General features: G+C 45.7%; 1 protein-coding gene across 1 annotated transcript; it reads left to right on the top strand.

The window, feature by feature from the left end:
- The first annotated feature begins 15,835 nt into the window (after positions 1 to 15,835).
- LOC147729675 (GPI-N-acetylgalactosamine transferase PGAP4-like) lies at positions 15,836 to 66,492 on the top strand. The gene is made up of 2 exons (XM_086954561.1): positions 15,836 to 16,174; positions 59,951 to 66,492. Exon 2 carries the CDS (start codon positions 60,053 to 60,055, stop codon positions 61,220 to 61,222), a length of 1,170 nt encoding a protein of 389 aa, XP_086810687.1. The 5' UTR covers positions 15,836 to 16,174; positions 59,951 to 60,052; the 3' UTR covers positions 61,223 to 66,492.
- Positions 66,493 to 72,089: the final 5,597 nt, after the last annotated feature.

The following is a 72,089-nucleotide window of genomic DNA, read 5'->3' as shown; positions in this document are numbered from 1 at the left end:
GCTCACCTGATGGCCAGCGCCTCCCTTTTGATCTGGGCATATCTTGAATCCACCGCAGTCAGTGCTCTACTGGCGTAGGCTATGGGCACCCACTCTTCCGTTGCATCTTTTTGAAGGAGAACCGCACCCAGCCCCACATTCCACCAGTTCCGTTGCACGCCCTGGTTTGAAGTAAGAGATGGTTGACCCTTGCAAAAGCGCTCCTTTCACCTCCTGAAACGCTTTCGCCTCCAAGTCTGTCCACTGCCACTTCACTTCCTTCTTCGTGAGCGTACTCAACAGCTCCGCTATTGTTGCCAGATGGGTAATGAAACTGCCACAATAATTAGCCATGCCTAGGGAGCTTCGCATTTCAGTTTGGTTCTATGGCACCGTGTCAGCTCAGATGGCCTCCACCTTCGTCGGATCGACCTGGAGAACTGCTTTAGAGAATTGGTGTCCAAAGAACTCCACCTCGTTCATTTAAAACTCACACTTTTCCTTGTGCAGTGTCAAGCATTGATCCACCAGCCTCCCCAACTTCGCCCTCAGCTGGTCATGAAGTTCCTCCAACAACTTTGAAAATATTGGGGCATCGTCACTTACATTTATTACTCCAACTAATCCAGACAATGCCTCACGGATTGCATCTTGAAAAACTTCAGCCACTGAGGATATGCCGAAGCTGGGCCTCTTGAAACGCCGTAACCCTACGTGGGTGGAAAACCTAGTTATGTAGCGACTGTTCTCCTCTAGCATGAGCTGGTGATAGCCAGAGTTCAAATCCACTTTAGAGAATAATTGCGCCCACTATCTCATCGATCGTGGGCGTTATGTTCCATTCCCTTCTAATAGCCTTGTTAGGTAACAAATAAAGCAATTGCCTAGGATCACACAATTTGGTTAAGTGGAGAAGCCGGATATTAATCCATAGTTTTTGGTTTCACATTGTGCATTTCAGACACTATGCTTTCCTTCCCCTACACCCACATTACGGCCAACTCCTTCCTCCTAGACTGTTGATCGCCACCTTGCTAACTTCAATGCGGCCCTCGGTCACATCATAAACCAAGCTATGTGGCTCCTGGGAAAATGTTTGCGAGTACCCATGGGCTAGACAATAAGGAGGAGGGATAGAATAATATTTGACTCTCCTTTGACCTCGATATAGGATCCTTTTGTCATGTCCATTTGCTCATATCACATAACATTAACAAAAGATGGCCCTGCACCCTTCAAATATTCAACATCTTGCTTAAGTATTTTAGACAATAATCATATTGTATTCAATTCAACAATAGTTAAGCGTTTTCCCAAGAAAAAGTGAAAGGAGGCTCTTCAGTTGAGATCAATCCTTTATTCAATTTTCTGTTTAAAATGGATAGCCAATGCGTTTAGTTCGTTACCGGACTTCTTCAGGGCTTCATCAGCATCATAACAGTCGTAATTCGGTTCTTTAAATACTGATAACCGTCAATTTTAGAATTTGTGATGAAAAAATTTAAAGGAGAAGAAACTATTCAAGTTAGGTCTCTCTGGCGAAGTGTAAAGCCGCAAGTACGCACGATCCGTCAAAAGTGTGGTCATCTGTTACGGTCATACAAGTGATTCCAGTGGTTCACTGGAACCATCCCTGAGGGAACACTCAATTCTCCTCTCTGTTCACAAGAGGATTCCCACACAGTTTTGTCGTTTTCAAAAAGAGATTTCAAATGTTTATTCCTTTTGTATTTTCAAAGATAATCATTTGATTCATTAAACTTTCAACAAATGAGGCATTATCAATTTAACTTCGTATCCAATGCATTTCGGGCATTAGTGATGCCCTTCATCAGGGAATGATAATGCCTGTTCTTGATCGTGGATATTATATGCTTATGTGACTGTTTGTGCGGCCTCGCTGTAGCTTCTAGGTGTGTTCCTCTACAGCATATGGACGCCACTGTTACGGACCATGCCTACTTGCGGCTTTACACTTCACCAGAGAGACCGAACTTGAATAATTTCTTCTCCTTTGAATTTTTTCATCACTAATTCTAAAATTGGCAGTTACCAGTATCTAAAGAAACGAATTACGACTGTTATGATGCTAATGAAGCCCTGAAGAAGTCCGGTAACAGACGAAACATGTTGGCTATCCATTTTAAACAGAAAATTGAATAAAGAATTGATCTCAACTGAAGAGCCTCCTTTCACTTTTTCTTGGGAAAACGCTTAACTATTGTTGAATTGAATACAATATGATTATTGTCTAAAATACTTAATTAGGATGTTGAATATTTGAAGGGTGCAGGGCCATCTTTTGTGAATGTTGTTGAAGGAAAAGGGGGTCTTTTCACCTTTAGGAATGTATAGGGATTGCGTTCCTGGTTACTCGCACCTTCTTCTGTAACTGATATTTGTGGTATTTCAGTACCGGTGCAGACATATCAGCCTTGATCCCTAATCTTTGTTGCTCATATCACATAACAACCTGAATACAGAAAAAGGGCTGAAAGCTAGAGTCAACATCCAAATCCAGCAAAGGTTGATTTTCAGTGTGCCACTTTGTGCCTCACACAGCTCTTCTCCTCATTCTCCTTTCTTGTGCCTCAAGCTGCTCTTCTCCTCATTCCTTGTGCCTCTTGCTGCTCTTCTCTTCCTCACTCGCCTTTATTGTGCCGCATGCTGCTCTTCTCACTCTCCTACCTTGTGGTTCACACTGCTCTTCTCCACCTCACTCTTTGTCCTTAAGCGTCAAGCTGCTCTTCTCCTCACTCTCCGCCTTTGTGCCTCATGCTGCTCTTCTCACTCTCCTTTGTGACTCATGCTGCACTTCTCCTCACTCTCCACCCTTGTATTTGTATTTGTGGGTATTTGTAAAGCGCAGACTTTCACTCCGGAAGGAGCATCTTGGCGCTGAGCATGCGTGTGGGAGATAGGTGGTGAAAGATCTAAATAGCTGCCAACACATAGGTCTCAGATTGCTGATAGACCCAAGTCTTCAGTTGTTTCCTAAAGAGACACTCAGTCTCGATCAGTCTGAGGTTTGCGGGCAGGTTGTTCCAAGCCCTTGCTGCTAGGACTGTGAAAGTTTTTCCACCGCTGGTTTTATATTTATACCTCGGGATCTTGGCAAGGTTGGCCCCTGAGGATCTCAGACATCGTACGGGGTCATAATGCATGAAGCGGTTGACGAGGTATTTAGGACCTATGTTTTTCAGGGATTTAAAAACTGTGAGTATGAGTTTAAAGAGGATTCTCCTATGCAATGGCAACCAGTGGAGAGAGTTTAATGCTGCTGAAGCTGAAGATTTCCTAGGTAGTTTTAACACTAGTCTTGCAGCCGCGTGCTGTACACTTTGTAACTTCTTCAGGGTGGATTTTTTCACTCCTGCCATCAGCCCATTGCAGTAATCGAGTCGGGAGAGTATTAATGCAACCACGACCGATTTCCTAGAAGCAATGGGGAGGAAGTCAAAAAAAATTTTTAACGATTTAATGAGTCCGAAACAGCAACCGGCCATAATCCTGACGTGATCGTCAAAGGAAAGAGTTGCATCAAATTGCACGCCCAGGTTGCGCGCAGAAGACACTGCCCTTGGCGGGGCCTCTGAATCTTTGGGCCACCAATCCTTCGGGCAGAAGAGCAAATCTTTGCCTAATGGTATGATTTCGGTTTTCCACTGTTGCACTTCAAGTGGTTTTTATTCAACCACTGAAATACCTCAGTGAGACAATTCCGGAATCGCAGCTCTGTGTCCGTGCAGTTTTTGTCGATAGAGACGACAAGTTGGGTGTCGTCAGCATATGACGTGACTAGGATCCCATAAGACTCTATCACAGCGAGGAGGGGTGCCATATAGATGTTGAAAAGTAGGGGACTTAATATGGACCCCTGCGGTACTCCCGATGTAATGGTTTTTTCGCTGGATAGGTAGGGACCCAAGGACACAGATTGGGACCTATTGGACAGAAAGGATTTTACCCATGCCAAAGCTGTGTCTGTCACGCCAATCTCACGCATCCTGTCTATCAGGATGACGTGAGAGATAGTATCGAACGCTGCTGTGAGGTCAAGCAGGATGAGGACGGCTTGCCTTCCCTCATCCTGCAGGAACTTGATGGAATCAGAGAGTTCTATCAGAGCCGTTTCGGTGGAGTGGCTAGGGCGGAAACCAGATTGCTGGGGATGCAGAATGTTATGGTTCTCCACAAATGCTTTTAGCTCCCAGTGCACCATCTGTTCAGTGATCTTTCCTAGAACAGGCAGGAGTGAAATGGGGCGCATGTTCGTCAGATCCGTTGGAGATTTATTCTGCTTTTTCATCAAGGGTTTCACGATAGCCTTTTTCCATTCATTAGGCACTACCCCTAAGTCTAGGGATGCGTTTATGATGGCATTGATGTTAGGATTGACAACCTCGATTAAGTGATGCAGAATGCGAGGGGGACAGGAGTCAGTTGGTGCTCCAGATTTGCAGGCCAAAATCGCCTTGCGGGTCTGTTGGAGGGAGACAGGTTGGAAGCTGCACAGGGAATGATGGTTATCGAGTACCTGTTTTTGGGGACCTGGAGTAGGAATGATCAAGGGGGGCGGGAAATCTTTTTGAATGTTTGCAATTCTTTCCCCAAAGAAATCTGCAATTTGGTTGCACAGAGTTTCAGAGGGGGGGATTTCGGGTTGGAGAGCTTTGGGGTGAGTGAAGGATTTAACTATAGAGAACACGGTTTTTTGCTTCTGGTGGGCGTCGTTGATGGCCTTTGTGTAATACTCCTTTTTAGCGGACTTTATACTTGAGAGGTATGATTTCCTCTGCTGAACATAGAGGGTCTTGAAGCCTCGTCATATGTTTTCCTCCACTTCCTTTCTTTTATTCTACAAAGTAGATGACTCTCAGTTAAGGCCTGGGTGTACCATGGGGCACTTAGTTTCCTTTTAGGACATTTCACACGATCGCCTTTGGGGTCAGAATTTTCCGAGATAATCTGATCCATCCAGGCGTGGAAGTTGTGAGAATCGACCGATACGTCTCCCACCATCTTAGGGGCCTGTGCCAATGGCTGGGTGTCCAACTTAATACGGTCGGTCACCTTTCTCCAGTTTACTGAGAAGGAAGGTTGGGAGCGCTTTATTATTAATGAAGTTTGGGCTTGTTGCTCGATGTCAAAGGGAATAAAACTATGATCGGTTCAAATTTGTGGAATAGGAGGGGACGTAGTCATAGTGCTTAAGTTGGAACAAATACCGTCAAGAGTGTGGCCGGCTAGATGGGTAGGTGCGGTCACTAATTGAGCCAGTCCGAAAATATTTAGGGTATGTTGAAAACAAGTGGCGTGAGGGTCGACGCGCGATTCCAGTTGCATATTCATGTCTCCTAGTAGAGTAAAATGGGGGTAACGTAACATGAGTGACACAAGAACTTCGTCTAGGGAGTCCAGAAAGGGGGTGGCATTGCCTGGAGGGCGGTAAATTAGGCCTCCCGAGAAAGAGGTAGAGGCATTAAGTTTGATCGAAAAGCCAATACTCTTGCTTCCCTTGAGAGGACCTAAATCAAATGTGTGACACGAAAGGGACTTTTTAACTATGAATGCAACCCCACCTCCTCGCCCAATTGGTCTGTCCTGTTTGAGGACAATGAAGTCTGGAGGAAGGGCAGTAGCCAAATCAGGATTAAAAGAGTCGTTGAGCCATGTCTCTGTTATAAAAAGGGCGTCAAGATCATGACACATAATTAAGTCGTGTATATCTTGGCTGTGGCAGCACAGAGAGCGGGCATTGATAAGACCTCCTTTGAAGTTATTCCCGCCGTGCTTAGGGGGGACAGAACTTTTGGGCATCTCTGTGGATGTCCCGAGAGACGTCCATTTACAATGTAAACATGAAAAGGAGCCCCAAAGAAGGTCAATGGGGGGACAGCCCTTACATGGATCACCTATCTTAGATCGAAGTGCCATTAAATCCCTACTATCGTACCTGATGGTGGGTAGATGTTGCCCGGCGTGCCCTGCGCCCGACGCGATCCTGGCGCGGACGGGCGCAGACGGGCTTGGCTTAGGCGCGGCTTCGGCGCGGCTTCGGCGCGCCCGCTGCGCCAGCCCGCTGCGCCGTCTGGCCGGTCTGCACATTATATAGGGAGAAAGGAGGGTGGGAGGACGGCGCGACTAGAGCGCTCCCCCAGCCTCACCAAAGATGGCGCCCACCGCCGCCGAGTGTCGGCTGAAAAGCGGCTGGGCAAGGAGAAAGGAGATCACGAAATAGGTGAGAGTGTCAGTGTGCCTGGCTAATAATTCCCATTAACGCTATTAAAAGCCCCCAAAGGTAAAAACAGAACAAATATAAAAGAGCTCCAAAGTGCAATCAAGATCGTAGCAAATATGAAGATTGTCACCACGTTATGGTAACACGCAGCTCGCAGCCCCAGTCACCCTCACTAGGGAGAGCTCCGTTTAGGCACCGAGCTCGCTGGGAAGCCCCACTAAATATTCCAGGAGGGCGGGAGGACGGGGCGACTAGAGCGGTCCCCCAGCCTCACCAAAGATGGCGCCCACCGCCGCTGAGTGTCGGCTGAAAAGCGGCTGGGCAAGGAGAAAGGAGATCACGAAGCTGCTCTTCTCACTCTCCTTATTTGTGCCTCATCCTGCTTTTCTCTCTCCTTCCTTATGTGTCATGTTGCTCCACAACTAACAATTCCAATCCAACCCACATAATTCCACTACACACCACATACTTACACTACATAATGCATAGGTAAAAGACCTTGCAATTTAGAACGCCGAAAGCGCTAACTCAAACAAATGTGAGACATATTGCATTTCCAATGCTTGTTCTATATTGTTTTCACTTTGGTTTATGGTTTTGGAGCAGTAGTACCACTAGAAGGTTGAGTGCTATTGCATGCATATTATCAATAAAAATTGCCAGTGTGGTAGTCAATACTGCTTTTTTTTGGATTTAAATAAAAATGTCACAATAACTTATGATTAATGTTCCTGCTAGTGAGATTAGTTTTGTGTGGTGGCACTTGTGACTCGCCATAAAGTAGTGCGGAGAGTTAATATGCCTACTACAAATAACAGATCTGTATTTTTGTTCATAGCTGAGTGGATTAGGGAAGCCAGCCTTTACCAGCACTTTAAAACAAATTACATGTATTTGCGAGAGTAGCTAAGGCGAGACATGGGGCATCCGATGAGGTCATATGGGGGTTGGGGCAAAAGAGAGTGTCAGCCCGGACGCCACCAGCAATAAATCAGGCCCATCAACGCACCACAGCCACATACTCCACCCTTAACACTTTCTTGCTGAATACATTTGCTATACTACTTTGATTTGATTTTTCACAAAGCCTATGACTTCAGTGATGTAACACTGATTGCAGCACGTCTAGTATGAAAATTGTTCCAGCATCACAGCCAGCAGCTTGTAAACGTTTAACTAATTTTTGTAAAACGTACATTTAACTACAATTTTATCATTAAAAAACGTGCAAAAAATCGAGCCTTTAAATAGGAAAGGTTGGCTAGGTGTGTAGCTGTAAAACCTTAAATACAAGTGGAAATGTGTTCAAAGCCCCGAGCTACAGAGCTCATGCCAGCTTTAGTGTTACCCATTTGAGACAGAACTGCCGAAACCGGTCTATAGTCTCCCGCCTTCGCTAGCCTCTCCCGAGCGCCTCCTCCTCCTCCAAGCACCGGGGGTCGGTCCTCGGTGCCCAGGAGCACGTGTAAGCAGAAAAGAGGAAGAACAACAAACAGGCGCGCGCTCTGCTTGTGGCGTGGGACTACGGCCCACAACCTCTGGCTATTCACTCTAAAGCGCTTAGACACCCGCCGGTGATTAGCGCTATATAAAAATCTATTATAATTACAAAATGCTGGCACGCTCACCTGATGGCCAGCGCCTCCCTTTTGATCTGGGCATATCTTGAATCCACCGCAGTCAGTGCTCTACTGGCGTAGGCTATGGGCACCCACTCTTCCTTTGCATCTTTTTGAAGGAGAACCGCACCCAGCCCCACATTCCACCAGTTCCGTTGCACGCCCTGGTTTGAAGTAAGAGATGGTTGACCCTTGCAAAAGCGCTCCTTTCACCTCCTGAAACGATTTCGCCTCCAAGTCTGTCCACTGCCACTTCACTTCCTTCTTCGTGAGCGTACTCAACAGCTCCGCTATTGTTGCCAGATGGGTAATGAAACTGCCACAATAATTAGCCATGCCTAGGGAACTTCGCATTTCAGTTTGGTTCTGTGGCACCGTGTCAGCTCAGATGGCCTCCACCTTCGTCGGATCGACCTGGAGAACTGCTTTAGAGAATTGGTGTCCAAAGAACTCCACTTCGTTCATTTAAAACTCACACTTTTCCTTGTGCAGTGTCAAGCATTGATCCACCAGCCTCCCCAACTTCGCCCTCAGCTGGTCATGAAGTTCCTCCAACAACTTTGAAAATATTGGGGCATCGTCACTTACATTTATTACTCCAACTAATCCAGACAATGCCTCACGGATTGCATCTTGAAAAACTTCAGCCACTGTGAATATGCCGAAGCTGGGCCTCTTGAAACGCTGTAACCCTACGTGGGTGGAAAACCTAGTTATGTAGCAACTGTTCTCCTCTAGCATGAGCTGGTGATAGCCAGAGTTCAAATCCACTTTAGAGAATAATTGCGCCCACTATCTCATCGATCGTGGGCGTTATGTTCCATTCCCTTCTAATAGCCTTGTTAGGTAACAAATAAAGCAATTGCCTAGGATCACACAATTTGGTTAAGTGGAGAAGCCGGAAATTAATCCATAGTTTTTGGTTTCACATTGTGCATTTCAGACACTATGCTTTCCTTCCCCTACACCCACATTACGGCCAACTCCTTCCTCCTAGACTGTTGATCGCCACCTTGCTAACTTCAATGCGGCCCTCGGTCACATCATAAACCAAGCTATGTGGCTCCTGGGAAAATGTTTGCGAGTACCCATGGGCTAGACAATAAGGAGGAGGGATAGAATTATATTTGACTCTCCTTTGACCTCGATATAGGATCCTTTTGTCATGTCCATTTGCTCATATCACATAACATTAACAAAAGATGGCCCTGCACCCTTCAAATATTCAACATCTTGCTTAAGTATTTTAGACAATAATCATATTGTATTCACTTCAACAATAGTTAAGCGTTTTCCCAAGAAAAAGTGAAAGGAGGCTCTTCAGTTGAGATCAATTCTTTATTCAATTTTCTGTTTAAAATGGATAGCCAATGCGTTTAGTTCGTTACCGGACTTCTTCAGGGCTTCATCAGCATCATAACAGTCGTAATTCGGTTCTTTAAATACTGATAACCGTCAATTTTAGAATTTGTGATGAAAAAATTTAAAGGAGAAGAAACTATTCAAGTTAGGTCTCTCTGGCGAAGTGTAAAGCCGCAAGTACGCACGATCCGTCAAAAGTGTGGTCATCTGTTACGGTCATACAAGTGATTCCAGTGGTTCACTGGAACCATCCCTGAGGGAACACTCAATTCTCCTCTCTGTTCACAAGACGATTCCCACACAGTTTTGTCGTTTTCAAAAAGAGATTTCAAATGTTTATTCCTTTTGTATTTTCAAAGATAATCATTTGATTCATTAAACTTTCAACAAATGAGGCATTATCAATTTAACTTCGTATCCAATGCATTTCGGGCATTAGTGATGCCCTTCATCAGGGAATGATAATGCCTGTTCTTGATCGTGGATATTATATGCTTATGTGACTGTTTGAGCGGCCTCGCTGTAGCTTCTAGGTGTGTTCCTCTACAGCATATGGACGCCACTGTTACGGACCATGCCTACTTGCGGCTTTACACTTCACCAGAGAGACCGAACTTGAATAATTTCTTCTCCTTTGAATTTTTTCATCACTAATTCTAAAATTGGCGGTTACCAGTATCTAAAGAAACGAATTACGACTGTTATGATGCTAATGAAGCCCTGAAGAAGTCCGGTAACAGACGAAACATGTTGGCTATCCATTTTAAACAGAAAATTGAATAAAGAATTGATCTCAACTGAAGAGCCTCCTTTCACTTTTTCTTGGGAAAACGCTTAACTATTGTTGAATTGAATACAATATGATTATTGTCTAAAATACTTAAGTAGGATGTTGAATATTTGAAGGGTGCAGGGCCATCTTTTGTGAATGTTGTTGAAGGAAAAGGGGGTCTTTTCACCTTTAGGAATGTATAGGGATTGCGTTCCTGGTTACTCGCACCTTCTTCTGTAACTGGTATTTGTGGTATTTCAGTACCGGTGCAGACATATCAGCCTTGATCCCTAATCTTTGTTGCTCATATCACATAACAACCTGAATACAGAAAAAGGGCTGAAAGCTAGAGTCAACATCCAAATCCAGCAAAGGTTGATTTTCAGTGTGCCACTTTGTGCCTCACACAGCTCTTCTCCTCATTCTCCTTTCTTGTGCCTCAAGCTGCTCTTCTCCTCATTCCTTGTGCCTCTTGCTGCTCTTCTCTTCCTCACTCGCCTTTATTGTGCCGCATGCTGCTCTTCTCACTCTCCTACCTTGTGGTTCACACTGCTCTTCTCCACCTCACTCTTTGTCCTTAAGCGTCAAGCTGCTCTTCTCCTCACTCTCCGCCTTTGTGCCTCATGCTGCTCTTCTCACTCTCCTTTGTGACCCATGCTGCACTTCTCCTCACTCTCCACCCTTGTATTTGTATTTGTGGGTATTTGTAAAGCGCAGACTTTCGCTCCGGAAGGAGCATCTTGGCGCTGAGCATGCGTGTGGGAGATAGGTGGTGAAAGATCTAAATAGCTGCCAACACATAGGTCTCAGATTGCTGATAGACCCAAGTCTTCAGTTGTTTCCTAAAGAGACACTCAGTCTCGATCAGTCTGAGGTTTGCGGGCAGGTTGTTCCAAGCCCTTGCTGCTAGGACTGTGAAAGTTTTTCCACCCCTGGTTTTATATTTATACCTCGGGATCTTGGCAAGGTTGGCCCCTGAGGATCTCAGACATCGTACGGGGTCATAATGCATGAAGCGGTTGACGAGGTATTTAGGACCTATGTTTTTCAGGGATTTAAAAACTGTGAGTAAGAGTTTAAAGAGGATTCTCTTATGCAATGGCAACCAGTGGAGAGAGTTTAATGCTGCTGAAGCTGAAGATTTCCTAGGTAGTTTTAACACTAGTCTTGCAGCCGTGTGCTGTACACTTTGTAACTTCTTCAGGGTGGATTTTTTCACTCCTGCCATCAGCCCATTGCAGTAATCGAGTCGGGAGAGTATTAATGCAACCACGACCGATTTCCTAGAAGCAATGGGGAGGAAGTCAAAATTTTTTTTTAAAGATTTAATGAGTCCGAAACAGCAACCGGCCATAATCCTGACGTGATCGTCAAAGGAAAGAGTTGCATCAAATTGTACGCCCAGGTTGCGCGCAGAAGACACTGCACTTGGCGGGGCCTCTGAATCTTTGGGCCACCAATCCTTCGGGCAGAAGAGCAAATCTTTGCCTAATGGTATGATTTCGGTTTTCCCACTGTTGCACTTCAAGTGGTTTTTATTCAACCACTGAAATACCTCAGTGAGACAATTCCGGAATCGCAGCTCTGTGTCCGTGCAGTTTTTGTCGATAGAGACGACAAGTTGGGTGTCGTCAGCATATGACGTGACTAGGATCCCATAAGACTCTATCACAGCGAGGAGGGGTGCCATATAGATGTTGAAAAGTAGGGGACTTAATATGGACCCCTGCGGTACTCCCGATGTAATGGTTTTTTCGCTGGATAGGTAGGGACCCAAGGACAGAGATTGGGACCTATTGGACAGAAAAGATTTTACCCATGCCAAAGCTGTGTCTGTCACGCCAATCTCACGCATCCTGTCTATCAGGATGACGTGAGAGATAGTATCGAACGCTGCTGTGAGGTCAAGCAGGATGAGGACGGCTTGCCTTCCCTTATCCTGCAGGAACTTGATGGAATCAGAGAGTTCTATCAGAGCCGTTTCGGTGGAGTGGCTAGGGCGGAAACCAGATTGCTGGGGATGCAGAATGTTATGGTTCTCCACAAATGCTTTTAGCTCCCAGTGCACCATCTGTTCAGTGATCTTTCCTAGAACAGGCAGGAGTGAAATGGGGCGCATGTTCGTCAGATCCGTTGGAGATTTATTCTGCTTTTTCATCAAGGGTTTCACGATAGCCTTTTTCCATTCATTAGGCACTACCCCTAAGTCTAGGGATGCGTTTATGATGGCATTGATGTTAGGATTGACAACCTCGATTAAGTGATGCAGAATGCGAGGGGGACAGGAGTCAGTTGGTGCTCCAGATTTGCAGGCCAAAATCGCCTTGCGGGTCTGTTGGAGGGAGACAGGTTGGAAGCTGCACAGGGAATGATGGTTATCGAGTACCTGTTTTTGGGGACCTGGAGTAGGAATGATCAAGGGGGGCGGGAAATCTTTTTGAATGTTTGCAATTTTTTCCCCAAAGAAATCTGCAATTTGGTTGCACAGAGTTTCAGAGGGGGGGATTTCGGGTTGGAGAGCTTTGGGGTGAGTGAAGGATTTAACTATAGAGAACACGGTTTTTTGCTTCTGGTGGGCGTCGTTGATGGCCTTTGTGTAATACTCCTTTTTAGCGGACTTTATACTTGAGAGGTATGATTTCCTCTGCTGAACATAGAGGGCTCTTGAAGCCTCGTCATATGTTTTCCTCCACTTCCTTTCTTTTATTCTACAAAGTAGATGACTCTCAGTTAAGGCCTGGGTGTACCATGGGGCACTTAGTTTCCTTTTAGGACATTTCACACGATCGCCTTTGGGGTCAGAATTTTCCGAGATAATCTGATCCATCCAGGCGTGGAAGTTGTGAGAATCGACCGATACGTCTCCCACCATCTTAGGGGCCTGTGCCAATGGCTGGGTGTCCAACTTAATACGGTCGGTCACCTTTCTCCAGTTTACTGAGAAGGAAGGTTGGGAGCGCTTTATTATTAATGAAGTTTGGGCTTGTTGCTCGATGTCAAAGGGAATAAAACTATGATCGGTTCAAATTTGTGGAATGGGAGGGGACGTAGTCATAGTGCTTAAGTTGGAACAAATACCGTCAAGAGTGTGGCCAGCTAGATGGGTAGGTGCGGTCACTAATTGAGCCAGTCCGAAAATATTTAGGGTATGTTGAAAACAAGTGGCGTGAGGGTCGACGCGCGATTCCAGTTGCATATTCATGTCTCCTAGTAGAGTAAAATGGGGGTAACGTAACATGAGTGACACGAGAACTTCGTCTAGGGAGTCCAGAAAGGGGGTGGCATTGCCTGGAGGGCGGTAAATTAGGCCTCCCGAGAAAGAGGTAGAGGCATTAAGTTTGATCGAAAAGCCAATACTCTTGCTTCCCTTGAGAGGACCTAAATCAAATGTGTGACACGAAAGGGACTTTTTAACTATGAATGCAACCCCACCTCCTCGCCCAATTGGTCTGTCCTGTCTGAAGACAATGAAGTCTGGAGGAAGGGCAGTAGCCAAATCAGGATTAGAAGAGTCGTTGAGCCATGTCTCTGTTATAAAAAGGGCGTCAAGATCATGACACATAATTAAGTCGTGTATATCTTGGCTGTGGCAGCACAGAGAGCGGGCATTGATAAGACCTCCTTTGAAGTTATTCCCGTCGTGCTTAGGGGGGACAGAACTTTTGGGCATCTCTGTGGATGTCCCGAGAGACGTCCATTTACAATGTAAACATGAAAAGGAGCCCCAAAGAAGGTCAATGGGGGGACAGCCCTTACATGGATCACCTATCTTAGATCGAAGTGCCATTAAATCCCTACTATCGTACCTGATGGTGGGTAGATGTTGCCCGGCGTGCCCTGCGCCCGACGCGATCCTGGCGCGGACGGGCGCAGACGGGCTTGGCTTAGGCGCGGCTTCGGCGCGCGTCCGGCGCGCCCGCTGCGCCGTCTGGCCGGTCTGCACATTATATAGGGAGAAAGGAGGGTGGGAGGACGGCGCGACTAGAGCGCTCCCCCAGCCTCACCAAAGATGGCGCCCACCGCCGCTGAGTGTCGGCTGAAAAGCGGCTGGGCAAGGAGAAAGGAGATCACGAAATAGGTGAGAGTGTCAGTGTGCCTGGCTAATAATTCCCATTAACGCTATTAAAAGCCCCCAAAGGTAAAAACAGAACAAATATAAAAGAGCTCCAAAGTGCAATCAAGATCGTAGCAAATATGAAGATTGTCACCACGTTATGGTAACACGCAGCTCGCAGCCCCAGTCACCCTCACTAGGGAGAGCTCCGTTTAGGCACCGAGCTCGCTGGGAAGCCCCACTAAATATTCCAGGAGGGCGGGAGGACGGCGCGACTACAGCGCTCCCCCAGCCTCACCAAAGATGGCGCCCACCGCCACTGAGTGTCGGCTGAAAAGCGGATTGGCAAGGAGAAAGGAGATCACGAAATAGGTGAGAGTGTCAGTGTGCCTGGCTAATAATTCCCATTAACGCTATTAAAAGCCCCCAAAGGTAAAAACAGAACAAATATAAAAGAGCTCCAAAGTGCAATCAAGATCGTAGCAAATATGAAGATTGTCACCACGTTATGGTAACACGCAGCTCGCAGCCCCAGTCACCCTCACTAGGGAGAGCTCAGTTTAGGCACCGAGCTCGCTGGGAAGCCTCACTAAATATTCCAGGAGGGCGGGAGGACGGCGCGACTAGAGCGCTCCCCCAGCCTCACCAAAGATGGCGCCCATCGCCGCCGAGTGTCGGCTGAAAAGCGGCTGGGCAAGGAGAAAGGAGATCACGAAGCTGCTCTTCTCACTCTCCTTATTTGTGCCTCATCCTGCTTTTCTCTCTCCTTCCTTATGTGTCATGTTGCTCCACAACTAACAATTCCAATCCAACCCACATAATTCCACTACACACCACATACTTACACTACATAATGCATAGGTAAAAGACCTTGCAATTTAGAACGCCGAAAGCGCTAACTCAAACAAATGTGAGACATATTGCATTTCCAATGCTTGTTCTATATTGTTTTCACTTTGGTTTATGGTTTTGGAGCAGTAGTACCACTAGAAGGTTGAGTGCTATTGCATGCATATTATCAATAAAAATTGCCAGTGTGGTAGTCAATACTGCTTTTTTTTTGATTTAAATAAAAATGTCACAATAACTTATGATTAATGTTCCTGCTAGTGAGATTAGTTTTGTGTGGTGGCACTTGTGACTCGCCATAAAGTAGTGCGGAGAGTTAATATGCCTACTACAAATAACAGATCTGTATTTTTGTTCATAGCTGAGTGGATTAGGGAAGCCAGCCTTTACCAGCACTTTAAAACAAATTACATGTATTTGCGAGAGTAGCTAAGGCGAGACATGGGGCATCCGATGAGGTCATATGGGGGGTGGGGCAAAAGAGAGTGTCAGCCCGGACGCCACCAGCAATAAATCAGGCCCATCAACGCACCACGGCCACATACTCCACCCTTAACACTTTCTTGCTGAATACATTTGCTATACTACTTTGATTTGATTTTTCACAAAGCCTATGACTTCAGTGCAGCACGTCTAGTATGAAAATTGTTCCAGCATCACAGCCAGCAGCTTGTAAACGTTTAACTAATTTTTGTAAAACGTACATTTAACTACAATTTTATCATTAAAAAACGTGCAAAAAATCGAGCCTTTAAATAGGAAAGGTTGGCTAGGTGTGTAGCTGTAAAACCTTAAATACAAGTGGAAATGTGTTCAAAGCCCCGAGCTACAGAGCTCGTGCCAGCTTTAGTGTTACCCATTTGAGACAGAACTGCCGAAACCGGTCTATAGTATCCCGCCTTCGCTAGCCTCTCCCGAGCGCCTCCTCCTCCTCCAAGCACCGGGGGTCGGTCCTCGGTGCCCAGGAGCACGTGCAAGCAGAAAAGAGGAAGAACAACAAACAGGCGCGCGCTCTGCTTGTGGCGTGGACTACGGCTTCCGGGACCCCTCAGAGCGAGACCCTCTGCACACAGACCCGGATCTGGTGGCCGCTCCCCTGTGACGCACCTGAGTTGAGGAGAGTCAGACACGCCCGAAGTTTCCGCGTTCTCGCGGGGTGTGCAGCCCCGAACCGAAGGGCCGTTAGCGGAAAAACGGTGACGGTGCAAGGATCGACAAACTGACGGTGGAGGACTCGGAGATACCGACCCCTCCCCTCAAAAGCCCCGTCCGTCCGCCCGCCCACCTGGAGACCCCCGGTAGGTATGGCGTCAGCGCAGCCATGGAAGTTTTCCTTCCTTTTTTGAAAGAAATACAGCATGCAATTAAATAGTTTATCGTGACATTTGTATAGTGTTACTAGCCTTGTGTGAGGTGCTGACGCGCATATAATAATAATTCTAAGACAAATAGCTTCCAAATTACTTTTCCCAACAACATTTTTTTTAAAGAGTTTTATATAGCGCGAAATAGACTCGACGATACCAGGTATCAGAGCGCTTTACCATAACTGCCAAGGTTTCAGATTGCTATGTGTGACATTTTCATAATTTAATGGTAATTATGAGTGACATTTCAACGACTATGAGTGACACTTTCTCGCAAGACAACAGCAACATATAAATATCAGAAATTACACCCATTTGAGCAACTCTTAGATCTTACAACTGCTGCAGAGCCCTAGAACTGGAAGGGCAATGAGGGCCCGACTTTACCACACAGGATGTGAGAGGCGGATGTTTGTCATCACAACGCATGCTTTTACTCCGCATGCCATTACAACGCAAGTCGTTACAACGACTTGCGTTGGGGGGAGCTGGATAGTGGAATAGTTTAATTTTCTATTCCAACTCCAGTCCCCGTGGATAGTAGGGAAGGTGTTGGATAGAAAATTAAACTATTCCCTATCCTACAGCGCCCTCCAATCCAAGTCGTTGTAATTGCTGCGTCGTAATGGTAGTGCGGAGTAAAAGTTGCGTTGTAAAGGATGTTTCCCGTGAGAGACCATACTGCCTGCATATGAGCATCACTCACCACAAAAACAGGATAGATCTCCAATGGGTGAACTTAATCAGAAACACGTGCCTCATCCTCCCTCTGCAAGAACTGATCAAATTGTGCTGAGAAGCCCCACAATGTACCAGCACAAACAGTGTCAAAGCCACCTTCTGACACACATCACCTCATAAATAGCTGAACTCCTTAATAACAAGAAGTGACAACCTGGTCTGGCTCCAATGCTGTAGCAAATTCTTCTCAGTCTCAGTCTGCACATTCATAATCCTCCCATTAATAAACACCTGTGTCTGGCCAGGTGGACTAGCCTCTCTGGATTATTGCCTTTATTAACAGAAACAGTTCACAGGTATGTCCTCCTGAACTGGCCACTTACCAGTAGAGTAACACCTGGTTGTCTTTTTATTGGCATGCAGAGTTTTTTATTGCCTTTGCAAAAATTGTGAAAAGCACCTAAAGCGGTTCTTTTTTTCCTCATTAGTACATACCTTAAACAGTAAAAACAAGACGATGAAATCGCATTGCACTATTCTGGAGCTGCCAACTTAATGATCAATGCTACTAATTAAAGTAAACAGACAGAAAGGTGATCTATAAAAACGAATAAACTTTATAAACACAATTTTATAACATTGTATATCATGTTTGACTCTTCTTAAAACATGGTGAACAAATAGCAGGTATTTATTTGTAAAAGGTGTCAACCATACTTGCCTGTGGTTACTATGCTACTTAGGCTTCCACGGTATGGAAGGCAGGGGCACTATCGGAGGCCGTCTCTCACTGTCTTGGAGCACAGAACAGTTCTAACTCGCCGCAAATCATGCCTCATAGCAGTTCACAGCTTGCTGGCCTCGGGTATTTCTGCTGGTGAGCTGCTTCAGGCTGAGGGTCTCTGGGCAGAGGCAGAGGAGCCCGAGTGCTGGCAGTGTGTAGTCCAATTACTAGCTCGGTGAACCTGGCAGGACCAGGCAAGTGTGCCTCGGCCCCTCGCACCCTTACAAGTGGGCAGATTGTGTTTTCTGTTTTGTAGGTCAGGTGGGGGGGCTGAGAAGTGCCCTCCCTCCAGCACATGGAGAGCTTGGCATATGAAATTTGCTTCCATCCAGTAGGTTCAGGCCTCCTATCGGACAGTGGCGATTGCCACTGGGAGGCCGGGCTTCACTCAGTATTTAGGACATTTTACAATAAACATCCTCGATACAGTGTCCAATGCCGGCGAGTCTGAGTCATAAAATGTGAGCGGCAGGCAGCGATGGCGCTTAAGCAATAAAAAGCACATTTGTAGGTTAACACGTGGGTGCCACTATCTCACTGACATTTTTGTCATAAAGTCTGTGCATTATTTTGTTTACTAAAAAACCACACTATCTACAGACACGTGGCTGGAAATGGCATCAGACACAAGTGGTACACTTTGAACGAAGGTAAGGTTTTGTTTGACTTTCTAATTTAGTCTCACTGCTACTACCTCCGCTACTTTCAACATGGGCGGCAGGCAGAGAATACATAGTACAGATCTGCACATCCTGCACTGCCCGGAAAGGTTGACTGTTTTGACTGTCTGTGTAAGAATTTTAGTAGATAGTACAGCACTGCAGTCTGTGGATGTTAGGCTAAATATGTACATGAAGTGTCTGTGGGGGTGCGAGTGGGGGTCGTGTGTCGTGCAGGCACTTTGGAATTCAAAGCTTTACACTGCCAGTGCGCCGGCGAAAAATGTATGCCCCTCACTGTAGGCACAGCAGCGCTAGCGCTATCCATTGAAAGCACATTTGTAGGTTTTTATATTTTATTGATTTATTTATTTAATGCGATTTTATATAGCGCGAACATTACCCAAAGGTGTCAGAGCGCTGTACATAAGAACAAGTTGCGTTACATAAGTACTTTGGATTAGGCTGCACTAACTTTGGTTTGAGGCGAGCAGCAATTATTTGCACAGGCCGCCTCAACACAGTCACACTGCCGGCGGCCTCGGCGGTGAGCCACAGGGTCTCCAGACTCTCCCGCAATCATCTGGAGGCTCACGATGACTGATGCGCGGGCCCATTGCGGAGACTGTAGTGACGGTAACAGTCAGTGAGGGTCGCGGCCGGGCGCCGGTAATAATATTTAATTTTAAATTATGCGCAGGCTGAGAGGCAGCAGCTATAGAAATTCTAGAATTGACTGACTTGACTAGAATTCAGTTTCATGTTCTGCCACCAGGGAGCACAGGCAGGCGGTCTTGAATAACAAAAGTGGCTGTAGAGTAAGGCAGCTTTTTTATTATTATTAGCGGGAGAGAGGGGGGCACTGTTAAATTTGCATGTAACTTATTGCTTATGTATACTTACTTTGGAGAGGCTTGTCTGGCTTATTTTACCAATAAGATATTTTTTTTTGGTGCGTGGTGGTGTTAGTTCGGTTTTGACCCCGGCTGCAGCCACTCAACTCACTTGTCTGTCTCTGTCGAATCCTCCGCCGCTTGTAACAACCAGGGAGACCTCACTTCCTGTGCAGGCAGCCGGACATGATGAGGTCACATCCGATTAATAATCCCCCCCCCAACGGCGCCATAGGAGCCAGTAGCAACCTCTGCTGAGCTGAGTGAGGGCAGGACCCGCTCCAGGGTCGGAGTGAGTCAGTGATTAACAGCCACGCAGCTGGACTGGGAATCAAAGCCAGGGCAGTCGTAACATTGTAGCACCTCACTGACTCTCAGAGGATGAGCCAGAGAGACAGATTAACTGTTTAAACTATCTGAGCCAGCTCTGCTGGCAAGTGAGACTGCAGTGCAGCGCCCGGGGAGCAGAGCCTGCACACAAGTCTGCACGAGTTTCTGAGCAGCATGAAAAATGCGTGACATTGCATTTCAGTGCGGTGATGCGGAACACTGCACAGAAATGCGTGTGTGTCACACCTGATGCGTGATACTTGGCAGGACTGCTTTACAAGAGCACCAGTTTCGTTACAGATTTCGTTACATCATTATGGTCAGGGACTACCGCCCAACCCCTCCCCTGCCCCGTATTTCCACACCTTTATTTAACAAGGAACATGAGAAGCTTTTCTTTGGAAGGCGGGGGGTCATACAACCCCCCGGCCGTATTTATTCAAATATAAAAACAAATTAAAATTATTGAAATAAATTTTTTTCACAATTATTAAATGCAGAAAACTTAATTTACTTTATTTCGCAATTCATGAAGACAGGTGTCAAAGGCTAACCTTAACATAGTTCTAATATAGCGTATTCCTATCTTAGTTAAAAGCATTTAATTATAATCATACAATATTAATTCCTGCATTCTATTTGGGCCTACGGTAAGGTCACTAACCGGTGTCAGATCCTTATCTAAACAGCCACGCCCTCACGTATGAGTGCGCATGCGCAGAGGACCCGTTTACCGAGAGGGTTCCCCCCCCCTCTCCCCAGTTACCCCCGTACGCTCCCTGGACTCCATTATATTAACAAAAAGGGGGGCCCTTGCACTCAGCGCCGTTTACTAACGTCATGGTGCAAGTGCGGGGTGGCCAACCAGCCTAAAGAAAGCGTGACTCCCTCCTCCCCCGCACCCAGCTATCCATCCGGATGTACCGCCCCTGGAGTTCTGGAGAGACCCGTTGTCCCTCCCCCTGGGCGACCCAATTAATGAATAGCGCCACCCCCTAAGGACCTTAAATTGACTGCTCACCAATCATGACCTTACCACCACAGGCCAGCGTAGTTGCCCGAATATCTGCCCCCCCCCCCGCCCCAGCTCCTACCCAGAAAGGTCATGCTAAGTTCTAAATCCCTCTAGCCAAGCCATGATGTTCTGCAGAAATAAGTCATTGCCCACATCATTCAGGTGGACACCGTCTTTTAAGAAGCACCGTTCCCCCCAGTCACACCTGTGCGCTATGTTTTGCAAAATGGGGTGACCTAAAAAACCTCTATCTTATTGTTGATCCTCTTTACCGAGTGATTCAACGCTTTGAAATTGGGAATTTGATTTTAAAGGTGAAATATACTTTGATTCAGTCATTCTTACGTCTTGGTGGAAATGTGCACTATGGTGAATCTTAACCCTTGGTGGCTTGCTGTATACTTTTGTTCCTTTATCTTAACACCAATACGGAGACGACTCTCAATTTGTTTAAACCATCTCTTAGCTTTGCTTAATCTGAATTTTAATTGTGACTTTAACAATGGTGTTAATATTTAAACTATATTGATTTGTATATTGTTTCTCTTGGGTTGCAGCCCTGACGAAGTCAACTGGCACAGATTAGTGCATGACGAAACACTTGTTGGCTGCCTTTTGAAATTGATGATGAGGATTGATTGGCGAAGCACAATACTTGTTTTGAGATCTACGAACTGCTACAAACATTGTCTTTTTTAGGTTGTACCTAATGTCAAATGATCAGTTTCTCTAAATTACCTTACCGTACTTTATTATTTACTTCAATAAGTGCTCAGGGAGGATTGTTTGTATATCACTCTGATATCCTGCATCCCAAAGTGTTTTGGGTTTAAACCAGCTCTAGCAATTGTCATAGCCAACACCCTTTTGAATTGAAACTTGGTAAGTTGGGTACCATCTGCATGCATTAACAGCGACACTGCGCCTACCCTCTGATGGATGAAGGCCTCTACATGCCTCACTGGGCAACATACGTTTGCTCTTTCCCGATGCAGCACCAGCCCCTCACAACGGGCTTCCTGATCAGTTTTCGATCACTTAATGGTAATTAACAGTGTGTCGCCCAGTATCCGAGCGTGACCTAATTGGAGTCCACCTAGGATATCCTGTTTATTATCCTGTTTATTGAACGCCCCATAAAAGGCCAGTGCAAAGGCAGCCTTAAACAATAGCACTTCCCCTGTTGAATTGCAAATACCATCCAGAGCATTCAACAGTGACGCCAGCAGCTCTAAACCTATTGGTTGTCTAGTGTCAGGAGCAGTCCCCTGGAGGCGCCTCCACCCCTTCAACGCCTTCCTCACTAGGAAGCTATTTGTGGGGTCTTTGGTACTTCTAACCTGTGCAAAGAAAGAAATCGCTGCCACGTGTCTGCTTGCTGTCGACGCAGAGCGCACCTCCCTTTGCAGCACGTCTAAGTATTGGATGAAGCTCCCTGCATCATTCCACCTCCCTTCCCAGCCCTGCCCCAAAAAGGCGCAGGAAGACAGAAACGCCCCTTCATAAGCTGTTCTTGTCCTGGGTGCTAGGCTAGCTGCCACGAGGTTCTGTAGCTGGGGGCACCAATCTGCCAGAGTGTGTCCGGGAAATGAGTTGGCGTCGCCTCTGCGGATGCTAGATGTTCCCTGAAAATCTGCATCTTGGAGCGAGAGAGTGCATCAGCTGCATTATTTAATACCCCTGGAACATGTTTGGCCCTAAACTGTACGTTCAATTTCATGCACACCAGCACTATCTCTTTTAGTAGGCGAAGTATCATCTTACACCGGGTAGCCTGCGGATTGATACATTCCACCACCGTCATGTTATCTGACCAGAAGATTACCGACTGATTACACATCTACTCAGGCCAAACTGTTAATGCAACCCAGATTGGAAACAGCTCCAGGAAACCTATATCATCTGTCAGGCCATTCTCTTCCCACCATGCCGGCCACTGGTGTGCCACCCACTTGTTTCCAAGTATGGCGCCAAATCCCACACTGCCCGCAGCGTCAGTCCATAAACCTAACTCAGCGGACGCGGTGGGCGGACCAGGCCACACACTACCCTGCCATTAAAACCCTCCAGAAATGCGATCCAAATGCGCATGTCCTGGCGGACCGCTGCCGGCAGCCGCGTGTGGTGGTGTTTTTCCCACAGGCCAGTCATAGTCTGCGATATTGAGCGGGTAAATGGTCGCGCCATGTGAATGACCCTCAATGCGAAGTTCCTCTGCCCCACTGTTTGTTGTAGTTGATGGAGTGTGACTTTGTCTTTGGCTAAACACTGTTGTAATGCAGCTCTAAATTTCCTGTTATTGTCTGTTGGTAACCTAAAACAACCCTCCAAGGAGTCTAATTCGATGCCCAAAAATTCTATTGTTGTTGCTGTACCCACGGTCTTTCCCGCTGCCAGCGGAACCCCGAAAGCCCACATGAGCACGCAAAATTCCTGCAATGCCCATGCACACTCCCAAGAATCCACCGACCCGAGAAAAAGAAAGTCATCCAGATAGTGCACGACACGCTGGTGCCCCGTCACTCGTCTAAAGACCCACTCCAAAAAGGAACTGAATTTCTCAAAATAGGTGCAGGAGACAGAACAACCCATGGGCATACACATATCCATATAGAATTTCCCCTGAAATGAAAAACCTAGCAAGTGGTGATCCAGAGGATGAACTGGCAGCAGCCGTAATGCAGATTCAATGTCAGATTTTGCCAGCAAGGCTCCCGGTCCCAGAGCTCTTAACATATCCACTGCCTGGTCAAAGGAGGCATACCTCACGCTACAGATATCTTCATTGATGGCGTCATTCAGTGATGCACCTCCTGGTGCTGACAAATTATGGATCAACCTGAACTCGCCCTCTTCCTTCTTTGGAACAACACCCAGGGGTGAGCAAACAAAATCTTTGACAGGAATGTGATCAAATGGACTTGCTATTCTGCCCAAACGCAATTCCTTACTAATCTTGGTCGCTGCCGCCCCCGGGTTGGTTCTGAGTGACAGTTGGTTTCTACACTCAGATATCCCTTTGTAATCCTCTGCTGGCATCCTGAAACCATACAAAAAACCTTCTTGTAACATCCTAGCAGTTGCATGATCTAGGTATTTGTTTAGCCAAGGGGTCATAGCCTGTACATCAATGGGAGAACGCCACATCAGCCGTGTATTCTCATCAGTCCTGTTTCTTTTTCCCTCTATCTCCAGAGGATGCGTTACCTCTTTTGCGGCATGACGTTTCAGGATGGGAAGGGTGGTACAGATGGCGCATGCATGTCTAAATTTACACGTGCCCTGTGGCCTGGGGCATGATCTTTTATTAAAATACCAGCAGACCCCTTTTCGCACCCGCTGTTCCCTGCTCCAGGGGCCGAGCCCCCCCCCCCCCCCCCCCCCCGGACGAAAGGGCTGTGAAAACTTAGAGGTATAACCTTTGTTCCAGCCCTGGCTTGAGGTACTCTGTCGGCTCGCAGTAAAGTGATTAAACCATGCTATTGAATCAACCTGGTCCCAGGTAATTGCTAAATCAAATACTTTAGACTTCCTAAAATTCATATCATAATCCTTCCAAGCCGTGCCCCCATAGTTATCATGCAACATTGTCACCCTGCTCTGATAACACGCCATTTCGGCCTGCAGGTTAGGGGAACGCTCAGCTATATTATCCATAAATACTGAGAAGGCCTTAATCCAATTAGTGTTAGTTTCCTCCACCCTGAGTCTTCCCATTTACGCCTGCCATTCACCTGGCGTTATCCAATCTTTTTGCTTCCTAGCATATTCAATTTCCTTGTTATCAACCAGCAAAGAAAACATATTGACATATGCACCAGACCAAATTAATTCCTGGAGAAGTGTGGCTCAATGGTTATAGCGGCAGACCCTGATGCAGAGGTCTGGCCCGGGACCAGGGTTCAATTCCCCGCCTCGGCGGGTCTTGGGCTCAAAATTCCACGGACCTGATAATTCTCGCCTCGGTGCCTATTCCAATCATGGAGTCCCACTCTGGGCAATAGCTTGCTTAATCTCCACAACGGCCCCCACAACGCTATGGATGCCTGGCCTCCACCTTGGGGGTGCCCAGGAGTGGACGCCTCACAGGGAAAGCCAGGATGGGTTCCACAGCGGTATTCGTACAAGCGCCTTGAGACCCTTGCGGGTGAGTAGTGCGCTATACAAGTATCAATTTACATTTTACATTTACCTTCACTTCTCGTGAGACATGCCTTGCTAAATGCTCCCTTCTAGAAGGTAACGTACCCGTGCCCAACAACGGTAATGGCATTTCCTTACCAATTCCCCCAGCACCCGCTGGCTCTACAATCTTCTCTTTGCCGATGTTGACCTCTGGTTTTGCCGCTTGTGGTGTGTTAGGAGTATTTAGCCTAACGCCACTTATGGTGGCCATAATCTTAGCCACCATCTTCTGTGCCTCAGCCAACGGATCCTCCCCTATTCCTTTGGTGCCCACTGCAGAAGATAACATCCCCCCTTTCCCCAGCCACCGGAGAACTGCTGCTCTCTTGGCCGCTAGTTCAGGCGGGACCTGACTATCCACCCCTGCTGGTGAGACTAAGGTAAGGGTCGGTATGACCGGGGCAGGAATCCCTGGTGACAGAGTGGGACTTGTGGGCACTACCGGGATCACTACTGGGGCAGGAGGAAGTACTGGACCTGGTGTAGGTACTGGTATAGCTGATGCCGGGGTTAACGGAGTCTGTGGAATTGGAGGGGGGGGACATTGGTGGCACCATGATCCCTGAGGGCCCCCCCCCCCTGAAGAATCACCCAAGGGCTTCGGGGCGTGACACTTCCCCCTCCGTGCTCTAGCCCGCTTCGGGAGTGGGTCCAATTCCCCCCTGGGTTTCGGGGGCACTATCGTTCGCTTAGGCCTGCCTGTTGGCCCAGACTGCTCGTCTAACCATTGTTTGAGCTCTGCCATGCTTTTCCCCAGCTGGTCAACCCTTCCCCATTTCCTATTGATCGTTGCCATACTACGCATCATCCCTTCCAGCATGTGATCCACCCGGGACCGCTTCGCACCACGTCGACTAGCCATCCCCCTTTTAAATACACTGCCAAGTATACAATGCTCTGACCTGCAACAGCACTGTCCTCACAAACCCCGCGCCTCTTTTACCTGATGAAGTTGGAGGCACACAGACTAGCCGTAAGCACCACACAACTGTGACCGCTACACACCAGCTAGCCTGGGTGTTGGACGAGCGTACTCAAGGCCGGCGGCCCTCCAGAAGCAGTGAAAAGCATGCCTGCCTGTGTCCTCTGGTAGCTTTGTCCACTGCTTACTCTGATGTTGCAGCAAACAGATGCCCCTCTTTTACCGTGGTCTGTGAAGAGAAAATATGTTAGTCTACATTCTGGGCAACTAGGCACCACGTACATGTACACCTGGGAGTTGGTATCAAAAGCCCTTCACATGTGCAGTAATAACAGCAGAAACCTGTGCAATCCCAATATAATTCAATTGTACTTGACTCCTGTTATGTCACCGAGACTTCATGCTTTCATCTAATCCACGATCCAACCAATCTCCCTACACACAGCCTTTTGCCTGAACAACAGTTAAAACCAGTATCACCAGAGAGACCAGGATGTTCGGGTTTCTTTTTAAATAAAATACCTTTTGAAACGCTTCAATGTTAAAGCTTCCAAACCAACCTGCCTGCAGCCCTGAGCAAAAAAAACCCTGTTTGCCGTCCTTTTCTGGACAAAATCAGCTTTGCTACGAGTGTAGCCCCCCCCTTTTACCCCTCCTGCAAGCTTTGACCGTTTTCGAGCGTGCCCTTTCAATTATTTCAGATCCCTAACTTTTGGTCTCCCATCGAGTTCTTGCCCAGGCCGACCCTGCTTCGCTAGCTAAATGGTGCCGACCGCTCCCTGCACTTGGAATGCTATGCGTGGGGTTACGCGCCCTATCAATCTGCCAGCTGAGCTCCAGCAAGGACACTCCCTGCACCGCCCGCCTTTTACCTGGACTGGCGCTGGAGGTTTAAAGCACCGCTTCTAGTCGGCAAGCGTCCTCAGCCCACCGCCAAGCCTACCACTGCTCCCGGTCTCCCGCAATGCACTTCACGTGTCCTGCCGCTTGTTCTCCGCTCTTGCTCACAAAACTGCCACGTACTCTGGACCGGACCAAGGAAGAAGAGATCCGGTCTCGGTCTGTGCTCCCCTGGCCGACGATAACTACCGCAACGTGATCCTGCAGCAAAAGAAAGGAAAAAGATGACAGCCTCCTAGAAGGCTGAGGGGGGCAAGGTGCAGGCTTGAGGAGCGCGGGAACAAGAGACCGCTTCCCACGCTCCTCTGCCTTTTAACCCGCTAAGGTGGCCAGACCAGTTCTAACTGGTCTGACCCCTAGCTCCCCCCGTGACCCGGAAGTGAATCAATCACTTCCGGGTCAACGGGTTGCCCCACGCCAATCAGGGGGGAGGCGCGCCTACAGCGTCATTGTGACGCGGCGGCGCATGAAGATCAACGACACTGAGGGGGGGGCGGTGCCCCGCCATAGATGCAGGGGGCCGATGCGGCCCCGTCTTTCTTTTTGTTAGACACAGGGAGATTGCGATTTGCCCAGAATCTCAGGATGTTAAGCGTTGTTGCCGAGACTCGAACCCGGTTCCCCAGCTACGACATCAACCACTTCAGCAGTAAGGCAACATTATGGGAGAGGATGTGGCCATACGGCTAGGGCAGTGAAATGCAAATCTGGGAAACCGCGTTAGAGCCTCATCAATCTCCCTAACAAAATGAAGGTGTACTTGTTGTAACGCAACTGGTACTCAAGTAAAAGCGCTCTGATACCTTCGGGTCAAGTTCGCGCAATATAAATCTCAGAAACAAATAATACTCTTACTAATTTCTTTATGTGATTGTTCTTTTAAGCTTCTATTTCAGATATTTCATATTTATGCCAGCATGAACTTAAAAATACAGGCCGGGCCAATAAAAAAAAGAAAATTGGTAGGTGCAACCCTCATACATGCCAGCAGATCTTAATCAGGCAGGAAAATTCTGATTTGTTTTAACTAAAATGGTTTTATTTCAGCAGCACCTGCCTTAAATTGCCTCTGCTTCAATATAAGTGAATGGAAAAAATAAATTACCCCGATTTTATTTTAAAAATATTCCGCTTTCCAGCTCTAAAATGTTGGCATGTATTAACTACGTAGAAATTTGGAACCAGGTTTGAGTCCTAGCCTCTGCTCAACATCCTGTGATTTCGGGCAAATTACTTACAACCTTATTTAACGTTTGGCGGATAGTACTCCATTTGTCAGGGTGGCAGAGGCCATTGCTCTGATGGACTACTGTCTGTCAGATTTATTGTTGACCGCAAGGTTGGTGGTCATCTCTGTACATTGAAAGGTACCAAGGTCAGAATGCTCCTGTAAAGCACTCTAAATGCCCGTGGGTTACAGTTTGCACTGTAAAACTACAAAAAAAGAAAATAGCAAGATTTACCATGTAGGGTTGAAAGAGAGTTTCACTTTTCTTTGAACCTCTATGAAAAGTGTTTTTTATGTCACACACAAAGATGACTACCGCGCTTGGCAGTGTGGTGAATGAGGGAAAGTTAGAGATCGATGTGCATTTTATAATTTTGTGGAATGCTTTTATTTGTAGTTAGCTCTGCATTCCTGCTATTCTGTTGGTAGTGGATGTGTTATTTATGTTCTCAATTGATGGTTATGGCAGAAGATCGTCCACTCAGATCTTAGGGATCTGGTTGACTTGACGGGTGTAGAGAAGTAGTGAACTGAGTTCGTTATGGAGGAACGGTTCTAAATGTGCAAAGGTAGCAGTTACTGCCACTCATTGTTGAGGACTAGGACTTATTTTTTATCATCAAACTTTGACCCAGAAAAAGAAAGATGAAAGCAGGCAAGCATTGGCAAAGCCATTACGCTTCGCCTATGCGAGATCTATTGGCTTTGTTAATGGCAATGTTTTTTAGACATGTTGCACAGAAGCACGGGCTGCTGTGCAACGTGGCTTAAAGTAAAGAAAATAAAGAGCTGTGATGGAGCCAGTGCTGCCGCATATCACACTTATTTTCTTTACTTTCAGCCATGCGTGTTTTTTTTCTTTACTGATAATCTTTTGCAAGTAAACAAACGGTGTCCGGCGGGAGGAGGAAGGGAGTAATTGATACAAAGGATAACACAAAGAAGGGGTTAGGGTTAACACTAACTGAATGCGGTGGGAGAGAGCAAACCACAGTAAGGAAACTAGCTGGAGGAGGGAAACACATGGAGTGTGGGCAGGAAACAAAATAAATGTGTGTTGGAAGCACTGGTTGTACTGAGTGCAGAGCGAGGCCGTTCCCGCCTCAGTGCAACATGCTAGTCTGACGTGAAGAGCAGGGTGGAGCTAGCTATTTGTTTTCTAAAATTGCTTAAGGTTTGGGGCTGTGAGACGGCACCCCCGGTTAGAGATACAACGGAGTGTGTATTGCAGCGGGTCGACCACGCATGAAAAAGGGGTCTGCTGTATATCCCTGCCCAACAGGAAATGGTGTTTGAGTGGGGGGGTCAGTTCATCAAGGGAGAGAATGTAGCCTTACGGCTAGCGCGGTCGACGTCGAAGCTGGGAAACCGCGGTCGAGTCTCAACGTCGCTCAACATCCTGTGATTCTGGGCTAATCACTTAATCTCTCTGTGCCTAACAAAAAAAATGAATGTGTCCTTGTGTAACGAAACTGGTGCTATGTAAAGTGCTCTGGTACCTGATTTCTTCGGATCTAGTTCATGCTATATAAAAAAACTTTTTTAAAAAAAGGTGTGGATGTAAGGAGGAGAGAGAGAGAAATTAATAATGCTAATCTTTTGCAATTAAAGAAACAGCAGCCAGCGGGAGGGAGCAATTAATGCAAAGGATAGCACGAAGAAGGAGTGAACACAAACTGAGTGTGGCGGGAACCCTGCCGCTGAAAAGTCACGGTCAGTGATACTGGGAAAACACTCTGCAACAGGGAAGGTGCACCATTAAATAAATAAAGTTAGCCCGCAATGTAGCTAAATTACATAAAGTAAAAAACAGGAGAACAATGGGAATTCCTGTAAACAAAGTGTCAGCACATTTACACGGCGAGCCGGAAAAAGAAACGAGCGTTGCATAGGGAGTTATTTTACTCAGTATTCATTCATCGAAAGAGACAGAGAGGGCTCCTGTGATAAACGCAAGTAACGTAAATAATAGAAATTTGGCCATCTCGAAGTGTCAGTTAGGGAGAATGTATATATATTACTCCAAAGATTGACCCCTAACCTGCAATAAGCTCAAAGAACGAAGTCGGGTCAAGAGTAGGTCATGTAACCTAGCAGTGAGATTCATTCTAAGATGAGTAATATGTGGAGACAAATCCATAAAGCATATATAGCGTCAAAGTGTTGGTCAATCAGCCCTTATATTACATTGCAATCTATATTAATACAGGCAAATGAATGTAACTTTCTGATGTTGAAGTAGAAGTGCAACAAAACAATAATGTGGTGAGAGCATGGTGTCTTGCGCATGACGTATGACTCATTAAAGCAAGGCAGTATCCTAAGAGGCGTCCATATTAATGTCAGGGTGTTCGAGCACGATAAAGATAATGATAACAATAAAGGGGTCAACATGAAACTGACTAGGTAATGCAGTTTGTATAAGAGAGGGCCACGTTAAGTGTTGTTGGAAATGCATATATATCTATATATATCTATATATCTATATATCTATATTTATATAGATATATAGATATATATAGATATAAAAAAAGTTCAGCTACAAAAGCGGATGGAAACAGTTATTGGGCCTCAGAAAACTGATAAGAGCAAATACACAAGGAAAAACAGGGAATAGCATGCTACAGCTAATAGAAATGGAGGAAAAGTAAGTGACAAGCACAGGAACCAATGAAAAGCAAGGGGACGGGATGTACGCCCCTTTTAAAATATATATTAACAATAGATTTCACAAACACAGCACAAGCGTTGTGCTTTTGAAACCTAAAAAAGGGAGAAAGAGGGTGGAGGAAATAGATATAATAGGACAGTTATGCCAAAAGGAAAATCATGGACCGAAATTAAAAATAAAAGAGAAAAAAAGTGACAGGAAAGGCAGGGTTGTGGAAGAAAGAGGTGTAGGGTGGAATCACAACAATATATTCTTGGTAATAATCTGTATGTTTCATAGATGGACTTGTGAGAGAACTTTGGTAACACATATTTAATTTTTTTGTTCTGTTACAGAATAAACACTGTTCAGGCAGGCATTCTTCCATGGAACATAGCTTCTACAGATTGTTCAAATATAGCAGACCTCATAATTCAGGAAACATTTGCAAGTACAATTCACAGGAGTAGGGTGTTCGAGCACACTAGCTTAGACCCAGTAAGATGACGGGCCGAGGATGGAGTGGAGGAAGTATGTGGACCTACTGAAGAAAAACAAGTTCAAATAGTTGAATTACAGCAATATTTTATAAATGTGTTGGTCATAAAGCCATACATTTTACAGTCTGCTCTGAAAGATATCTGATGAAATATTTTTGATAGCCAAGCTCTACCACAGTAGCTAGCAGCATTATTTAGCAGCAGAGTATCATGAAAGGGTGAGGATCCATTCTGCCAATCATCTGTTCTGAGAGCTGTTCTGAGTGCTTTGCCTGGCATTGGTACGTTTGAAAGAATTCCATAAAAAGAGCTCCTTAGTAGTAGTTGGTGGAATATGTGAAAGATAAAGCTGATAAATTGTAGTTTAGTATCCCTGTGCACTCTATTTACTGTATGTTAAACTGACCTTGAGCTAGTTAGTTTTGTGGTTCAGGGTGTGCAGCACTATCTGACACACTGTGTCTGGCAGTGCCCTTATATATTGAAGCTCTGTGGGACTGGAGTGACCAGTCTCAGAGATGTGCGCACTGTTTACTTAAAACAAAAATGTTTCTTCACAAAGTTATCCTTAAATGAACTGAATAGTTCACACAGTTATAAAGCTTCCATTATTTATTCAGTTAATAATTTCTCCATTACTTCATGGTCAAATTCATTTTTAATTCTTTCATATCATATTGTGGAAAAAAATGCATTCTACAACATCCAATGCATTTCTATTCATTAGTACGACCCTTCTTCAGATACAGACCAGATCAGACAAGACCAGATCTCTGAGGTGGAGAGTTACTTGAATGATAATCAAATTCAAACAATGAGAGTTGACATGATTCATAATACTTAGTACTTCACAATCTTTAGAATACTTCAAAAATACATCATTTGTTGATACATACAAACAAGAAACCATACACAATGTGGATAATATGTCGGATTCCAACAGTTAAATCAAAGGTTCGAATCAGTATGGGCAGTCATGCTGAATAGTTATGTGTCTGCCGATACACAAGCGAAATTTCAGTAGTCAACATTTTTAGATGAGCACTGAAAATGCGTGTAAATTTGTCTTTCATTAATAAGTGCGGCTTTCGAAATTAATCTTGGTATTATCGTAGTATACAGCGTTTACTACTTTCTTAAATGAGTGTGGTCAGTTCGAGATATCGAATATATTTCACTCCACTCAATGCGCTACCAATTAACTGCCCAAGATCGACATAACTGGCGCTAGTCCTTTAAAATGCCCATTCTACTTACATTTGTTTGTGAAAGCGTCTGCGCTCACCTTGCGGTTATGCGTTTCCTGGTTTGGGATTATGGGAAATGTGAGAGCCAATAGCGATGTGCATATTAAATGTGACATCGTGTGATATGAGAGTGCGTGACCAATCGAAGACGGATCTTTGTGTTAGTGTGACAATTACGATGAATATATCGCTCGTCATGAATGTTAATCCTATGATGGTATACTAATTGAGTGCTCATGATAAGAAATTGTGAAGAATAAATGAAACATTAGTAAAAAAATGAAACATTAGTGAAAAATGTGTCTGAAGTGGTAGGGATTACGACTGGGTGACGCTTACTGACTAAACTAGATGTATGTAGTGTCTCTCTGATGGAGGTTCAAGGCTATGTGAATTCACTGAATATTAGTACATACTAACATGAACAGTAAATACATTAACACATATTTATCATTAATTTTGGGGATCCCGAATTGGATGAAGAAAATGAGGTGAAGAGTTCATCAGCTATAAAAAACAGGCAAATTCCACCGAATTCATTCCGAATAGTTGTAGAGAGTTCAATTTTTTGATCCAGAAAAATTCAGCTTGTAAGCGTTGTTTATGCAGATCCATGTCACAGCGTTGTTGCACTACTTCCTGTATGGTGAATCTGATTTGCGCTATTTGGTGATTGGCAAGTTGGCTCACATGCCCTCGTTGTAAAATGACAACCGAAAAATTATATCATAGGTTTGTTTTAATTTTAGATTTGTGTGTGATCTGGAATTCTAGAGTTGATTGCCGCAAAAAAAAAGTTTCGCATTTTCCCTTGGTTGAAGATATTTCCAGCATATTGTGGCCCATGGGTAGTGCACGCTATAATCAGTGGTAAAAGTAGCAGAAGTATTACCTACTTGTATTCTGGTTCTTATTATATTTTTAGGTTGAGGCTAGCGGCAGCATGCACACGGTGTTCACTCTGCAAAACATGGTGTAGTAGAGTATACTGTGAAAGCCTCATCCACTCTCCGCCCATATTTGTCATTGGCTTTGTATCATTGTCCTTCTTAAATGCTGGCTTCTGTTTGGTAAATAGGCTTTTGATTCCCTCCTTGGTACCGCCTTGTCTCCATTTGTTACTGCCTATAAGGACTGGACCTTTTACTGGTCATGCTACACGGTCTGCTTTATCTTGGCTAAGAGCACTATTATGATATTTTCTTTTATTTGCAGCGCAGTCTGCTTTCACTTTAGCGGCCGTGCTTGTTTATTTAATTAATTTGCAGCGTGGTCCGCTTTCACATTAGCAGGATCATTTGTTAAATTAATTAATTTTGTAGTGCGGGTCGCTTTCACTTTTAGCAGCCGCGCTTGTATATTTAATTCATTTGCAGCGCGGTTCGCTCTCTTTAGCGGGCGCGCTTGTTTATTTAATTCATTTGCTGTTTTCTTCTGCGTGTACTTTGTTTTGACTCCTTCACTTCAAAATGGCCTCTTTTATGTTTTTCTGTCTTACTCGCTCTTTCCCTCAGAAACACATACTCCTATAATATCCTAATTACAACCAGCACAATAACCATCGCTCTGCTGTCTGGAGAGAGGCCAGGGACTGGATGTGCTTAAATTAAGATCATTCAGTGTCCCGAACAGCAACACTGCACAGGCTCCGCCTTAGCAGCTTCCAGAGCCCAACCCCTCCAGCCTCAAAGTTCCGATGATGGGCCCAGGCAGGGCTAGAGCCAGGCACGTCACGCGAGGCTAGGTTCTGTTGTGGTGAAAGGCAGGCACTTTTACCTAAACAAGCATTTGCAATAGGTCTCGCGTTTACGCAAGTTTGAGCTATTGACATTGCAAATGACAATGCCTTTTATTTTTGTTTTCGTTTTTCAAATATAAAAATAAAAGGCATTGTCATTTACAATGCTAATAGTTTAAACTTGCGTAAATGCGAGACCTATTGCATTGCAAATGCTTATTTCTCATGTAATCTTAGTGATTACTATCTCTTGAGGGAGTATCTTTAATCTCTTATGAGTTTAAATATAATCCTGTATAACGGGTGGAAAAGAGAATACCTCCCTTTAATTCTGGGTCACGATATATGGGCATACGATTTTAACGAATCCAATGTGCTTGCAGTTTTAGCAGTGCTATAACTGTATGGTAAAAGCAGCTGCAGTTAATTGCATATGCAAGCTTCAATCAATTCCAACTTTGAGCTACTCAAGTTAAGCATGAGGGTTTATGGCTAAAAGCAACCAGGCAAATCTAAAAATCTTGTAAAATTCCACAGAAATGACAATTGTTTAGTTGAAACCTTCACAATGTACACATGAAAATCCAAACAAATGAAATGCAGATACAAAAATGTAAAGGGAATATTTTAACAATATCATCAATCTAAAGAGAGCTACAATGGTTACAAACCCAAACAATTTGCAAAGTTGAACTTCCTAGGCCTATAAAAGCAGTCTCACATGGACACACCTTTTGCTCAGCATTTCCTTTCAATTTACCAGATTCCAATACCGATGCAGCATTCTCTTCTGCTGGAGCAAGAAAACCAGGTTGTTAAAAGCCAAAGAGCAAACCTACCACCAATAATGGAGGTGAACACAAAAGGTTACTAGGTAAAAACCTATTCCGTTGAATATGACGCCGTCTCAGGCCCTAACCATGTATCATCTCCACATGGAGATCATACAGCAGGTCAGTCCTGCCATTTGAAATATATTTGAGATGAACATTGGTTTCACAACACCATACTCGCACTTTTGAAATTATTTGTCGTATTGTATTTCTGTGCACAGGGGTATTCCACCATACAATAGGCATGGTACCTAGTTTAGCATAGCGCACCTTTTTGAAAATACTTCCTATGATCATAAACACAGTGCAGAATATGATTGACCAGCTTATCATATTTCCTACAGAACCACAGACAGTTCATCCAGTGTGCAGGGTATTTTATACAATAGCAGATTTCCCAAAGGTGCTAGGGGCGATAAACGGCTGTTAAGATCTCTTCCTAAAAGACACAATCCAGAGCATAGCATAGATTTAGTAGTAGATTTATTAAGCAACTTCACAGTACTGCTCTCTTACAGCAGCTTCCCATCCAAATGCCAATATAATAACATTCCATAGAATCGGTACTTAAAGAGACAGTGCATGGGAGTTCTACAATACATGTTGAACATCAAATGTAACAACTGAATCAACAATTTACAGGTCCTCCCACTGTGAAGTGCGCAGGTCTACCAAAATCAGAAAATACTGCACACCCTCAATATCCAACTGGTGTATGCCACTGACTTATGCTTCACCTACTGCTGTGCAAGATTCCCGGGTTCAAGTCAATGACTCCATGAGCCTGCAAAGTAACTGTATTTTGAACCCCATGGAGACACATCACCTGCTCAAGCAATGGCTCTTTGAATTGTATGCTATACCTCTCTTTAGCACCTACAAATGGCCTTAGTCATTACAAATGTTTTCAGATACATCATGCTTGAGAATAACTGCACTGGTATACCTTTAACAAGTGGGTGATGAACGTCAACAATCGACTTAACTTATGGACTGCTGATGCAGAGTGAGCTTTTACTGATTATTGACATGATGTCTTGTTGGTAAAAAGGCAGAACCTAAATATTTGAATTAAGTATCATCCTTATAAATGCTATCAAATGTACAAAAGCATGTACCTGCCACTGTAAATCTTATTGATTTTAGATACATATCTGTGTGTTCCCTGTAGGTAACTGAATAGCAATAAGGAGAATGCACAAGGACAATTTTGCCCAAGAAAGGTACGGGAAATTTGGGGAACTAACCCCTCGTTTCCCAGTTAATAGAGTCGTAAGGCAGAGGTTTGTGCTTGCCCCTACCCTGTTTTGTCTTTTCATCAACACTCTGGTTGCCCAATTAAATGAGGTAAAGGATAACGACGCCCCAAAGTTGGGGAATAGTAAAGTGCCAGCAATGATGTTCGTGGACCACACTTTACTACTATCTAAGTCGTCTATGGGCATCCAGAGGGTTTTTGAGTTTTTTGCTACATTCTGCAAAAACAGGGGGCTGGAGATTAACACATTAAATACCTAATTTATGGTCTTAAATCCAGCCAACACATCCCGCCCAGATCCCTCCCAAAATGGTACCTTGCTTGAGAGGGTGGCTGTCTTTGACTATATTAGTGTTAGGCTGTCTGAGTGGGTTCCGCAACTAGCAAAAGAGTCTCAAGCTAACACAGACTGTGAGTGGATTAGCAAAAAAATATATAGGAACTCCTCCCACAAACCGGCTGGCACGGTGGCTGAGATTTATAAAGTACAAGCCAGGGGTGCTTCAATGAATGGGGCCGAACTATGGGGTCATTGTCCCTTTGACGGACTGTCTAAAACAGAATAACTTTGAGACAGTTGTTGGGCCTTCCGCCAAGCACCCCCTTCATCCCCCTACACCTGGATTTAGGAATCAGACCTATTGCGGAGGAGATTAGACTAAGACCACTAACCTTTTGGCGTAGATGGAACTAGCAGTCTACCAGTCAGAGCTAAAGGAGATACTTGGTCTCACGGGTGTAGGCAAATTACCATGGCTTTCATATATAAGGGACGTATGCTGTATGCTGGGTAATCCAAGTTTCTGGAGTAACCCTGAGGTTGCGTGCCCGACAATCTCACTCCTAGAACTAACTAGCAGACATTCAGGGGAACACTGGACTTGGTCACCTAACAGCCGATTTTTAGTTTTTTAGCATTAAAGCTGAGTATCTGATTGAGCCCTTTCTGGATGATATCCAACCCACCCTGGCAAGGAAGCTATATATCCAGTTTAGAACAGGTACCTTGCCGCTTCGTGCCTTCACCAACAAATGGCTAAAAGCCACCAGTGGGTGCCCCGCTTGCAATTGTGCCGATGAGACAAAGCTTCATGTTTTTTTTTCTTTTGTTCTGGCTACTAAATAGCCAGATGGCACCAGCGCTGGCTCTTCCCACTTTGCAGAAATTTGGGGTGTAGAGAGTGTAAGGAGGCATTTAGAATTTTGAGAGCTGATACTCGCCCACCCATTGTTTTGGCTGTGTCCCGTTTTTTAAATTCCATGTGGCATAGTCGTGTGCTGTTAAACTCGCCACCGCAATTATAAAACCCTCTTAGTGCACACTTGGTTACATCCGATACATTTTAACCTTTTTAACCAATTTTTAACCCTTTCCATTTTCTAACAATCAACATTAATGATGAACTGAAATCACACCAAAATGATATGTGGCTATTTTTTATGATTGCTGTGGCCCTACTCAGGGTATTTGACGTGGTAGATGGTGGAGGTCGATAAAAAGCTTTGAAACCCACGAATCTCCCAACCTGTGATGTACTCTAATGTTGCCAAACATGCAAGTAATGTTTTTATCCTATTTGTATGCATTGGTTTTTGTCATCTGTTTTTACTGCTATTGCTCTTATTATCTACTTTTTAATGGTCCATATCGACCGAAAACAGTTTGTTGGAATGGAATATCCTATGATGCTAAAGCGCACATCCCCTCTGACAAACACCGGTACTAATAAGGAGCATTTATACAATTGAGCACATATCAAAGCACACAGATCTAAAAAAATGTGTATTTGGTCTATTAAAATCCTATTTGAGGTGTCCGCATCGAACCGATAAACCATACAAGATGTGACGCTTAGGCACCAATTTGTTGCATGCAGTGTAACATTATAGTACAGTGGTTCTTAACCTTTTGATTTAGTGGACCCCCACTTACTCATTATTGATATCTGGGGACCCCCACTGAATCATTATTGGAATCCGGGTACCTCCACTGAGTCATTACTGGAAGTCGGGGACCCCAGTCAAAGCAATTTCAATGATCAGAACCTCCAAACAATATATACAGATACAGACCAAAGCATTCATCAAACAGATAGACAAATGCTGACATTTTTGATTCACAAACACATTTTAATTTTAGTGGAAAGATTGTAGCTTTTCTCAGTTCAATTGAGGCCACCCATCTTCCAAATTATATTCTGTTTGATGTACTTGCAGTGCTCCAACTAAATCAATCTGAAGATATCAACTGCGTTTTTAGCCCCCAATTTCAAATTCCTTCAAGTTTAAATATTTAAAATTAAGCTTCTTTATTTGAATAAACGTTATTATTCTGTTTATTATTTAGCTCTCCAAGCAGTCTCAAATTTCCTGAGTAGGTGTTGGGGACCCTGAGGAGTCCCCGGACCACAGGAATGTCAACATTACTTCAATGATACCTGACATCTAAACAGCATATTTTTGTAATGAGCTACATACATAATGACACAGCATGTAAATAAAACAAGTACAAACATATGGAGATGTGAGAAAATTACCTTTCTTTTTTCGTAGTCACCCCCATTGTTTATTTATTATTTATTTGAAAAGTTTTATATAGCGCTGGCTAGACCCATAGGCATCAGAGCGCTTTACATGAGGATATTGCTACAAATGAACAGTGATACATAGTTACGTTTGAATACTAGAGCATAACATAGCATAGAGAAAGAAAACAGTGTTACAAAAATACATCAGTTAATAGAGCTTTAAAAAATATAGATAACCGGTCCTAAGGATTATTTTCTTGCTTAGCCATCCTGTGCACCTCTGCTGGTTTGTGGATTGACTGTCTGGCTTTGGAGTGACAGGGGCTGGGGATGTACATTCACTGTAGACAGCCACGTGGGGTTGAGGGGTGTCCTGCCTTTCCTGCATAAGTCTGGGCTGGGCTGAAAAGGCCTGGGCTGCATTTAGAGTAGGGGGAGGAGATTTCCTTGCACCTGAATGGGTCTGGTCTGCCTACACAATGCTTTTGCCACCCTTGCCGGGAAGCTGGACCAAAGAGGACTTAGCACAGAGCCTCTCTGCCACCAAAGAACAAAGAGAAATGAGATATAAATATTGGGGCCCAGATCCCAGAACTTGAGATCACTTCTGGAATTCAAGAGGAACCTTTGCCAAGGATAAAAGCTGGAGAAACTGAAGAAGTACTGCCCCTTTGCTGTGTGCTGTCAGGGGTTGGCCTGCATTGGCTGTTTCTGCCGATGAGAGGACTAGGACTTAGCTGTGTGATTTTTCCCATGCTTGAGCAAGATCTCCAAGGGCTTGAAGTAGAGCTTGCCTCCTGTTCAGACGTCACAGGGACACAAGTACTTCACCCCCAGTCCCTCTGAACTCAACTGCGGGATGGTTATGACCTGACAAAGAGGTGCCAGTGTTATGGGCCTCTGGAGGTTGTGCCTGGGGCTGGGAACTGCGAAAGACTAAAGAACGGTGAAAATCGATGCATCGCCTGGTTCCGACCCGTCGCAGCGGTGCGAGCAGAATTTCCAATGCATCACTGCAGCTGAAGAACCAACGCAGCGCCTGCCCACGGCTGAAGTGTCTGCCATGCGTCGAGTCCATGCACCCATCTCCAACGTCCGAGACCACCGCACTGACTGACCCCGGTCCTACTGTGTAAGAACCGTTGCATTGAGGGGACGCAGCTGAGATCGTTGCAGCGCCTGTTTGCTACCACCCCGACCATCAGCGCATCCCAGATCTTCACACATTGCTTTGTTCCAGATTGTCACGCATCACATCGAGGCACCAGGTCTGTCGAATCGCTGGGGGGTTGCAGTGAGAAACCGATGCTTCACCTCCCCAATGCAGTAAGAAACTGACGCATCACCTCCCCTCCGCAGCAGTAAGAAACCAACGCATCCTCTCCCCCTGGAGCAGGGAACCGACACATCAACTTCCCTGCGACCCTTCTTGCTTGTGGTTTTGACGCAGCCTAGGTACTTTGTGTTGCAAGTGTTGCATCCATCATTTTCTATGGACCGAACTGTTTTTTTACTTTCTAAAAGTCATATTTTGATTATTGTATTGTGGATATTTGACGTTTTGGTCTTGTTTGGTTTAGATAAAGATTACTTATTTTTCTAAACTGGTGTGGTGTCCATTTGCAGTGTTTTTACTGTATTACTGTATATGTGCACAAATGGTTTACACACTGCCTCTCTGAGATGAGCTTGTCTGCTCGTGCTAAGCTACCATTGGAGTGAGCAAGGGTTATTTTAGAAGCGTATCCCCTTTACCCTGACTCGGAAGAAGGGTCTCTACTTGGACAAAGGTACCTACGTATGCCACTCGAGACCCCCATTTCTAACAATAAGCAATAAAAGAAAATCCACAAAGCAAGGAAAGGGTGCAATACTATTAGCTGTTACTATGTCTCCCTGTGGAGTTGTAAAAGGACCTCCATTAGCCTCATAAGGTACTGTACCCTTAATTCAATTATAAAGAGAAAGCTTGCAACTGAGCATACTTTTCCATTTGTTTTTATTGGAAGTGAGATTTTTGTTAGGCTGCATTTTAAAAATGCACCATTGTGGTTTATTTAGCATCTCACTTCCAATAAAAAACAAATGTAAATGTAAGCTCAGCTGCAATCTTTTTTTAATAATTGTATTAAAAGACAGGGAGGCAGAACTGCTGTTTGCATGCGTTATCATATTGAATTAAAAGACACCCTGTTGTTATGGCCCATTTTTAGGTCTCGTGGCGTTGAACAGCGCGTAAGCGCTGTCTCGCCAGAGATCTATTGTCGCTGGGTCTGCTTCCCAGGAGACCGCACCTGGCCGCGCGCATCTCGCAAAAGGCGATCGGCGCAGGCCACGCGCGTGCGAACGCGCTCGCCGTGGCTGTCTCCTGGGAAGTGCAAACATACACAGGCACACCTCCCCCTGCACGCATGCGCACACACATACACAAGCGCACATACACGCACGGAGAGACTTCCCCCCCACCCCTCCGCCATCGCACACGGAGACACACACACACACACGCACACATACAGGCATCCCCCTTCCCTGCTCACCGGCACTCCGGACTTGTGCAGCCTCCGACCGCGGGGCTCTCCCTCGGGCATGGGAGCCCCGCGTCACCACTGCTCCTCCAGGCACTCCGTGCGCGCGGGCTTCACAAAACGGAAGTCCCGCCCCACGATAGGTTTCGTTTTGCGTGCACACGTCTTGTTAGGAGTGGGCTTCGCGCACAAGACGGAAGTCCCGCCCCCACCATAGGTTTCGTTTTTAGGAGTGCGCGCGCCTGCAGGGGGAGTTTGCAGAGGGGCACGCGGCGCTAAGAAACAGGTTAACGGAGACTGCCGTCCCTCGCTGGACTTCCTGTGCTCGAGTGAAAGTAAGCTTGTGCTGTGCTCTTCCTAATATAAATCTTCATATCTGCCATCTTCAGGCCTCCTGTCCCTTCCTGGCAGAGTCCGACTCCTGCTCCCGCAAACGAGTTTTACTGAAGCACTTACTGTAGTACGGGCACAGCTTTAAATTGGCAGGACATTTACTTCTTTAAATTGAAAGGTATTGTAATTGCATTTAGTGCCCCCCGCCGAGCACATTCTGTGGAGATGATGTTTTCAGCATTCTGCTTCAGTGCACCCTGTATCGTGTGTCTGACGGGAAAACTGCTTCGAAGTGGGCTGATTTTTGTAAAGGCGTGCCATCTGATATGCCGGTAGGGCTGGTGCACATTGATTCGTGTCAATATAAATCTGCAACTCCACATAAGTTTAATCAGATACGTCTAGCCTTGGAGGCACCGGCCTGCCGATTACTTTGTTAATTTCTCTATTTCCTGAATATGTTTTCACTGTGTGTGCTAATCTCTATTTCTGTAAAGATGTCTTCAGGTTTGTGTCCCTGTTCTGCTATAGTCTGTCCTCTGCTGCTCCTCTGATTGTATTCCCTGTGTCCGACCCCTGGTGTGTCTCTATTCTGAGTGTCTACTCTCTGCCAGTCTGTATACCAAGATGTCCCTGTCTCTTCTTCGTCACTTTTACCATGTGTGTCCCATGTCGCATTGTGTTCTCTTCTGCACCACGGTATGATCTCCCTCTCTCTGACCCCTTCTGTCTCGGTGCGTCTATTGTAGGTCTCCTGGTGTAGCTGTACTTTTGGACGCCCCACACACACACAGCCACACACGTACAGCAACACACAGCCACAGACGCACAGCAACACACACACACACACACACACACCACCACAAACACAACACACACAACCACACACACACAACCACAACACACATAACCACACACACAACCACACACACACTCACACAACAACACATACAGCCACACACAGAACCACATCGTCAGTGCACACTTTCCCCAACCACAGATATCATCAGTGCACGCTTTCGCCGGGCACAAACACCACCAGCGCACAATTTCACCAAGCACGCACACATACCACCAGCCGTCTATGCACACATTCATCAGACACACACCACCAGCCGCAAGTGCCCGCTTTTACCACGCACACACACCACCAGCCGTCCGTGCACGCTTCCACCAGGCACACAGAACTTTACTAAGACTCAAGTTTAAACAGCTGACAAATTAATGGTGCCTTAGGCGATGTTCGCAAATAATCCTCGCAACATACTTAACTAGGGGTATATTTGCAAAGAGTTCATGCAGCGCAGCGCAGCAAGCGAAGATGCTGCACTGCCTAGGCACTGCGTCAGCCCCATGCGTGAGCTGCATCATCAAAGCTGTGTAAATAATAACAGCTGTTAGCCCGTGGCTGAGGTGCATCATCAGACCTGTGTGAATAATAACAGCTGTGAGCCCGTGCCTGAGATGCATCATCAGAGCTTTGTGAATAATAACTGCGTCAGCCCCGTGCGTGAGGTGCATCATTAGAGCTGTGTGAATAATAACAGCTGTGAGCCCATGCCTAAGGTGCATCATTAGAGCTGAGTGAATAATAACAGCTGTGAGCCCGTGCATGAGATGCATCATCAGAGCTTTGTGAATAATAACTGCGTCAGCCCCGTGCGTGAGGTGCATCATTAGAGCTGTGTGAATAATAACAGCTGTGAGCCCGTGCCTAAGGTGCATCATCAGAGCTGTGTGAATAATGACAGCTGTGAGTCCGTGCCGGAGGTGCATCATCAGAGCTGTGTGAATAATAGTGAGCCCGTGCCTGAGATGCATCATCAGAGCTTTGTGAATAATAACTGCGTCAGCCCCGTGCGTGAGGTGCATCATTAGAGCTGTGTGAATAATAACAGCTGTGAGCCCATGCCTAAGGTGCATCATTAGAGCTGAGTGAATAATAACAGCTGTGAGCCCGTGGCTGAGGTGCATCATCAGAGCTGTGTGAATAATAACTGCGTCAGCCCCGTGCGTGAGGTGCATCATTAGAGCTGAGTGAATAATAACAGCTGTGAGTCCGTGCCTGAGATGCATCATCAGAGCTTTGTGAATAATAACTGCGTCAGCCCCGTGCGTGAGGTGCATCATTAGAGCTGTGTGAATAATAACAGCTGTGAGCCCATGCCTAAGGTGCATCATTAGAGCTGAGTGAATAATAACAGCTGTGAGCCCGTGCATGAGGTGCATCATCAGAGCTTTGTGAATAATAACTGCGTCAGCCCCGTGCGTGAGGTGCATCATCAGACCTGTGTGAATAATAACAGCTGTGAGCCCGTGCCTAAGGTGCATCATCAGAGCTGTGTGAATAATAACAGCTGTGAGCCCGTGCCTGAGGTGCATCATCAGAGCTTTGTGAATAATAACTGCGTCAGCCCCGTGGTGAGGTGCATCATTAGAGCTGCGTGAATAATAACAGCTGTGAGCAACAGCATACTCTTGCACACACTCAAACTGCTCACCAATTCAAAGTATGCTAAAAATGTTATGCAACGCATTGTCATACACAATGCCAATAACTCAAACTTTAATGCTGCGAGACCTATTGCATTGCAAATGCTTGTTTAAAATGTGCTACACAAATGAGAATGGGTGGACACGTGTGCCCCTGAAACATACTGACATCCCATTTAAAGATACACACTACAGCATTGCAGGCTAATAGATAATAGCATGTTTCAGACAGTTCCACAAAAGGTAACAAAATTAAAAACAAACGTTGGAGAGAGAAAGAGAGTTTCGCTCCATTGGGATTTAGGCATTTAGAAAGTAAAACATCATATTTGGATCTGTTACCCTTCTCTATAAACCTGAGGAAAGTCTGCAAACATGAATACAACTGTGTGCAATGTCAATTGGGCAGTATGGCATACACACTACAATAGTTATACACTCCTATTACAACACAACCAGCAGCAGAGCTATGCGCAAGAGCAGAGATAGCTTACAGCGATGCTCGTTGTTTCACACATTAGTAACATGAATGCATTAATTTCATGCAAAAGCACAGTTGTTTTATGTTATACATGAGTAGGGCCTTACTTACTATATGTGAAAACTTCAAACATGTTGACAACTCTTCACATGTTGTACTTTTCCACACTCAATAGGTCACCAGAGTTAGCAGAACAACTTGGGGACAGTTAGGGGAACAACTCGAGGGTAAAGCCAGTTGCTTATAACATCTGCAAATGTCCGAAAAATGCATGGGCAATTTAATCCAGGCAAGCAGAAATGTGGAAACTAGTACAATGAAATGTTGGCAAGTTTGCCTGCAGAAATACATCCTCTGAAGGCTTCTGGTTTGGTCTTTTGTTAAATAAGCCTTAAAGGCCACAGAAAAATACATTTTCTAAACAGTATCTACATTGTGTGTGCCCATTGGAGGTTGCATATTACGTGTGCAAAATCTCATTTTTCCAGCTGTAATGCAGCATGCCAGTGTGTTTAAAAGGTTTGGTGAGCGGTGCATAACAAAACTAAAAAAATAAGGCGTGGCCGCTATTCTTAATGGCAAAGTGGGCGTGACACCCTGCTTTATTCAGAGGTAGCGCCCGCGCTGTTAAAATGAAAGTGAACAGCGTACGCCGTGCTGCAGTATAAAGCGCTGCACCGGTGTTGTTGATATAAAAGCGGGCACCATGCTGAAACCTAAAGTGCGGCACTTGGAGGCGGGACGGCTTGTGGGGCTGCAAGCCGCGGGCGCCAATGTTGACTGTGTTTATTGATTTGGACAACCCGCGCTTAGGAGAGGGTGTGGTCTCCAGGCCCGGCTCCAGGAATTTTTATTTGGGTGGGCCAAGGGTGCATTCGGGTGGGCCATTGCCGGCCCAATTTGTTGCTTCTGGAGGTAGTCTACAAGCCATAGATTACATCATATCTAATTGCAAACAGTCACCAAGATACAATGATTGCTTCTGTGTGTATACAGAGCATGTGGAGAGTTATTTATTGGTGCCCACCACTAACCTCTTTCTCTGTAGATACCTTTACTACGATCCTCCAACAGTGCACTCCATCTATCTGTAGCCCCTCCCCCTCATGACCTCCTCCTCAGACTCCCTCACTACTACCCTCCACTAGTGCCCCTCATCTCTCCGTATCTCCCACCCTCCCCCAATGACCTCCTCCTCGGATTCCCTCACTACTACCCTCCACTAGTGCCCCTCATCTCTCCGTATCTCCCACCCTCCCCCAATGACCTCCTCCTCGGATTCCCTCACTGCTACCCTCCAACAGTGCCCTTCATTTCTCCAAAGCCCCTCCCCCTCGTGACTTCGTCCTCGAATCCCCTCAGTACCACCCTCCAACTGCACCCTCCTCTCTCCAAAGGCCCTCCTCCTTATGACCTCCTCTTTGGATTCCCTCATTGCCACCCTCCACCAGTGCCCCTCATCACCCCATAGCCTCTCCCTCTATTGACTTCCTCCTTGGATTCCCTCATTGCCACCCTCCAACCCTGCCCCTCATCCCTCCGTAGCCCCTCCCCCAATTACCTCCTTCTTGGATTCCCTCACTTCCACCCTCCAACAGTGACCCTCATCGCCCCTCCCCCTCATGACCTCCTCCTTGCATGCCCTCACTGCCAGCCTTCAACAGTGCCCCTCACAATCTCTCTATAGCCCCTCCCCCTCATGACCTCCTCCTAAGTCTCCCTCATTACTACCCTCCACCTGCCCCTTTCATCTCTCCGAATCTCCCACCCTCCCCCATGACCTCCTTCTTGGATTCACTAATTGCCACCCTCCACCAGTGCCCCTCATCGCTCCATAGCCTCTCCCCTTTTTGACCTCCTCCTCCGATTCCCTTATTGCCACCCTCTACCAGTGCCCCTCATCGCTCCATAGTCTCTCCCCCTCATCACCTTCTCCTCAGACTCCCTCACTTCCTCCCTGCAATAGTTCACTTCAGCTCTCCGTAGCCCCCCCCATGACATACTTCTTGGATTCCCTCACTGCCACCCTCCATCAGTGCCCCTCATAGCTCCATAGCCTCTCCCCCTCCTCACCTCCTCCTCAGACTTCCTCACTACCACCCTCCAACAGTTAACTTCATCTCTCCGTAGCCCCCCATGACATACTCCTTAGATTCCCTCACTGCCACCCTTCACCAGTGCCCTCACTGCCACCCTTCACCAGTGCCCCTCGTAGCTCCATAGCCTCTTCCCCGATTGACCTCCTCCTCGGATTCCCAATTTGCCACCCTCCACCAGTGCCCCTCATCGCACCACAGCCTCTCCCCCTCATCACCTCCTCCTCAGACTTCCTCACTTCCACCCTCCAACAGTGCACTTCATCTTTCCGTAGCCCCCCCATGACCTCCTCCTCGGATGCCCTAATTGTCACCCTCCAACTGTGTCCTTCATCTCTCTGTAGCCCCTCTCTCATACTCGATTTCATTTGTTGTATAGCGCTACTCATAGTGAAGGGTCTCACAGTACTTACATCATGCAGAGACAATGAATCATACAAGTATGTAAATCAATCTATAGGGAATGTCACATAAGCCAATGAGGATTACAAGGTGTAGGTATCACATGTCATCCATACTGGTGGGCAGCATGTTTTAAGAGGGTTTGGTCTGGAGAAGCACAAACACAGGACTTAAAGCATACATACCCCAGTGGTTGCGGAGTTGGCTTTACTGATTACAATGTATATCTGCCAAAACAAACTCTTTATAGCAATATTAGAGTAATGAAAGACAGGGTAAATTCTAATTATATTGCAACACCAAACAAAAAAATAAGTTCTAATTATACCATTCTGGTTTGTATGCAGCTCTTTAATGTCCGTTCATAGGTCACTGTCCTATTTTAGGATTGTAACTTCTGTACTGCAAGTAACCCACTGAGCTACCCACATAAATACAGTTTATCTGCATTTAAAAATTAGGAACAGACAAAATATTGCTCTCCAGCAGGATCATTAATCACCAGAGTTATCTGAACATTTTAGTAGTTGTGTCTTGCATCCATCATGATAACGAAACAACGATATAAAATATACACAGCATACCCGAAGTATGTGTCATGCTGGGCCCTCATAGATTTAAAAAAAAATAACTAATGCACACGTCCTTGAAGCATACATCTAGCTGGGCCTTTGCAGATTAAAACAAGCATTTTCAATGCAACGGTTTCGCCTTTGAAAAAGTTTGAACTATTGGCATTGTAAATGACAAAATTTTTATTTATGTGTTGGTTTTGAAAATAGATAAATAAATGGCACTGTCATTTACAATGCCAATAGCTTAATCTCTCGCAAATGCCACACACAAACACACAGACCCACACAGAGTCCCACACACATACATACCTACAGAGCCGCACACACACACACAGAGCCGCACACACACACACACAGAGCCACACACACAGAGCCACATACACAGACACAGCTACACACACACACACACACACCCACCCACACACACTTCATCCACCCACTAAGTCCATCCACCTAGCCACCACTTAACTCCATTCATCAACTGACTCCATCCACCCAACCACAGCTTGTCAGGGGTAGTAAGCACTATATAAATACAGTTACAAAACAATACATAAAACGAACTTGTGCAAGTACATGACACCTTAATGAATCACAATCACTTGCTCTGCTTTGATCCAGGCGTAAAAGCAACTTAAACAAGATAAAAGCTTTGTAAATGAACCCCATTGTAACCATCGATTTGCCAGTCTCTCCCTTCCTCATTGCTCTTACAGCCAACTTTACAATAATGATCCTCAATCTGAAAAGAGAAGTATATATTTGAATAGCACAAAATAGACAACTGCACGCTATATAATATTTCACAACAGACACAGGTGAGATAATGGCATGGGAAGATGTTTTTACATTTGCAGCCGCTCCTGAGGTGGTCTTGTAGTTAGCAGCTCCTTCCAGTGGTTCTTTAAGTTCATCTTGGCTACCTGACAAGCCTGAAAAGGACTGCTAATCAAGAGGACTGTGTTGGATTCCCGGTCTGCAGTAGAAGTGACCACTGTTTCAAAAACCTTTGCTCTGGTGAACAGCAGCAGGAGCTGCTGTTTCCTTGCTCAGCATTAATATTCAGATTTTTTTTAATGATGCGCGCATTTATTTACAGGTTAAATTAAGTCATGAAGTAACTACGGGGTGTCCACTTACCTTTAGTTAACCTGCAAATAAATGCTTTCTCATGTATTTATTTTTTTAGACCTTACACACAATCCCTGACCCACCCAGATCCCCTACTGCCACCCTGCTGGCATCAGGGCGGCCCTCGGTCACACCACAGACCGTACTTTGTGGCCCCTGGGCAAATGTTTGCGAGTACCCATGGCATAGACCAATGGTACTCAAACTTTTAATTCTGAAGACCCCCACCCCGTGTAAAATAACTACATTAGTCTCAAATCCAAATAAAATGGCATCATGAATAAAACAATTAATATATAAAATGTTAAATATTGCAATTAAGCTATAGCGTTTGGTTGGTAGGTCTTGGGGGCACAGCCTTTAACAATTAAAAGAAACTGAGCCACAATGTTCTACAATTTATGACATTAAATAAAAGTATGTTTAGCAATTTAGCCGAACATTTCACATATGTGATTGCGGGATAGTGGGGCATTTTAAAAGAATAGCCCAATAGCCATGTTGTGCTTCATTTTTTTCTCAGAATGTATCCCATATTGGACAGGAAAAGTATATTGTAGCAAATGAGCAAAAACGAATGAGGGACGTGAGCTGCAGTAGTGGGCATACAAAACTGTTAAAAATGTGGGATGGAAAAAAAATATCAGCCTACGGAAGAAATCACCTTTTTTGTGCAAATGGTCTGCCCAGTGCAGATGTTACTCAATTTTGCATGGTTGAAAAGGCTCTCTACCCTTCCTAGCCCAACGCGAACAAGCAAGTCACCAAGTAACACGTGAATCAGAAAAAAAAAAGGGAATGCAGGAAAAAGTGGTTCACTGTTTTTTTCTGCAGTGCACAAAAAGAGGTAGAAAATCAGGTCGAATTAGAAGGCCAAGAAGTTTTGATAAAAAATTAATGTTTCTTTTTTCACATCGTACCTAGGTATCAAATGTTCCCATATCATGTACTATACCTGAATGCTCCTTCGGCATTGTAGTCAAAAGCATTTGGCATTCTGGGATATTTTGAGCATATGTTTAAAAATGTTTTAGAGCCAACTCTGGGCTGGGCCACTGAAATTTTGTGGTAAATTAGGATCAAATTATGTGGCACAGTGCCTAACTTATGCAGCAAGAAAAGACATTTTAAGAATGGTGTGACACATTTGATGTTAGTATTACCTCATAATTTTGAATTTTGTTGATATGGTAACGCTATCAGAGCCACTTTGACTCCCGAATGCAGAAATAGGCAACAAAAAGGTGACCAGTAACTTTTGTGGGGGACCCTGCAGTGCGCGGCAACAGGTGCTGCTGCACATGCAGTCTCTTTTGATCCTGTTGGGTACAATCCTTTTTTTATTGAAATGTGAAGATTATACAGCAGATTGTGGATTAGGTGTGAAAATGCCACAAAGCCATAATTATGCAGAAAAGGCCATGGTCACAAAATTGCATAATTCCAATGACCCGGACTATAGGTCCCAAAATACAATGCACTGCTGGCTGAATGAACAAGCCATGCTGAGCTGTTGCAGGACACATTAGGCTACTTAGCAGCTCCGAATACATTAACATGTTGGACACTGCAAACGCGAGTTACTGATGCTCCATTACAGAGCAGCTCGCGGCCGATTGTTTTCTACACTAAATCACTGTAATGTCTTCCAGTGAGAAGTTTGCATTCACGGCCGGGGGCAGAAAAAAAGTGGCAATCGTGCCCGTCCCCTCTCCCCCCCGGCTGATACCCTTTTATTTCACCAACCCTTTATGAGGGGAGAGAGACATGGGGCCCAAGTCACTGCTTGTCAATCAGTGCCACGACCACATCTCGCGCACTTTGAAGTTTCTGCGATGGCTCGAGTGCTTGCCCCAGAGCACTACACAGCATCACACGTGGGTCAATATCCAAGGTGTTAGCCCCTAGCAGCCATATGGGCACCCGAGGCCGGCAATGCCTCACTGAACTCGCTGGCAATTCGTCCTGCGAGGTGCAGAACATCTGACAGGCGCTCCTTTTAGCTTCAAGGCGCTACACTCTGGAGCCCGCTCCAAAGATACCTCAGACGTGAGGAGAACCACACAAAATTCCACGAGGGCGAAAAGCCACCTCTTCTGCCAGCTACGCCCCCAGACATCCTGACATCGCGGCCGGTTCCAACGCCCTGGATCAGTCCTGGCTACTTCGATTCAGCGAGTTTCTCTTTGACAAGCTCATTGAGTCCCATTGCTAAGCGCTAGAAAGTGCCTTGGCAGCACCACAGAAAAAGTCTTTCAATAAATAGAGCGGACAAACGAATACAGGCAAATTCATATGGGTGAGCTCCTAATATGAATACGCGGGCAACGAAACGTGGTACACGGAGAGGAGGCAGAGGCTGGGCGGATGGGAGAGAGGGGGCCACTGGGGTCGAAGAGTAAGCTTGTCAAGCCGCCTGTTCCTTTGGGACTGGTGTTGTCTAAAGACACCAAACAGTTTAGGTTGCAAAATCAAAAGCACATTGGAAGAGACATGATCGAAATATGACTTTGCAAGGTGTGCCAAGGTACAATATTCAACAAAAGAAGAGACGTCTTCAAGTAAGTTCCAATAAAGATTTATTCTGGCACATCAACTTATCACGGGACTGCATCTGTCTTCAGTGAAGCATAAGTAGTTCAACTGTTAGTGCTTCAGCAAAGAACAGCCGGGAGCCCGGCCAGAGACGAGGGAGGCGGGGATCTGCTGTGGAAGGGGAGAGGGAGGCGGGGAGATGCTTTAGCAAAGAACAGCTGCCGGGAGCCCGACCAGAGACGAGGGAGGCGGGGATCTGCTGTGGGAGGGGAGGCGGGGGATCTGCTGTGGGAGGGGAGGCGGGGATCTGCTGTGGGAGGGGAGAGGGAGGCGGGGAGAGCGGAGGCCGTGCTACATCGGCATCGGGACCGGCTGCGGCTGGGGAGGCGGAGATCTGCTGTGGGAGGGGAGGAGGGGAGGCGGGGATCTGCTGTGGGAGGGGTGAGGGAGGCGGGGAGAGCGGAGGCCGTGCTACATCGGCATCGGGACCGGCTGCGGCTGGGGAGGCGGGGATCTGCTGTGGGAGGGGAGAGGGAGGCGGGGAGATGCTTTAGCAAAGAACAGCTGCCGGGAGCCCGACCAGAGACGAGGGAGGCGGGGATCTGCTGTGGGAGGGGAGGCGGGGGATCTGCTGTGGGAGGGGAGAGGGAGGCGGGGAGAGCGGAGGCCGTGCTACATCGGCATCGGGACCGGCTGCGGCTCGGGAGGCGGGAAACATGTTTCAAATAAACAGATCTCAGCAAGTAACAGAGCATTCACTATTTCAGGCAAAATAAACAAGCACAAGCAACCAACGAGCACACGGACAGCACAGCGGGAGGGGGGGGGCGGGGAGGCACACGGACAGCGGGAGGGGGGGCGGGAACGGCCAGCATGGACTTCCTCTGGCGGAGATCGGCCACACAATGACCAAACAAAACGGACTAAAAAAAAAAATAAACCCCGCCCACGGCCTTGAATACGATGCAAAAAGGGTGGAGAGGGACAGCAGCAAGCACGGCCCGGCCGGACCAGACTCGGGGGCGTTCCCGGCGTCGCGTGACGTCGGCAAAAGCCAAAGAATCTCGGGAACGCCCCCGTGTCTGGTCCGGCATTGACGGACGCCTCTCTGTTCCAATGGCTAGCCTCCATTTATGGAGCTAGCCAATGAAGCAGAGGGGCGTGTTCAAGTCACCCATACTAGAAACTACAGATTTCTCTGGAGGAGGAGCCTAACGGCTCCGCCCCCCAGCGAAACCTAAAAACGAAACAATAGCCACACATTCTCTTGCTCTGTTCAAACTCTGTGGCACATTCCGATCTCATAAACAGCTGAAGGGGTCAGTAAAGGTGAATCTGGATCAACAAACTTCTTTTCTCCAGCGCTAAAATATCCACGCAGTAGGACAGTGCACACACAACACATTACCCTGTGCCAAAGAGGATTTCTCCCCTTCCCCATGCCCCTGTACCTGCACAAGTGGGCGGGGACACAACCCACCTTCCTAAAAGGAGAAGCGCGATTGGGGGTGCCTGTGAGAAAAAGCCCAGGCCCAATCGCGCAACTCCTAAGAAAAATAACGTTCAAATGAACGTTTTAATTGCCGTGGCCATTTGCTGTTGCAACCCTGACGTCAGGGCCACGGTTCATGTTTGGGTGGGCCAGGTTCATGTTTGGGTGGGCCTGGCCCACCCGGCCCACCCGCTAGAACCGGGCCTGGTGGTCTCACGGCTAGCCTGCCGACTTTGGAGCTGGGAAAGCAAGGTTGAGCCTCGGGTTCGACTCCACGTCCTGTGATTCTGGGCAAATCACTTAATCTCCCCGTACCTACCCAAAACAATTAATTTGTCCTTGTGCAACGTAACTGGTGCTCATGTGAAGCGCTCCAATACCTTTGGGTCGAGTTTGCGCTATATAAATCTGCAAAAATACAAATGCGTGGCTGCTATTCTGAGACCTGAAGCGTGCTACGTGCTTGAAAAAATAACACAAAGCTTGTCTTTAAACGACAGTGCTTTAAAGAAAAGATGTTATGGCATGAGTCAATAACGCGGCCGCCATTCCTGAATAAAAAAACAAGTTAAAGCGCGGCTGCACATAAATGTTTTGTACTTGTATAGCGCACAGCTACCCGCAGTGGGTTTCCCGGCACTTGTACGAATACCGCAAGGGAACCCTTCCTGGCTTTCCCTGTGAAGTGTCCACTCCTGGGCACCCCCATGGTGCAGACCAGGCATCCCTCGCGTTGTGGGGGCCGTTGTGGAGACTAAGCAAGCTAATGCCCAGAGTTGCAGCGTGGGACCCATGATCAGAATAGGCACTGAGGAGAGAATATCCGGTATGGGGAATTAATGAGCTCGAGACCCGCCGAGGTGGGAATCGAACCCTGATCCCTGGCCAGAGCTCTGCATCGAGTTCTGCCTGCTCTAACCATTGAGCCACACATACAATACGAAAATTTTAGGTAACAGCGTTGGTATTGCTACAACACGACCCCTGGTGCAGACCATAAGAACTGTTCATCCAGATTATTTTTGCACATGTGCCCAGAAGCTGGGGTCACATTGAGGCCCCTTGCTTTGTAAATTAAACGTAACTGTGAGATTTGCCAGCTGTTGCGTTTTCCACATAGCTAATTATGCTGCAAGTGCAGTAAATCATTAATTATCTGCTGCATAATACGCAGAGCCTAACAAAAAACATTTTGTATGTCAAACGGAAGGAAAGTTATAAAAAAAATAAGCCTGCCACACGTTCCCATGCAGTCGTCAGCCTACCGCAATATGAGAGGGGAAGAGAGCAGAGAGGGATGCTGTCTTACAATCGCAAGATGTCCAGAAGAAGACGGGCTGAAAGAGGGAAGACTGAGTTTGCACTGACAGAGGAGAAGCATATGCGGGCACAAGGGGGCACTGGACCCTGAGCAGAGAGATGAAGCACAGGAAAAAACAGCACTCAGTCAACACAGATCACCCGCGGATCCTGCAGGTGAGGGGCACAGCTCCACCGGCCCGGTGGGTACTGTGACTCCAAGATCGACACAAAAGGAGGAACAGACAGCCAAAAGGATTAAAATAGGTGCAGTACCAGCTAGCCGCAGCCTGAAAGATAATTAATCCAGAGTGTACTGCCAATTGCAGCTTCCATGCACGTCATGAGACTCAACTACATAAGAGCTATCCTAAAACAGGCCAGATAGCCCAATGCATCTTCTAGCACTACACTCACGCCCTCGAGCTGTACAGGCCCTATAGCCCAAGATTAAGGCATGGACACCCACAGAGAGCATCACCACTGGTGACCATTGGTGCTTCATGGTCTGCTTACCATATCTCAATGCATGGGGTGACAGGTGGGACTACTGCAGGATTTTTGATGTTAACAATATTCACTTCTTTTCACAAGTATTAAAAACGGCGCTCCTTTTGCATAAGCGCGCCTTGTTAATTTACTTACCTGAACTTGGACCTTCCTTAATTTGCAGGGTCTCTGGTCATCAGACATGTGGCGCGATCCTATAATGTGCCTACTTCAGCGCATGCATGAAGGTGGCTACTGATCCCAGGCGCATACGGGGTGTACATTTAATACAGCAATGCTATTGCACTACTATTTAAAGTTGGTTCGCACTGAAGCATGAAAAAAGTTAGAAATTATTTCTACAGCATCCGCCTGTAGGAATTGGCTCTTTGTAGCAGAGGAATCTGCCAGTCTCACACCGAAGCAAGATGATGGCTGGACACAGCGACTGCTGCACCAGAAGTCGTGGCACTGGAAACAGGAAAAAGATTTCTCCTACCAACATATCAACAATGGAAGCGGAAAGGAAACTGTGATTTACTGGTGCGGCTCAGCCTTGAAGGGAAGTGAGGTATGGCCAAAGCAAACGACTAAGGAGGCAGCAAAGAAGAGCGACGCAGGAGTGCGCCAGTGGTTAGCCGGAGTTGGGAAAAAGTGGGGGGAAAGTTGTAGTGTTGATAACAGCAGGTCTTGCAGACAGCACATGCGTGCTGATGCTCGACCTAAACAGGGATCAATGACAGCAGATTCCTGCTGTATCTCACTAAAGAGGCCCAGTAGGTTTAACCTGGTCTGGGGTTGTTTGTGTTGTTATCTGGAGTGGACCTGGCCCGACAGTTCCGTCTGGACTATTTCGATAGGAGTAGGACCAAAAATGATTGAAATATGGCTGGCCTCTGTCTTAAGTGCCAGAGTAGGTGAACAACGATCGACTGGAATGCAGCTCCAACGAACACCACCGGCTGAGATTCATTGAAGCATTTCTTCCATCACTTTGCTGTGTGCTGCAAGATAAATATTTTACATATTGTTTTTTTATGGATTGCTTTCACTAACTACGGATGAACATTTGATCTGAGATGTAAATTAAGCATTTCAGTTGACAACTGGACCCATATCTTTGAATATCCATCACACTTAGACTGTCAGTGTACTGCAACAAACAGGAGAAAGGAATGTTTGAAATAATCTCAGCCGCTTTTGATCACTTGGGCTGCATTCTAGTCCATCTATTTTGCCAACTGAGAGACTCTAGACAGAGACGAGGCATGTACAATTCTTTCTGTTTGGGCCTCAGAAGAAACTACTGTAGTGACTTTTTCCTTCATTGGAGGCCAGCTGACACGTGTGTGTCTCGCTACAAGATTCCTGTGTTATGTCAGATTTGTAGAGGGTTGGACAATCGTCAGTAAAGGGATATCTATGCCTCTGAAAGTGACAGGAGGAATGTCGGAAATGTGCATGTCAGTATGGTGTGACTGACCATGCCTGCAAGTGAATGATTGATTGCATGCCTGCAAGGAGGGGCTGCAGGTTTGAAGCAAAGATATTCGAGGAGCTAATTACTGGTTTATTTGAGAGGAGCCACAGGGTGAGGTACACCTCAGGTGGTGAGCTTCCTCCCTGCACCACTGAAGGTAAAGGTGGGAGGAAAGATATGTGTTTACTTCAGGAGATCCCCAGACGGATAGCGGCTCTCCATGAGATGAGGGGGTGCCCGAAGAACTAAATAGTACAAAGCCCGGATGGCTCGAACCACTGGTGGATAGATACTGCAGCACCTCTTTGGACCTGTGCAGTCCCAGCGGCCAAAGACATGCAGGAAGATGGAGAGAAGATATCAAAAACTGAAACTCCCAATCTCCGGGTGAGGAAGTAATTTGAGGAGGTTTGGCCGATAACCATTGTAGGACCAGCAGCCCAGGAGGATAGGTTAATTTATTTATTTATTTTGATAGTTTTTTTTATAACTGGAACATGACCCTGGCGGGTATCAGAGCGCTTTACAAATTTACAGCGATCAGAGAACACAAAGCAATAATAGCAATCATTTCATATTCGAGAAAAATACAGGATAAGGTAGAACCCAGAAGAGGGTGGGTACAATTGATCATTGTTCAGAGAACAGAGGCAAACGACCAATAAGAACAATAATATCATAGTCAAGACAACTATAGGATCAGGCAGTATCAAGGAAGGGGAGGGTAATGTCAGGACTGATGAGTTGAAAACAGTCAAGTAGAAAGTGAGCAGTAGTCATGAGTGTGCTTGAGGAATCGGAATGGGTACGAAAAGATGTGATCTTAGGAAATATGGCAAAAATTTGTTCATACGGAGTACTTTTACTTTTTCTTGAAGGATAAAATTCAGGGCCGGACTGGCTACTGGGCGTTTTGGCATGCTGCAGAGCTGGGGGCTGATGTCACTGCGGTGGGGGTTAATTTTGTTGATGGATACCTGCGTGTGCTTCAAAATCAACAAAGCAAAACGAATTTCATTCAGCACACGCAGGTCCCCATCAACAAAATCAGCCCCCAGCTCGGCAGCATGCCAAAACGACCGGTAGCCAGTCCGGCCCTGAAAAAATTGAGGTGTTCGTTCTCACTTCAGGGAGCAGTGTGTTCCAAATTATCTGGGAAATCCCAGAAAAAGATTGATTGTAAGTTTTCTTCTTGTGGAATCTCTGAGGTTTCAGAAGTAAGTTGTTGGAGCTTCTGGAAGATCTGCAGCCACTAGAAAGTTTTTGCTTCTGAGCGAGATAATTAGGGGTTTTGAGGTGGAGAGTTTTATGTGTCATGCAGGCAATTCTCAGCTGGATTCTTTCTTCGCAAGGTAGCCAGTTGAGGGATTTCAGATCGGGTGTGATGTGGTCGTTTGAGCCGGTGATTAGCCTTGTAGCAGAGCTGAACGAGGCTCTTAGAGGAGCCATTTTGGATCGAGTTTGACCACAGAGGGTTGTACTTCCATAGTTGTACTTCCTGAGAATCACTAGGGTTTGCAGTGTATACTTGAAGTCATGGAGAGGGAGGTTAGGGCAGTTGCCAACACCCTCCATTGCTCTAGCAGATGCAAACTGCTCCCCACTGCATCAGGGACTTTGTAAGTAATAAAACTATACTATAGCACCTACCCATACTCTGATTCATCATAATCATTTTATTAATCGCTCCTTACAGGTCCTGGAATTGAAGAGCCAAATGGATGCTCTGGTGTTCTAAGTTATGTTGTCAGGATTTTGGTATGGTGCGTGTGTGCTCACACATGTACCTACCCAACATCCCTGCACCTATAGCAGTGGTGTAACAAAATGTGAGAGAGCCCCCCTGCAAGGTATGTGGAGGGGCCCCCTCCGGACTCAATCAGGAACTCTTCGGACAGGGTACTCTTCTGAAAGGGCCCCCTCGAGCTTGAGGACCCCCCGCACCGCGGGGGCTGCGGGGGCCTGTGTTACACCCCAGATCTATAGATGGGCATGTTAACCCTCTCCTGTTGGGAAGTATACAGATTAGTACCTATTACATTGTGTCATGCACGATAGGCAGTGGGGTGGATGCTAAGCTACCTCAGGGTTGCATGTCCATTGTCTGCAAAAATATCAGCTCAAGTCCGTGCAGCAGTGTACTTCTTTTGTTTACTACAATCTACTTACGAGGTGCTTGAACAAGGTTTCATGTTTGCACAATAGTAAGTGAAAATTAAGCGAACCACCTATTTTATTTTTTTAAAGAAATATTTCTGAGTCTAAGTCGACCTACACTCTTTTGAAACTCCATACACTGATATATAGATGTTACCAGAATGCTGCAGAAATTTCTTTACATAGTGCCTCCGCTTTGTCTCAGTGGAACCTATTTCTTTCAGGCTCTTTGTGCTCTCAGCAATATTAGACGGGCAAAGACATCATTCCAGAACATAAGGTGCATAATGTGCGGTGACATATATAACCATCTGTCGGCCTGATTTGAAATGTGTACGTTCTCACATATACATTTTTTCATGTAATGAATCCTAGCAGTTCGACTATGTGCTCTCCTCAGATTCTGCAGCTTATCTTTTGAGGGAGCAAAGCTGGTTTACTGAGATTCATTGAAGTCTTCAGTAACCTGGTAACTCCATTAGGATCAGTTTGAAAGCAAAAGAAGCCCATGGTAATTCTAAAATGGTGAATTGCTGCCTGTGTAAAGGCTACTTTCAAGGTTGCCTGTTTAAAATTGTGAATCCTGACCTCCCCCATTCACTAGTCAACTCATCACCCCTTTCGCCTCAACCTCACATTTTAAGCGACTAAATATTATCCTTGACATAGCGCCAGCTCTAATATTCCAATGATAACATCACATGGGCTTCAGCCGTGGCGGGCACATGAACATTTCAACACAATAGCACAAACATATAAACACCTGTCATACAGAGAAGACAAGAAAAACTGTGAGAACAGGCACGCCGTAGTCAGAAAATAAAACAATGCTGCTGTAGATGCTGCCTAGACCACATCACTGTAGCGTTTGGGAATAGCCAGCAGGCCCAGAAGCTTGGCAGAGGCACCTCCTCTGCCCTCAGTGGTACTCCACCAGCGTTACTCCAAAATGATCCCTGCCTGGCGGGGATCTCTATGTCTTAAGTGCACACGCGGCCTTTTGGATCAGATATAACTCCGGTGAATGCCAGTGGGCTGCTGTGTATTTTTTAGCCTGCTCCACATTTATTTTCCCAGAAATAAACTCCCACTTTGAGTTAGCCTGGAAAAAAGTCAAAATAGCAATTATCCGATATGGAGGGATTTTTCCCAAGTCTACCATGTTGCCCCAGCCTAGAAAAACCAGCGACGATTGCCCCTCCCGATTTAGAATTTGAGGCATGTCCCTTAGACCTGGCTGTTTTGTCAGACAGGTAGTCAGGTTAGTGTTTTCCAACGACAGAGCCAGCTGAAGCAAAAAAAATGTTTTTTTTGGGGGGTGGGGGGCGTTTATATAGCGCGAACTCGACCCGAAGGTACCAGAGCGCTTTACATGAGCACCAGTTGCGTTACAGACGGATACATTCGGTTTGTTAGGCACGTGGAGATTAAGTGATTTGCCCAAAATACCAGGTTGAATGTCCCTGCTGAGCTTCAAACCCAGTTACCCTTGTTCGAGGTCGTCGGCTCCAGCCGTTGGGCTACATTAAGCATGAGTTTGGAAGGGTGGGAGCTTTCCATTTATGTTGGTGCTCTTGTTTCTCCAAGTTCTAAATGTGTCTATAAGCTGCATATTAGCTGTACCCCTGCCAGAAAAGGTACTCCTCCTCAAAGCAATAGAACGGTCATCCTCCTAACCATAACATTCAGTATTCATGCAAGATGTAAGAGTCGGTGTTCTGTCTTATATTACTGCAGTGATTCATTGCTTAAAATATAGATCTTTCTCATTAAGATGTCCGGAACAAATGTAATGTACGAAATGTGAACAATGTATATTTTTCATTAAAAGTGGAGGCAAAAATAAATATATTTGTTTATTTCTCTAGGATGTTTACCTCAAATGAATGGTGAAGTTGAACTGCCTCCGTCTGACGAAATAACAGCAGAAGGAGCAGAATAAATGAACCTCTTTTTCCCTAGATCACAAAATGGTCCAGCAAGTGACGCCTAACCGCAAGAGAAGGTCCTGTTTGTCCAATCCACGACTTCAGGGAACTCTGTTATTTGTGGTGACGTTCTTTGTCATCACCCCCAATCCGATTCACCTCATGACTAAGGAGCATCTGTCACACAGCATGAAGGAAGGACAAGCAGCTGTTGAGTATCTGAAGCAACTGCTTCCACCCATGAATGTGACATTGTCACCTCGTCTCCCTGGGGAGTCGGATGCAAAGACGCGGTTGGTAATCACAGTCATCACTGTCCGGAGGTCGCCCCAGTACCATTACTTAATGCAAGTGGTGTCACACTTTCATCGCCTCCTGGCGGAATGTGGAAATGACTGTCCTCGTACACACCTCTTCATATGCAATGTTGATCGAAAGCCAAGTAGCCATGAGGATGCTGTGATTTTGAACAGGATTTTCCATCACACAGAGCGGAACATCACTGACGCTCAATATATTACCACTGACCCTCAGCACATACACACCAATTCCTTTGAGAAGGAGAAACAAGATTATATCTACTGCCTAGAAGAGACGCTATTGTCTTTCAGTCCTGAGTATGTGTTGCTGGTGGAGGATGATGCTGTACCCGAAGCAGACATCTTCAAAGTGCTGAACTATCTTCTGCAGTTCCGCTTTCCAGGGACGCCTCTTGGAGGTGCTTTGTATGTCAAACTCTATCACCCTGAGCGTCTGCAGAACTATCTGAACCCAGAGCCCATGAGGATTTTGGAGTGGGTGGGTGTTGGAATGTTTGTGGGCACAATCTGCAGCTTGTTGTATGCCCAGGCCAGTAGACAGACACGCCCCACATGGCGTACCGTCGTCTTCTTTGCCCTGTATAGCATGGTATTGGTGGAAATGTTTGGCCGCCACTACCTCTTGGAACTGCGCCGTCTGTCTCCCTCACTCTACAATCTGGCGCCTGCCACGGAGTGTTGTACGCAAGCCATGCTTTACTCTACTTCATCAGCTCAGCGGGTGCTTGGATACCTGTCAAAGGTCAACTGCAAGCCGGGCTTTGCAAAGGACATAGCCCTTTATTCTGTCCTGCAGCAGACCGAGGAATGGGCTTTAGTGGTGGAACCCAATCTGGTGCAGCACATAGGAATCTTCTCAAGCCTCCCAAGGGGGAGGATTACAAGAAAGTGATTTGCGAAAATGTTACTGTCCAACTTCAATCATTCCCCCACTAAACGCATTCTGGCAACTAAATAAACTAGTGGTGTTATAAACGTTTCAGGACATACCTGCTCAAATCTACCCCACGTTTCACAATGGTTCTGGGATATCCCATGTCTGACAGGTTTCAGAATATATTGGCTCAAATCAAGTCCACATCTCCCGTAGGTTTTAGGATACTGTAGTAATGAAGGTCCACACGTTATAAGATTCAAGAACCTTTATTCAGTTCTGTTTAACATAGGTGCTCCCAGCTTGACCGGATCGACATCAACCCAACCTTCAATTGCAGTCTTGAGGTGACAGCACGGGGCATACCAAGTGGGGAAGAGGGCAGGGGTGGGAAGGAAAGGAGAGGCGGGAACCCAGGGGTAAGTTACAACACATCATCCTCCCTAGGGAGACTAAGGTAGGTTGGGGAAGGGAGGAAGAGAAACAAACGATGGTTAGGAGCGGGGAAAAAGAAGGGAAAGAGCAGGGGAGAGCGAGAGAGAGAGAGATAGGTAGGGGGAAAGCAGGAGGACACAGGAGGGGATGGATACAACGTATGCGCACGGGGGCGCAACAACGAGTCTTGCGCACAAGACGCTTTCCCAGGTTATACGCCAGGGTTGACCAGATGGAAGAAGCCCTTAGCCTCTACCAAAGGTGGCAGAGTACCCCTAGACACATGTTAAACTGTCTATGCCAGGACGGGGAGGTAAGATGCCATAGACTATCTCTTCTATGCCCCCGCCCCTTTCCTGTCAACAATAAACTGAATCCAGAACCCCTTCAACCAGTAAGCTTTGTGTGATAATAAGCTGACTCCAGACCCCTTCAACCAGACAGCTTTGAGTGCCAACGTAACACATCTCCTTCAGCAGAAACAGAAGAAAAACAAAAACGCATGTAACCGTTGAGACCAGCGATACTTGTACTACAAAAGTCTGTTCTTGAAATGGCCCAGTTGTCACGGAAAAGGTTACACTCCTCAGTGTCATTTTCTGCGTTTATCACAACCACATCCATGTAGTTCTCACCACTTCCACCTTCTCCTGTGGTGTTGCTGTAAACCAAGTTTGCTTGTTCCGTGTGGGCCATAGCCCCGCTCTCTCTTCCTCAACATAGATGAATGGACTTCCCAAAAAGGTACGATGGAGACTATTGAAAACCTGAAATTAGCTCCCCCACAGTTTCTATAGGCATCAGATCACTCCCTAAGTATACTTCATGGTGAGGGTTTAGTATGGGTACGGGTGCCTTTTAGTACTCTTCCACTGACTCCTCAAATGCCATTCAGCCCAAACAATCTTTTATGCTGACGTGCTCTAGTCCTCAATCTCTCGTACCACTTCACCATCCTGGAGAGTGACAACCTCCTTAGGATCCTTTTTCTTCGGAAATTTCCTGGACCATATTACGCTGCTTCTAACCCTACTCATACAACCGGTTACCTTCTCATCGTCCTCATCAGCATTAGGTCCAGCATAATTTCTCTTGTTGCACTCTGTGCCAGAGCCACTCGTACATCCTTCTGTACATGCCTCCTCAAGGACCGGACTTTCCTCCGACTTCGTCAAATGGATTCCACTTGAGAATGTGGCTGTGTCTCCTGTGTACCCTAACACATATTCTTTCCAGCCTTCTATAAGCATCCTGTTCCTTCCTCCTGGACCTTTTGAGTACTGACCTCGTACGCTTTTGTGTGAATCCTAACTTTCCTTCTCAGACTCTTCGCTATATAACCAATCCCAGTACTCTCCTTGCTTGTTATTCTTTGACTTAAAGATACTCTGACAAGCTACTTCTTCCAGGTACATGTCATCAACATACTTCTCACTTGTCATAGGTTTAGATTCGACCAGTGCCGTTGAGCTCCATGCTTTCTCATCTTTGAGGCGGGTAGGCTTGCAAAGGTCCTCCTCTACCCTCGTGGATTGTGTAACCACACATGTTTCCTCATAGACAAACTCTTTTTCTTCCAGAACATCATGTTCACTGATTATTTTCCCGAAATTTTTGCTTATATTGTCTTCAACATCCTTTCCCAAGGACGTATTTTGATTTCTTTCGAATTTGACTATAGCTGCTTCTTTTATCCCCTTATTCCTCTCTTGTCCCTACTTCATTGTCCATAGATGGTGGCGTCTTCACCCTCAACATCTCCAGCCTGGAAATTTGACTACTTTCTTTCACAGCCAGCCCTCTCCTGGGATCAGAACTTTTGGGATTTTGCGTTATTCTTAATTTCCTTTGTTCATCCCCTTCCAGTACAGCGAACTCTTCTACTGAATTATAAACCTTACCCCAAGTACTTCTCTTCATGTAACACCATTCCATCTCTCCTCCTCCACTCAAGATAATGTTTTCACCCGTGTCAGTTCCCTGGGTCGTGTCTACTTCTTCCAATTCATATCCTAGCGTTATTGATAATTCACTCTTCCATATGTTTTTCTCTACTACTGTACTATGTGACCCTGAGTCAGCGATAAAGCCAATAAATACTCCACCTATATTGATGGTATACACAAGTTTAGCTTCACTTTGGTTCACCACCATTTCGTTATCTCCCTCTTCTCTGTATATTTTGTTCCCTTGTGCACTGGCACTCCCTACTTGCTTATAGTGTTCATCTAAAACAAGACATTTTCTTGCTTATAGTGTTCATCTAAAACAAGACATTTTCCAATACGTTTCTGTTTGTTCCCTTAATGATTGTCATTTCTATGTTATAGTACACTTTCCATCCACCAGCTCCTAAACTGTTCAACAATATTTCCGCCTTTTTCTCTAGTTTAAGTGGTTCATCCTTCTCATCCAAAATGGATATACAATTCTTATAATAATCCTTCCTCTCTTCCCAATCAGCGATACTTGTACCCTCTTCTTTCATTAATGGCTCAGGTGGCGGTAAGTTACACATTGTGCTTTTACTAATGTAAATTTCTCATAAAATTCCCCCTTTTATTCACGAATACAGATTACTTCTTTCTGTTATATTTGTTCCGCACACAACAAAGTTTACACTTTCCCTAGTATTTTTCTTTAAAGGATACAGTCTTAGTGCTCTACCAGCAAATGAATCTCCGAAGATTATTGTTGTGTGCCACGCTGTGTGTGATGTGCCCTGTTGTGACGTTCCACAATACCTCATTCACTAAGCACGAAATTTCAACTCGTCTTGAAGCGCCGTTCGTACTATAATTCGTGGTTAAGTTCTGATAAATGACTCTTTGTTTTCTTTTTTTTTTTCTCCTTACTACTACCGCCTGAGATTATATATTTCTTTCCGTATTAATCATGTAGAAGGGTTTCTTCACGACAAGGTGTCTTTCACACTCAAGATGGCCCCTTTGACGCTCTACGTAAAAACGTTCGCTCTGTTGGACGTTGAAGTTCTGAGGAGATGATCTTGTTTCCTGCTCCGCTTACTGCTTCCCCTCACGGCTTCCAGAGTTTACTTCAAATGCTTTGCGCAGATTCCCGTGTGAGCTGACTACGGGTCTTCTTGTCAATCTGAACAGTATAACTCGACCCTCGCTTTTCAATATTTTCACTTGAAAGAGACTATCATACACAAAAAAAAAAAATACGGCCCAATGACGCCTGTAATTTCAAAATCCTTGTCAACCTTAAGTTAAAATTCTAAAGAGATTACGCATTACCCGCTTGACGCGCTGCCACAGTTCAGTTTCAAACGCGGTACCAGAGGTTTACTGCACTCCCTGTTCCGCTCACAACTCCTCACGCAGCTTCAAAGGCTCACCTCATGAACTTGCACCGATTCAGTGTTGTCCAACTTGGGTACAGCCTTCCTGTACTTTTTTTTTTATTTCAGCGAGAGCTCCCAAGTTTCAATCTGTATTCACCAGTCCCCTTTTATCCGTTCTCAGTCCTAGGGAAATTATAATCTCAATTGTATATCTGAATATGCCGGAATTCACAGAGCCTGTTCTTTTCCCACAATCCAGTAATACTTTGTGTTAGGGGATACCCGCTTCACAATGCCGTCAATCACTTTTGCTTAAATCGCTTGACGCGCTGCCTCAGATCAGTTTCCAATGCGGTGTCAGAGATTAACTTCATTCCCTGCTCCGCTCACTTCTCCTCACACAGCTTCAAAGGCTCTCCTCATAGACCTGCGCAGATCCCCTTGTTCTCCGACTTGGGTCTTGCTTTCCTGTACTATATCAATTTCACGGAACGCCCAAGGTTAAATCGGAATTTACTGTCTCCTTTAATCCTTTCTAAGTCCAAGTGAAAATTATTTCCGACTCATTCCTATCTCAAATCTTGCTTGCCATTCACAGCACCTCAATTCAAAAATCCATAGGGTATGGAAAACTCACTCTTCCCACTGCCGTCATACACTTTTGCACATCATGTCAAATATTCCTCACGTGGTGGGTTCACCGGTGTGCCGTGCTTTTCGCCGTTCAAGTTGCGACCAGCCTCCTTTAAATCAGGATATGGCCCGAAAACCTCTTCTTTAATCTTCGTTTCTTCCCAATCAGATTACAAGTGAGCGGCTCCTCATGCGGGTAAGTCATCAAATCACCTCCTTTTTCTTTTTTCTTATCCACGTCCAAGCTCAAACTCTTCCAGGGGGGAGACACCTCACTGACCCTGGCTCAGCTCCGTTACCTGGGTTCGTATCCCACCCTCGTCTCCAAAAGTGTAGTAATGAAGGTCCACACGTTATAAGATTCAAGAACCTTTATTCAGTTCTGTTTAACATAGGTGCTCCCAGCTTGACGGGATCGACATCAACCCAACCTTCAATTGCAGTCTTGAGGTGACAGCACGGGGCATACCAAGTGGGGAAGAGGGCAGGGGTGGGAAGGAAAGGAGAGGCGGGAACCCAGGGGTAAGTTACAACAGATACACCTGCTCAAATCTAACCCACATCTCTCACAGGTTTCAGAGTGCTGCTCAAATCTACCCCTGTCTCATTCAGGTTTGAGGATAAACCTACTCAAATCTGGCCCACTTACCACTCAGGTTTCAGGGTATATCTGCTCAACAATAGCCCACATCTTACACGTTTCAAGATCGACCTATTCAAATGTAGCCCACGCCACTAACCGTTTCGCAATATACCTGCAAATAACCTGTGTAACTTGTGTTCAAAAGCCACTGGCATCTAGCGATTGTACAATGTAGATGACATGCAGAGTGGCACATGATATAAACTGTGATCAATTGGGTAATATGTGGTATTTTGATGAATATTTAGTAAAGTTTTTTGATTAACTAAATTACATTTTATGACTTCTGGCAAAGGACATCATTTTGTAGTTCCCGGGCACGAGCACACTGTATACTTTTCATGGGCTAAGTGTTAGTGTTACTGTTTAGTCCGTAAAACACATATCCTAAGAAATCACTCTGCTGAGTGGGATGGAAAATTAAGGATCTGTCTCACCTGACGGTTGTCTAGCCTGTTTGCAGCATTTTCCTGAACAGTGAACTTTTGACCCAGCTATTACCCATCCTGCACATATCAAGACAGATTCCACCTCTAACATGCCTGGCTGGTAACTGGCACTAATACAGTCCTACCAGCCTTTCAGAGACACCAGTCCGTTGTGAAATCTACTGGGCTGACAGTGGGTGTCTCCTTCACGTGGCTTCAAGGTTTTAAGATAACCATTATAAGTTAGGTGTAAGATAGCCATTATAAGTTAGGTGGGTCTTACACATGACTGAGACTGACCCAGTGCAGCCAGCCTAGCAGGTGCCAAGGCCCAGCCCCCACTTACATAAGAACGGTCCTCCGACCAGTCAAGGCCTGTTTGGACCCAGCTTCCTTGCCTTGAGGCTCCCGGGTTAACCGGTCCTCCGACCAGTCAAGACCCTATTGGACCTTGCTCCCTTGCCTCGAGGCTCCCAGCTTGCACTTTCTGCACTCTCTCTCCTCTTCTGTCCTCTTATGACCTGCTCGTTTTCTCCATTATCTTTCAACCAATCCTTGGCTTCTGCCAAGCTATTTCACCCCTCTGGCTTTTGCTCTTTCACTTCACGTTTTTGTCAATCTTTCACTATTTTCTGCTTGCTTTCTTTTTCACCTCTTGTGCCTTTGTGCTCTTTTCACTCGTTTTTGTCACTCTTTTCAACCGTTGTACTTCTTCCTTTCTCTTTCACTCCTTGTGCCTTTGTGCTCTTTTCATTCACTTTTGTCAATCTTTTCACCAGATTTTAAGTCGGGCCTAGAGCAGCGCATGCGCTGCTTGCTCGATCTTTAGTAAAGGGCAAAAAAAAGTGCTACCTATCCGAGTTTAGCTGGCCTGAAGCATGAGTGCATGTACGCGCAGCCGCCATCTATCTCCTCCGTCACGGGTCATTAAGTTGCTTTCCCCTCTGCCTCCATCCAATCACTTTAACTTACGTGGCTTGGCTGGCTTGTTTTATTTAAATTAACTGTAGACCTACGCAAGTTCGCCCTTTAAAATTCACAGCACAAGCGCAGTCAACAATGGCCCCTGCAGCGTCTCCCGTGGCACTTTAGGTTTCAGCTAGGCACCCTCTATCACTTTAACATGGGCTCACAGTCAACAATGCTTCCCCCCACCCCCAAGGCACCACGCTGTAAACATCTTGACTATCATTAAAATGAGTTCCCGGTCTCGCATGGATTGATTCCTATGTAAACATCGTAGGCGTTGTTTTCTTCTCTTTTTATTTGAGGTATTTGACCGTTATAAACGAATCTCTTTAAATGTCTTAGTGAAAATAATCACGTTAACAAAAGCGTCAACTGATTAGGAGTCGCTTGGATTTGGGCAGACCAAACAGGCTGTGCCAGGCATGTCCTCCTGTTTTCTTCCATCTATACTGGCATTTCCGGCTGAGATTTTATTTAATCCCTCAATTTAGCAGTCCGTAGAGTGCCAGAGAGCGCAAAGCAACACTTGGGACCCACAAGGTGTGAGAGTGCGAGTGTGTAGAGGCAGGCTGTGGAGAGCTGGTGGATTACACTTCAAGACTACTACAAGCTCTTGAGTTTAATGGTCTTATGATATGCCCTGATCGATCTATTAGTAATCTGAAAAATGGCGCAGAAATGGCAATTTTTTTCATGCACTGCTATTTCTGGTATCCTCCAGGTGCAAAACAGCATGTGCGTCCAGCGGTGTAAGAATGTGATGAGGGGCCTTGAGGCTTCCTTTGGCCTTGAGGCTTCCTTTTCTCACAGATATTCAGTGACCTCGACCTGAATTAGGGACCCCCTCTAGGGTTGGGGTAGTCTACTGTCGGCCCCCTCCCCACCCCCGTCCGATGGGGGCCTGTGTTTCGCCGCTGAGTGCCAATAGCAGTTATTATGCCTAATTGCTATCTGCTTTTCAGGACTATTTTGTTTGCAAAACTTGTTTTAGGCGAGAAGGTGATGATTTCAGACTACTTTTTCAGAGGAAAGAGGAAGACCTTGGTACTGGGGCAAGTGAAAGCATTAACTTTTAATCATTGAGATCGACGGCTCTGGGCCAATCTCACTGTTGAACCCTTGAGCAGAAATGGCAGAGAACTGTAAAATCCTGAGCTTTCTATGTCTTCCTTTGCTGATCTAGGCCTCACAAAGTTTGACTTCATAAGTAATTGCCAATGTACTACCCCTCCTCAGCCTGGCCCATTATTGAGCTGCCTCAAGTTAACCTAGGTCAGTGTGAGGAAGCTTCCTACTTAACCACACACACAACCACATAACCACACAGACACACCACACACACAACCACACACACACAACCACACACACAAACAACCACCCACACAACCACACACCACCACTTAACCACACAAACACATAACCACACACACAACCACACACACAACCACACACGCACAACCACACACACACAAACATAACCACACAAACAACCACCCACACACATGCAACCACACACCACCACTTAACCACACAAACACATAACCACACACACAACCACACACACAACCACACACACACACACAAACACAACCACACAAACACACATCCACACACACAACCACACACAAACAACCACACACAAACCACACACACACACGCACAACCATACCCACACACAACCACACGCACACCACCACACACACACCACAACCACGCGCACAACCACACACTTAACCACACCCAAACCAAACACACGCAACCACACACACACACACAACCACACACACACACACAACCACACAAAAACCACACACAACCCCACACAACCACACCCACAACCATACACACCACAACCACACACACTACCACACGCACGCACACACACTACCACATGCACACACAACCACACCCAACTACACACACAAACACACCCACATAAACACCCCAACCACACACACACACAACCACACATACACACACCACACATACACACACTCTACCACACACAGACACAACCACACCCAATCACACACAGAACCACACATACACAACCACATACAGTTCAGTTCATAAACTTTATTCGGATATACATTGTATCCATGAAAGTACAAAGCAAGAAAATAGTATAAATGACAAGAGAAGAGTGACAATACATATTAATGAAAAATTTCCGATTACAAAACACAATATTACAAACTCTGAATTGAAAATAAGTGACAATTTATAGACTTAACCATCCATGTATTAGAAACTCAAGGATTGAGCTTTGTCTTACGTGCCCTGGTAGCAATTCTCAAAAATGTACTTAATCGAAAGACCAGCTCTTCATTAGTCAAGGCAAGCATACTTCTGTAGGCAGAGTCCAAATTAATAGGCCTACTCCTGTTAAAAAAAAGGGTAGAGAAGCCCCTTACTGTATTTAATTTAATATTTGCAAAAAAAGCAGGAAATTAAGAATAGATTGGCCACTCACCCCATCACATGGACAGGGTACTAAATCAAGTTTCGGATGGTAGCCAAGGGGAAAACACAGAACAAATTTAACTGTCCCTGCTCTCAAACTGAATAAAAGACTCCTTTCCCAGTGACTCATAGGTAAAACATGATAATTTGGTAGAGAGTGGTGGGGCCACTCCAGAGACATATAACCAGAAACAAAAGATTTATTTGATTCCAGCTCAGTTCTTTCGGTGCCATAAGACATGTAAAGAGCGCTTCTGAGGTCTTTTTTGTCCAGAGTTTTGGCTTTACCAGGCCTTTTTCAAAAAAGATACAGCCTTTATTAATGCTACATAAACACTGATATAACCCAGATAACCAGGGGATATCCATCCCCTTATCACACTGCAAACAATCAGTAATAATGTATCTGTAAGAGTAGCTGCCTCATTCTTCCAAATCGATAGCCAGAAAAGAGCTGGTCGGGCACGTATAAAATCAGTTATATAATTTAAATTTAGTTCTTTGTGGCAGACATAGTGTGGGCTAGAGATTGGGATGCCCAACAGCTTCCTACAAAATCTGTTTTCTTCCTGCTGAATGCAGGTGCTGTTCGCAATGGCCCATATCTCAGCTCCGTAGGTGGCCACTGGAACACATTGTAATTTAAAAAATGTTAAGATTGCTAAAATGGCACCTGTATTCTTTGGGCAGGGAAAACTTAAAATTTAATTGATGGTCTTTGAGAACTTGCTCCTGGAATGGGAAAGATGCTCAGTCCAGGAGCCGTTCGCAGCAAAGACTACCCCAAGATAGGGAAATTTACTGGTGCTTATCAATTTCTGACTACCAATAACAATGGAACTGAGCTGACGTCTCCGAGGGCCACAGGACATTAAAAATGATTTACTAAAATTAACTTTTAGGTCCAGACTCTCCATAAATTTTACAAAAGACTGTACTAAAGTACGCAAAGAGTTAGTGAGTTATGAGAACCGCATTGTCTGTGTATAATGACACAGGTGTTTCCCATTAATCATAGGTCATCTTGGGACATGGATACTAATGATTTATTCAGTCCATTGATATAAATAATAAAAAGCAGGGGGGGGGGCAAGACACAACCCTGCCTGACCCCCCTTCCGACCTTGATTGGCCCTGAGACCTCACTACCTCTGCCAATCCTCACTTGTGCCCGAAGAACTTAATGCAGGTATGCCAGGAAATTAACCAGAGGCTCCTCCAAACCATAGGCCAACAGGATAGCCCACAGCCTTGACCTATTTACAAAGTCAAAGGCTGAGGACATATCCATGAAAGCCAAATAGACTGGAGAGTTCAGTGCAATGGTATATTTCCCGATTACAAGGCTGAGGTTGAGGCATTGTTCATTAGTGCCGACCTTACTACGTAAGCCTAGCTGGCAGTGCTCTAAAATGCTTCATTCCTCTAAGAGTATTGTCTATCAGAGAAATAGGCCTATAATTGCTCGGTTGCGACCGGTCCCACTTTTTGAATATATGGACAATAATGCTGTTGCCCAGGTGTCAGGTAGCAGTGCGTGCATTAGGTTATTAAAAACTTTCAGAAGGAGGAGTGCCCAAAAATCCGAATTCCATTTAATAACATCTATTGGTAGCCCATCTGGGCCTGGGGCCTTATTCCTGATACTCTGCTGAATAACTTCTTCTACTTCTACTTCAGAGAGAGATATCTGAATGCTCGTAAATAACCCATATTCATACTGGTCGGTCGCTGAAGGGGGGGATAGCGTAGATTTTGGAAAAACAGTATTCCCAGCATTGGCTGGAGATAGTGCAACTAATGGGAGTTAATAGCTGTCCCATGGATCGGAGATCCCTTACTGCAGACCAGAATAACTTTCCCCTTTCATCTGTAGTGGCCTGCGATAAGGTTTCCCAACGGTCCCTAAGGAGTACTCCCTTCCGGTTAGTAACTGCCATATTATACTTCTTCCTGCCCAACTTCACTTCGGAGGCACACCTGGGTTCAGCTGACAACACTCTACGC

This window comes from Lissotriton vulgaris, chromosome 2_1, assembly GCF_964263255.1.
Source record: "Lissotriton vulgaris chromosome 2_1, aLisVul1.2, whole genome shotgun sequence".
NCBI lineage: Eukaryota > Metazoa > Chordata > Amphibia > Caudata > Salamandridae > Lissotriton > Lissotriton vulgaris.
Note: the sequence above shows the minus strand (reverse complement) of the source record. Positions and strands in the feature narration are given on the sequence as shown.

Excerpts from the sequence above, each read along its gene's own strand:
- LOC147729675 (XM_086954561.1), top strand. The coding sequence starts at position 60,053 with ATGGTCCAGCAAGTGACGCCTAACCGCAAGAGAAGGTCCTGTTTGTCC.